Below are 72,089 nucleotides of genomic sequence, written 5' to 3' on the forward strand. Positions count from 1 at the left end.
CCTCAAAACCTGTCTGCATATTGTCATATCCAAATGGCTAATTGTGATAATGTCTGCATTTGCTACTTACAAATTGTGTTACCCAAAGCATCTAGATAACACAATTTGGCCACTTAAGCAATTCCAAATGCTCCCTGAAGACGACCACTTGTTGAAACATAGAAGTTACTTCCTATATTTCAATTTTGATAGCTCAATCATATATTCCTGTTATTCCACGAATGTCACATTCCAATCCATGTCTCTTAGGAAAATGGAACACTGTCTAAAGTAATTGCTAGAAAGTAATGAATTAAAAGCAAGGTGGACAAAGATCTTTCCAAATTGTAACAGTAAAGGCTAAGTAGAACCGCAGGCAGCTTGGGTAAGACATGTTTGAAAGGGAACATGGGATGGCAGATAAGTATATGAAAGGTCTCAAAGTTCAAGACTTTAGATTTGTCACCATTAAGTAATAGAAATGTTGGTATTTGTGTGACAATTATGGCAATTCTGTAGGACACACAGAAGAGACCAGGCATAATTAGGAAGAAGGAGTAATAATTTAGGAGGTTAAGAAGCATAAACTTAGGACACTGGATTAATGACTAAAAAGTTAAGGAAAAAACACTGTAGAAGAATCAGCATGACATGACTAACAGAAAATCCAACAGAAGAAAACTACTAAGACTGCAACCTGTGGGATCAAGAGGGGCTCCCAAAACACATAATTCTTTCACAGCTATGTCCATAAAATTTCGTTCCCTTTGCCACATGCTCCCCCTTGAATCCCCAATGCCGTGCCAGGAACACAGGTACAGATCAAACATTTGCTAAAAGGAACAAATGCTAGTGACTGTTTTTCAACCGTATCAAGTTTCATGTGATCTGGAGGCACATATGGGATTAAAGACTGACGAATGCAGTTACAGATATAAAAAACCAAACCAAATCTGCTGCCATCGAGTCGATTCCGACTCATAGTGACCCTATAGGACAGAGTAGAACTGCTCCATAGGGTTTCCAAGGATTGGCTGGTTGCTTCAAACTGCTGACCTTTTGGTTAGCAGCTGTAGCTCTTAACCACTAAGCCACCAGGGTTTCCTTAGAGACGGATATGATTTGGGAGGATATAAAATCCAGCAGCCCTAAGCGGATGAAGCTCTTAAAAGGAAGACACAGAATAGGGGTCTTACAGAGACAAGGGGATATATAGAATTATGGATCAAACAGAACCAGGAAAAGCTAGACACGAGGAGGAATTATGAAGGCTTGCTCAATTATGTCAAAAGCAACACAAAGATCATTGACAATGATTAAAAGAAAAAAGGCAATGGAATAGCTTAAAGATCACTGCTGCCATTAGCACACTGGCTTCAATTGAACAGCTTTTAAAATAATCTGGGATTATGAATCTCTTAGGCAGAACAACTTCCGGTTAGCAGCCTCACCACCCAGAGGCCCCTCGGAAGGCCCCGAGATCTACTTCTGAGGTTAGCAGCCTCACCACCCAGAGGTCCCTCAGAAGGCCCCGAGTTCTACTTCTGAAACATCTGCCATTGAACTCTGTGGAGCACAGTTCTACTCACACAGGGAGTAATCATGGGTCGGAATCAACTTGACGGCAACTGGTTTGGTTGGTTAGGTAGAACACAGCTAAACAGAATCCCATCTGATGGCATCTTTTTATTCACATATGTAATATTTATTATATTGAAGCTGGTCTTGGCAATAAGTATAATTAGAGCCAGTCTCGCTTTGATTAATACCTTCCAGGTGGTTAAGTAAGTCCTAGTTCTGATATTATTGGTTGTTTATTCAATTACTATCAGAGACTAGATTTTTCCTAAATTAACAGGCAACCAGGGTGCCATTCAACCTTGCTTATGCATACCATTATAGATTTCCTCCAGGAATCAAGGTGAGTGGGAAATTCATCAGGAAATAAGTTCTGGCTCTGTCTCATCACTTTCCTATGACCCTGGCCTAGGAAAATCATGCAAGTTATGAAGTGAAAATGGAAACAGTAACACCCCACTTCTGAAACACAAACAAACAAAAAAATTACAAGTGAGGTCAGTTAGGATTTTTTTTAAAAAAAGGATAATCAACACTACACAAAGTCATGGTTACGTATGCCCCCAGCATACTTCATGACCTTCCAGTAACCACTTCAAAAGCAAAAAAGCCAGGGAAGGTACAAAACAGAGCAACTAAGAAATGTTCACAGGGATAAAGTGGCTTTTACCTTCAAAGAATAAGAACTCCAATCTGGAAAGAAAAAGTTAAGATGATGATAAAATGTAAAATCATACTGGTTGCAGTTAAAAAAAAAAAAAAAAAACCCTGGCTCTAAATTTTATTAAAAGAATTAAAATAAATCCTGAAACACTCTTAACTAGGAGACAATCTAAGACCAGTAAAAAGAAATCTCAAACCACAAGACATTTTGTGAAGTTGTGATGGGAGTCACAAATACAAAAACTAATTTGATAAACTGTAAATGGGTTTAATGAGAAGTTCAATTAACAGAAGCTAAACTGATAGCACATTATTTACAAAAGGGAAATTTCTAAGCTAAGCACATTATCATTAATCTTAAAATGGCAACACAAAATAATTCTTATGCTCTTTTATAAAACCAGTCCTTGGCTCAACTATAGTTCTGGGCGAGGTAAGCCACTAGTTAAACCAACTAGGTAAGAGTATTCCAGTTATTCTGTATTTCAATGTCTAATGACATTTACCTGATAAGACTGCATAGTGCAACTAAAATCCAGGAAATCCTATGTAGAGTGGTTACAGAGTGAGCTCTGGTATCAGATTTACTTGGGTTCAGTATCAGGCCATTTCTAGCTGAGAGGCTCTGAACCAAAATACGTGTCTGTTTCCACATTTATACTTACTTCACAGGGTTAGTTTGAGGTTTAAGTAAGTTAAGGTACTTAAGACTGACAGGGCAGTGGAAATACACGCTATTAGCTCTTCTGTCAAGTGTGTAAGGAGCCCTGGTAGCACAGCGGTTGAAGTACTGGCTGCTAACCAGTGGTTTGAATCTACCAGCTGCTCCGCGGAAGGAAAATGTGGCAGTCTGCTAGATTTACAGCCTTTGAAACTCTATGGGGCAGTTCTACTGTGTCCTATAGGGTCACTGTGAGTCTGAATTGATTTGATGACAGTGGGTTCTGGGTAGTTTGTTCTGACTGAAATTATAACCAGTTCCATGTGTTAAGCTCAGTTCTCTCACGATGACTAAAAGCTCCAGCTGACAGTTACAGGTCGTTGAACTTTTTAAAGAGAAAAATGTTTATGGGTGAAAAATATAAATGGAGACTGTTGAGGTGAAAATGCTGGAAACTCACTAGGTTAAAGCATGTGTTCTTGTGAGATATGTAACCTTGAATTTTTCATGAAAAGGAGCTATTATTATCCATCATTTCTTTCTAAAGAAAAGACTTCAGCAGTCACTACTGTCAAATGTATTAATGTCCTTTCATACTGCTGACAAATAAAAAAAAAAAAATATACCCCAGAAACCACATTAACCAGTTTCGTAACACATTATGGAGACTGGAACAATCTGACCTCGTAAGAAATACCCAGTGAGTTACAGGAAATGGTGAAAAGTTTTTAGTAAACTCATTCCATTTTAACCAGCAACATCTGTATGTCTGTTTATCCTTAGGGAGGAAAAAAATGTTTCAGAAAACTGTTCATTAATTCAACCTAGACCAGGGATTTCTCACTTAAAAGCTGAAAATTTCAGTAATGGAAAGAGTTAAAAACATAAGAAAACCCTCTTTTACATGTATTCCTTCAGACTGCCATCAGCCATCCCATCTTTATAGTTTTTATATTTTCTCTAAATAAAGGTTGAACTGTATAGGTGAAAATTCTTAACATCAAGTTACCTCGATAATATCTAGTGGGCACACTAAGCTTATTTTTTTAATTAGCTTAAAAAAAAAAAACATTCTACAAACTTTTCTGCTCTCCTGGAATAATCTAAATCATACACACTATTCACTCATTGTAATTTTAAGCTGAATATTTTATTAGGAGCACAGAACACTTATTAAACACCTAACAGCTTTTCTGCAAGATTTGGTTTCATGATTATTATGTCTATTTACAAATGTATTATTGCCGCCTGTAATTTCTAAATTCTTTGAGGACAATGATTATGACTTACTAACTTTATATTCCTAACTCTTAAAATGTCTTGGAAGAAGTACAACCAGAATCCTTCTTAGAAGCAAGGATGGTGAGACTTTGCCTCACATACTTTGGACATGTTGTCAGGAGGGACCAGTCCCTGGAGAAGGACATCATGCTTGATAAAGTAGAGGGTCAGTGAAAAAAGAGGAAGACCCTCAATGAGATGGACTGACACAGTGGCTGCAACAATGGGCTCAAGCATAACAATTGTGAGGATGGCACAGGACAGGGCAGTGTTTCATTTTGTTGTGTACAGGGTCACTATGAGTTGGAACTGACCCTACAGCACCTAACAACAACTCTTAAAACACTCAATGATGGTGAAATGAATGTTATGACATATCAGTTATCAATGTTAGGTAAAATCTAGACTTAATCTTTTTGATAAATAGCTGACTTCTAACTGATTATCTCTGTTTGATGATACACATTCTCTATCCATTGAATGATATTCCCTCCTAAGCAAAAGGATGATCCAGGTGTAACTGTACTTTCTAAAAAGAAAAAGTTACTTTCATAATACTTCCTGAAGACTAATTTAGGGTGAGAATTTTTGGTAATCATTACCACTTTAAAAGCTCACACTGTGGGGAAATAAACTAACAATTATATATTTTTTGTGATTGTCTTAAGTGAAAACCATCATGTAACCTTAATGAAAGTTTAAGATTAAAATAGAAAATTTCAACATCACTGTAAGACATCTCCATCTGGCTCTGATACCTTACTAGTATTTAAACACTTTTCTCAAATATTTACTGGTAAGCACAAGTCTCTTATATACTGAGAATAATTCATATAAGTTTTCGGCTGTTAGAGTAGGTTTTCTAACTCCTATTTTCTTCACATCTCTTATGCCATATATCTAACCAAAGGAAATCAAGCCCACCATCAAGTTGATTCTGACACATTAAAGACCCTATAAGACAGAGAACTGCCCCATAGCATTTCCAAGGAGCAGCTGGTGGATTTGAACTGCCAATCTTTTTGTTAGCAGCCATAGCTCTTAACCACTGCACCATCATACATCTAGATAGGCTTGAAGATATTCCAACCAGACAGGATTTTGGGGTAGGTTTTCAGAAGCATTTATCACTGGCTGGATGTATCTTCCAGATCAAAATATGAAGCAACGCTAAACCTGTTATACAAATGTTATTTTTAAAAGATCAATGATAGTGACTTTTCAGCAAATAGAGGTCTTTTAGTAATGTAACATTCCACACTACTAATAATCTCCCTTTGGCAGGCATTAGTCTACGTCAAACAAAACTAGCCTCGTGAAAATTTTTTTAGGGAACGCCAGGTTAAATGATCTTCGTAATTTATAAACTCAAAGAGCTGATTTGAGAGTTTAGGCATGGTAAATACTGTCTTCAGCTCCTCTCTAATGCAGCATCACAATATTACTGTCCTTGAGACCTTAAATTCAGGGCTGGTAAAGACTGAAAATCACCAATTGCATTCTAAAATACCCAATTACTTGAGCAATGACCCCAAATAGACAGAATTTTAGAAGAACTACAGTCCTTATGTCCTTACAGTGTATTTAAGAAAAATGTGGATATCTGTTTACATAAACTGTTTTCTATAAGGCTCAGATTTTCATGATACAGAAGAAAAACACTCTGAATGAACTAAAGCCACTATTAAAAAATGTTTTAAGAGGTGGGGCCAAGATGGTGAAGTAGTCAGACACTTCCCGTGGTCCCTCTTACAAGACCTGAAAAAACAACTCAATCGCTTATATATGACAATCTAGGAGCCCTGAACATCAAAGACAAAGCTGAGGAATCAAATTGAGCGGGAGTGGGAGGGAGAGATGGTTCAGAAGCAGTGGGGAGTTGCCAGGCCTGACCTGGGCGGCACAGGCACCCTGCAGGCTGGATCAGCTGGCGCCAAGTGGGATGAGACAAGCAGTGGTGCTCAGGATGCATTTCCCACATCAGGAGGGACCAAGCAGTGGAGAGTCGGCTCAAGCCCCCAGAACCAGTGAGAAACAGCACTCAATCGCTGAAAAATAAGTACAAGTGTCTAAACTACTGTGTGGATCAAAAAAAATAAATGAAATAAAACTCGCCTTTTGGGAAGTACCTCTCTCTCATTTACCTAAACCCTCCCTGTTCTGTTCCATCCTGGTCCAGCTTCAGTGATTACTGTGCCCCCGGGCCAGAAATAGGACCCATCCGTTCCCTGAGCCACTCTCCCGGCTTTGGAGAGGGAACAAATTAACAAACAGGAAAAAATAATCTGCCAGCTCCCCTAAGCTGGGAACTCAGGGCAGGCACAGCCCCTTTACCTAGGCACAGGCATAAGGGGTCCACAGACTTTGAGTGCCTTTCACCCCCGCATAGATCTGTGTGGGCCCATTTCAGTAGGCCCTCATCAGCACAGTGTAACAGGGTATATACCTGAAGCCTATTTTCATCTGTATCAGCTATAAGGGGAAGTGACAGATTCCTGACCATGTGACACCACCCTGCCCATTAAGCAGGGTTCTCACCTACCCACATCAGGGGCCTGAGGGCTGGTGGCTCCACCCACTCCACAGAGCCACCCATGACAGGGTTCCAAGAATAAGTGGTGACTCCCAGTTCTTACAGTGAACAGCACTGGGTTGCCATAGTCCGGCTGCAAAATCCACCTACCTATGCACTCTAGGGAACAGGACACACCCTCCACCCAGGCACTCAGGGGCAGCAGTCAGCCCCCTGCCTCAATCAGCACATGATCCCCTAGCCAGTGCATGATCAGCACCCAGGTACCTGTGCCTACTGCAATCACCTCTGCCCATCTAAGACTGGAGGTGAGAACCTGCACCATACGCTCAGTGACCGATGACCTGAGCTGAATCCAAACAAGAAAAGTAAACAGACTCCTGGGCTCGCATACCTAGTAACAGCTCTAACCACCTGGTGACAGGACGGGAGAGCTTCAAAGACACCAATAATCAAACTAGCCTACATGACCAACCTATTTGGGCATATCAAAATAAAACAAAACAAGAAACTAGGCCACAGTAAGCAAACATAAAATAAAAAAACATAATAACTTATTGATGGCTCAGAGACAACAGTCAGTATCAAATCACATAAAGAGACAGACCATGATGGCTTCAGCAAGCCACCAAAACAAAGAATCAAGAAACTTTCCAGAGGAAGATAAATTGTTGGAATTACCGGAGCTACAATTCAAAAGATTTAATAATACAGAACTCTTCGAGAGATCAGGAAAGCGATCAGGCAAAACGCAGAACAAGCCAAGGAACACACAGATAAAGCAAGAGAGGAACTTAAGAAGGTTATACAAGACCATAAGAACAAATTTAACAGGCTGCAAGAATCCACATATAAAGAGCAAACAGAAATCCAAAAGATTAACAATAAAATTTCAGACATTAGACAACTCAATAGAGTATCACTGGAGCAGAATTGAGGCAATGGAAGTCAGAATTAGTGTGACTGAGGATAAAGTACTTGACACTAACTTATTCGAGGGAAACTCAGACACAAGAATTTTAAAAAATGAAGAAACCCTAAAGATTACATGGAACTCTATCAAGGGGAATAACCTACGAATGATTGGAGTACCAAAATGGGAGAATAACAGAATATTCAGAGAATTGTTGAAGATTTGTTGGCAGAAAACTTTCCTGATATCATGAAAGCTAAGAAGATATCTATCCAAGAAGCTCATTGAACCCCACACAAAGTAGATGCCAAAAGTCACGAAGACATAGTATAATCAAACTTGCCAAAACCAAAGATAAAGAGAGAATTTTAAGAGCAGCTAGGGATAAACGAAAAGTCATCTAGAAAGGAGAGTCAATAAGACTAAGCTCGGACTACTCTGCAGAAGCCATGCAGCCAAGCAGGCAATGGGATGACATATATAAGAAAGGTTTTAAAACCACCTTTCCATCTGTATCAGGGAAGATAACATTCTCTGGAAGAATACAAAAGTAGGTTCTCCATACCAACAACTTCAGGGCTCAGCATGCTGGCTTCTTTTATCATGTGTACATATACACTCAGGTTTGATAAGTGAAGCCCTTTAACTCTCCCCCATGCCCTAGAAAAATGTGGGACTAAAGTTAAAAACTGAATGTTGGAAAAATTAAAAAATTAACCTAATGAGCAACTAGAAAAAGAAGAGGCAACTAAGCCCAAAGCTACCAGAAAAAAAGAAATAATAATGATCAGAGCAGAAATAAATGAAATAGAGAACAGAGAAACCAAAGAATCAAAACAGTAAGTTGGTTTTTAAAAAAGATCAATAAAATTGACAAATCCTAAGCTAAACTAAGAAAAATGAAATGTAAATATCTAAAATTATAAATGAAAACGGGGACATTACAACTGACCCCACAGAAATAAAACGGATTGTAAGAGAACACTTTCAACAGTTGTATACCAACAAATAACTTAGAGAAAACAGACAAATTCCTTGAGACACATAAACTTCCTACATTGACTCAAGAAGAAACAGTGAGTCTCAACAGACCCATAACAAGTGAAGAGATTGAATCAGTAATCAAAAACTTCCCAACAAAGAGAAGTCCTGGACCAGATGGCTTCATGGGGAAACTATATCAAACATTTACAGAAGTAACTCCAACTCTACTTCAACTTTTTCAAAACAGAAGAGGGAGGAACACTTCCTAACTCATTCTATAAGTATCATCCTGATACCAAAGCCAAAGACACCACACACACACACACACACACAAAACAGACCAATAATATCCTGAATGAACATAGATGCAAAAATACTCAACAAAATGCTAACAAACCAAATCAAACTACATATTGAAAGGATTATACCGCATGATCAAGTGGGATTTATAACAGGAATGCAAGGGTGGTCCAACATTAACAAAATCAATGTAATATGCCACATTAAGAGAACAAAGGAAAAGAATCACATGAGCATCTTAATCATGCAGAAAAGGCACTGGATAAAATACAACACCCTTTCACGCTAAAAACACTCTACAAAGATAGGAATAGACACAAATTATCCAATATAATAAAAGACATATATGAAAACATCCATAGTTAACATCATACTCAAGGGAGAAAAGACTGGATGTCCTTTCTCACCAATCTATTCAACATCATTCTGGAAGTCCTAGCCAGAGCAATTAGGCTAGGAAAAAAAAAAAAGGTACTCAAATTGTGAAGGAGGAATAAATCTACCTTTTTGCAGATGACATCATCCTGTACACAAAAAACCTCAAGGTTCCACAAGAAAGCTATAGAAACTTATAAATGAATTCAGCAAAGCAGCATTACAGACAGGGTCAACACACAAAAATCAGTCAGGTTTCTATACATCAGCAATGAGCAAACTGAAAAACAAATTAATGAAACATTACCATTTACAATAGCATCTAAAGAATAAAGTACCTAGAAATAAAGCTAAGCAGGAAGATTGAAGACTCGTACACAGAAACCTATAAAACATTACTAAAAGAAACTAAAGAAAACCTGAATAAATGGAAGTGCACCCCATGTTCATGGAATAGAAGGCTTAATATAGTAAGATGTCAATACTACCCAAAGCGATTGTAAGTTCATCAAAACTCCAGCAGCCTTTTTGCAGAAATAGAAAGGCCAATCCTCAGATTTATACGGAGGGGCTAGGGATCACGAATAGCTAAAGCAATCTTGAATAATAACGTAGGAGGGCTCACAACTAATTTCAAAACATACTATAAAGCTACAATGAAACAGCCTGGTTAAAAAAAAACAACACTTCAGACATGGATTGGACTGGACAGTGGGTTGGAGAGGGATGCTGGTGAGGAGTGAGCTTCTTGGATCAGGTGGACACCTGAGACTATGCTGGCTTCTCCTGCCTGGAGGGGAGATAAGACGGTAGAGGGGGTTAGAAGCTGGCGAAATGGACACGAAAAGAGAGAATGGAGGGAGAGAGCAGGCTGTCTCATTGGGGGAGAGGAATTGGGAGTATGTGTCAAGGCGTATGTAAGTTTTTGTGTGAGAGACTGACTTAATTTGTAAATTTTCACTTAAAGCACAATAAAAATTACAAAAAAAAAAAAAATCTGTCCCCAACAAGTCAATTTCAACTCATAGCCCCATAGGGTTTCTGAGGTTGTAAAACTTTATAGAAGCAGACTGCTACATCTTTCTGCCACCAACTTTTCAGTTAGCACCTGAATACTTAACTACTGCACACTGGTATAACAGACATATAGACCAATGGAATACAGAGTACAGAAATAAATCTATACATTATGGTTAAATGGTTTCCGACAAGGGTGCTAAGTCCACTCAGTTGGAGAAGAAAGAGTCTCTTAAACAAATAGGGTTGGGAAAACTGGATTTTCATGTGCAGAAGAATGAACCAGGATCAATGCCTCACACCACACACAAAAAACAATTCAAAATGGATCAAGGGCCTAACTGCGAAAACTAAAACCGTAAAATTCTCATTAGAAAATGTAGAGGCGAGGCTGTAGGACCAAGTTTTTAACAATGCATTTTCAGATACAACAAAAGCACAAGCAGCAAAAGACAAGTTGATAAATGAGACCTCAAAGAAATTACCATATTTTTTCGCAAAAAACGCCCACGTAAATAATGTGTCTCCATACATTAATACCCATAGCACACCTAGGAAAATAATCCATAAGGCAGTTGCGCCTTTGACAAAAAACGTATAAAGCACATTATTTGCATAAAATATGGTAAATACTTTTGTTCATCAAAGGACTATACCAAGAAAGTGAAGAGGCAATCCACAGATTGGAAGACAATTTTTGGGAACTATATCGGATAAAGGTCTAGTAACAATATAAAACACTTCCTGCAACTTAACAACAAAAAGACAAACATCCCAATTAAAAAAGGGCAACAGATTTGAACAGACATCTCACCAAGGAGGATATTCAAATGGCCAAGAAGCATGTGAAAAGATACTCAACATCATTTAGCCATTCCAACCCGAATTAAATCTGTTGCCATCGAGTAAATTGAACTCTAGAGACCCTATAGGATAGAGTAGAACTGGCCCTATGGTTTCAAAGAAGCTGCTGGTGGATTCTAACTGCTGACCTTCTAGTCAACAGTTGACCTCTAAACCAGTGCCCTACCAGGGCTCCCATCAGCCATTATGGAGATGCAAACCAAAACCACAATGAGATACCACCTCACCTCCATTAGAATAGCAATAATTTTTTTTAAAAAAGCAGAAAATAGGTGCTAGCCAGGTTGTAGAGAAACAGGGACCCGCATCCACTGCTGATGGAAATATAATATGGTACAGCCACTGTGGAAAAGTTGGTGGTTCCTCAAAAAGTTGAACATAGAATTACCATATTACCCAACAATCTCAATCCTAGGTATATACCCAGAAGTGGAAGCAGGAATGCAAACAAAAACGTGTACACCAATGCCCACTGCAGCACTTTTCAAAATAGCCAAAAGTGGAAATGACTGACATGTTCATCAACAAACAAAATGAGGTATATACATACAATGGAATATTACTCAGCCACAAAGAGAAATGAAGTACTGATGCACGCTGCAACATGACATGGATGATCCTAGAAAACATTCTGAGCAAAGTAAGTCAGTCGCAAAAGGACAAATACTACATGATCTCATTTATATGAAATAAGCAAATACATGGAAGCTAAAAATTATTAGTGGTTACCAATGGTGGGAAGAAGGGGAAAAGTGGCAGTTTTTGTTTTGGAAGCATTGAGTTTATGTTAATGGTGGCAGAATAATTTAGAAAAGGACAGCCAGAATGGTTTCACAACTTGAAAAATGTAATGACACTAAATTATATACATATAGAAATTACTGAATTGGCCTATGTTTTGTTGTATACATTTGCACAATTTTTTTTTAAATAGGTGATGGGGAAAGCTTAATATACTACTACTTTAAAAATGCCTAAACATAAGGTATCGATAGAGCTCAGGTACAAAGATAAATTTGAGTTTTGTGAGTAAATATGTTGAAGTAAAAAATTTTAACTTTTAAGTCCTCTGGAAAGTAGCACCCTTTTTCAAATCAAGTATAAACTTGCCTGAGTAAAAAGTGGTTTTTTTAGAGCCCAAAATCTAATATATTTTGGCCTAAATTTTTATAAATGAATGACAGAAGAAAAACAAATGACAACTGAACTATCAATACATGAAAAAAAAAGTAACACTTTAGCAACCCACCTTAATCTAGGACAAAATTATTTTACTCTAAATTGAAATTAGGTTTGGCTTTATTTTAGATGTAATTTAAAGAGTTTTAAAGTAAACATAAAACTTACCATTGAATTCTAACCTCACATTACTCAGCCTATTTCAATTACAGTTGTTAAGAGTGTGCACTTGGAGTCAGACAGAATAGGGTTTGAATCCTGATTTTTTCACTTCACAGCTAGGTGAACACTAAAGAGTTACTTAACGGCATTTATTTTTTATTGTGCGTTAACTGAAGGTTTACAGAGCAAATGAGTTTCCCATCCGATAATTTGTACATGAAGTGTTCCAACACACTGGTTTCATTCCCCACAATGTGTCAGCACTCTCCCCATTTCCTTCCACTCTAGGTCTCCACTTCCTTTCGTCCTGATTTTCTACCCCTTCCTCCCTTCTCATCTTTGCTGTTGGGCAAATGTTGTCCTTTTGATCTTGTGTAATTGATTCTTCTAAGGAACATGTTCCTCTCAGGTGTTACTGTTATAAATATTATAAAATTATGGGCATGTCTATCTAGTCTGGCTGAAAGGTGATCTCCAGGACTTACCCTCAATCTTGGAACTACTCATTTGTAAGACAGGGACACCATCTACCTTGTAGGGTTGTTAATTGTATGACACATGATAGCACAGGTAGTAACTCACATCATAGTTAGTTATTAATTCACCATAAAAGAAAACCTCATCATAAATACTTGTTTTCCATATTTTATCCATAAAATTTTTACTTTTCAAAATCAAGTTTTAGAGTTGAAAAATCCATTATTTTATCACAGGTATCCTGGACCACATTCAAGTTTCTTTAAAAACCCCTCTTTTAAAGAAAGCCAGATATACTTGTCATTTCTAATCTTCAACAGTATGCCCCACCTGTTGATCTTAATCCATGTAAATTGTTTTTTTTATAATTTTTATTGTGCTTTAATAAGTGAAAGTTTACAAATCAAGTCAGTCTCTCACATAAATATTTTTAAAAAGCAGCCTTCCATGATTTTTAGTCTGTTTTAGCTTTTTACCAAAAGATTTACTTGACTAATTAATGTTAATTTTTTTCTTGTCGTTAGATTTAAAATACATATATAAATAAAACCACACAGATTTTTTTAGTAACCTATTCATCAATTACCTTCCCTTTCTAAGCTTTTAGAAGTTTCTATTTTATCTCCCATAATTTTAAGTGAACTCTTTACTAATTCCTAAACATCCCAGGACATTTCCTCAGTGGCCTGATCTTTCGTGTTTTCCTCTTTGCTTTTCAAGTTTTTGTAGTTTTTAAATTTACGCACTAGTAACCTGTGGCCCTGGTGGCACACTGGTTAAGTGCTCAGCCCATGAGTCACTCCTCAGGGGATGTATGTGGCAGTCTGCTTTCATAAAGATTATAGGCTAGGAAATCCTAAGGGGCAGTTCTATTGTCCTACAGGGTCAGAGTTGGAACCGACGCAGCAGCAACAGGTTTGGTTTTTGGTTTGAATCTGTAGCCAGGCGTTGAGGTGCCCCAAGCAGTTTGTGACCTAAAGGTTGGCAGTTCAAACCCACCCAACAGCTCTGCAGAATAAAGGCTTAGCAAACTGCTTCCATAAAGATTATAGCCAAAAAATTTCTATGGAGCAGTTTTACTGTCACAAGAGGTCACTGAGTAGGGATTGTCCTGAGTCAGAGGCCAACGTTAATATCTCATTTATATACAGTCAGCTTTCCCGTCTGTTTCAATGCTTTTTCTTTCCCATTGTTACTTTCTACCAATTCACCAAAACTGTGAACACCTGTTCTTCTAAACTCATTTCATTTTCTTGGAGACTATGCACCTTTCTTAGGATCCTAAACACTAAAATTTGTGGTGGACTTTACCATAATTTTTAATCTCAAACCAGTGAGACCCTTAAATAGTTAAAGGCAAATCATGGCAAACATCTGTTGTTGGTATCTTTCCTCCTGAGGTCTATATTCTCCAAACTCCCCCGGAAATGTGGGATAAATTATCACCTTGCCACTCAAAAAGTCCAGAACACTAGCATCATCCAGGAGTTTGTTTGAAATGTAGACTCCAGTGCTCCAACCCAGACCTACTGAGTCAGAATCCGCATTTCAAACAAGGTCATCAGGAATTCCCACCCCCATTAAAGTTTGGGAAGGACTGCTGAACAGTAAATTGTGGCCTAAACAGCTTAACTAGAAAATTAAAATAACCACCTGAAGTTCATTCAAAATTATTCTGGTAAGTGAAACAAATGGTCCCATTTGTCTTTCATATTTAACAAAGTCTCCTAGAAATGATATTATAACCAAAGAAAGGAAGATATAATGCTGTGGGGGACATTCACCTCTGTTAAAGGTGATGGAAAAATTCAGGAGCAGTTAACAGTGATGACTGAACAACACAACGAATGTTAACGTCACTGAGCTGTACGTGTGAAGACTGTAGAAATGGCAATGTCCTGTTACCTATATACCAAAAAACAAACCCATGGCTGCCAAGTCCATGCCAACTCACAGTGACCCTAAAGGACAGGGTAGAACTGCCCCATAGGGTTTCCAAGGCTGTAAATCTATACAGAAGCAGACTGTCACATCTTTTCCCCATGGAACAGCTGGTAGGCTCAAACCTTTCAGTTAGCAGCTGAGCACTTTAACTACTGCCCCACCAGGGCTCGTTAACCTCTATACTTACCACACACACAAAAAGTACCTACATTATTGCTCGTGATTTAAAAAGAAGTTTCAGTAATAATACTGGCAAATGTTATTTAGACAAACTGTTTTCCACACAAGCTGTACACCGATGATATTTAAATATGACTAAAATCTGGTCATGTTCCAGAACCATAGAAAGCTTCAATTTAACAAGCCCGTGCTAAACATCTGTCATCTAACCCAAAAATTTACTTATACCAGTTGCCAGAAAAATACCCAAGTCCTTCTGACCAAACCAATTCAGGTGCTTCAACTATCACAAAATGTATAAGCACAACTACAATTACTAGGTTCAAATGAAAAAAGAATATGCTTTGATAATATTCTAATAAATGTAAAACAGGAAATTTTCAAAATAACAATCTAGCTAATAAAAACTATAATGGCCTTTCGAAATAAATTAACCTCTACTTAAACCTAACCCATTGCCATCAAGTCAATTCCCACTCATAGCAACCATATAGAACAGGGCAGAACTACTACAGAGGGTTTCTAAGACTAATTTTTATAGAAGCAGACTGCCACATCTTTCTCCTGAGTAGCAGCTGTTGGGTTTGAACTGCTGACCTTTCAGTTAGCAGCCGAGCACTTAACACTGCACCACCAGGGTTCCTTTTTATAAACCTAGGCAACTAGGCTCCTGGCAAGTATGAAATTAATATCCTGAAAACACTTGTACAGATAGGTCTTCAAATTCTATTAAAAAGTTCTATGTATGAAATGTCCCAAGAACACCAGTATAGAAATGTCTCCAAATTCTATTAAAAAGCTCTGTGCAGAGTGTATGAGGTCTTCAATAATGCAGTATTTTCAAGGAAACATTTTCCCATTTACATATTTGAAAGCTTGAAGCTGATCTCCTTTATTTGCCATTGTTACTACATTTGACAATATTGATTCTCTCCTTCACCTCTGGGGGAAAGAATTGTAAAGTGATTAAATCCCATGTTATTTAAAAGGACTAACTAAGCTGTACAATTTTGTAACTAATTAAACCTCCTGCCCTCTTAATAAATGGACAGGCCTAGAAATCACCATTTGGAAGTTGAGTAAAACACTACTCTTGCTTATTAGTTTTTGGAAGAAATGTCTGCAGATGGTCATGATTTCAGCCACAAGTTCCAAGTCTAAGGAAACAAAAATGTCATTTTGTTTTTTTTCATGGCTATAGGATATTTCCTCTATGTGAATACAATACACTCCACAGGAAAATAAATAATTTATTTCTAAAAATAAACTAAATAAATTCAGGGCTTTAAATAGAGTCAAAAGACACTACAGAGCCTAGGCTTAAAATGTATGTCAAAAGTTGCTGTGTGCTGTTGATTCCAAATCACAGCAACCCTACAGAGTAGAACCGCCCCATAGGGTTTCTTTCCCAGGCTGTAATCTTTCTTTCCTAGACTGTAGTCTTTCCGTTTGGCAGCCAAGTACTTAACCACTGTGCCACCAGGGCTTCTTTTGTCAAAAGTAACCCCCTTTATTTTTGAAAAACTGAAAAATACACCACAAATCTGTAAGCTGCCCCCTTCCCCCAATTCCCAGCTCTGCTAACACCTAAAGGTATAGGAATTTAGGTATTTTTGCTGGTATAACAAGACATTCCTTCCTATCTCAGTGAGTTTTCGATTTGGGGACAAAAAGAGGGTGGAAAAAGGTATACCGCTTTTTGGAAAAAACTGACCTGGGGAAGGGTTTTGTCTACTCATTCTTTATCTTCAAACAATAGGGTAACCGCTTTTTCTTTCCCATAGCTCTCATTTAACAATCTTTATTCAAAAGAGACCAGGTACAATAGTTTCTTAGTTAAATTTGTTCATACATCATAAGGTACCTATCATCTTCCTCTTAAATCTTTTTTTGCCATTAATGGCACTGAGAGAATTTCAAAGAAATTCTACAAAGATAACCAGAAAAACATGGAATGAGCACATCACCTCAAGTAAAATTCCATTTTACACTGTGTGGAACATCTACGTTTGTAAGTATGGTAAAGTAGAAAACCTCAAGAAAGGTCAGGAGAAGTAGTATTATATACTAGGGTTACCTGCAAGAGAATGGGATCAGTACGAAAAGAGAAACGTTATAAAATGTACTTTAAGAAATAAAGGAGAGTTCCTTATATGGTACTTCTCATACACTGGAGGTACTGCCCGATTATGCATCTAAATCCTCCAGCACTGCCCTCCTTGGGTACACGCTAACCACTTCTCCTTTACTTCCTGGCGTGTCATGGAAAGCGGTCAAGGACACAGAGGAAAAAAAAGAGTCTGCTGAAAACACTGCGTAAGTGTTTCCCTTTGTCCACCTATGTGGCTATGCCACAATTTCCTCAGAAAAATTTTATTGCCAGCCTGCTATGCCAAAGCCAATAATAATATTCCCATTTACCACCTGCAGAGCCAATTCTAACCCCAGCAAAGCTACTTCCTGACACTTTAATAAAACCCCCAAGTTCAGTCATTTTATCTTTATTATCCCACTCCTTTACTACCTTCTTTTGAACAGGTACCTAGCATCTATTACTGAATTTGAGATAGGAACTCCATTTGACTACAAAAGTCTCAACTGCAGAACTACTGAGTCTGTTTTCCATAATTGAACCCATCACACCCCACCCAAAATCACCAACACAACATTTTGAACATGTTAAATTTTATTAAAAATATTTAACATTGTACAAATATTCCGATACAGTTATGGTACATGAACACTGTACCAAAAGCATGATTTTTATTAAACTGATGATTAAATGGAAAACGTCTTGCAAATGTCCCTATTTTAGTATTTGTCATGTACTGTAAGCATATCAGCAACATAATGTTTGGCAGGAACTTCCAGCCCAATTATAGAAATAACCTCAGAACACAGTACTGAACATCATAACAGGGCTCACTAAGCAGAACTGTACCTCTATTACTGAACAGGCTAGAAGAGGCTCTTTTGCCCAAACATGAAAGGTGAGAAATAAGCGATGCTCATGAGATCCTGACAAAGTTACTACATGAAATGAAAGCCCTTATTCATAGTTGAGCAATTTATGTTTTTCCCCAGAATGTCTCTTTCTTTTCTGATCTCATGAAATGTATTTTGTTATCAGTGTATAAAGTCAACAAATTTGCACTGTATTTTCCTTAAGTTAGGTGAATTTCTCAGAATTACTTGAGTGTCCCTATTGCATGTCATTTATGGCAACCTTTAAAGTTCTATACTCCCATCTTTTCTGTGAGTGACAGATGCACCAAATGGGACAGGAGACAGGCAAGTACCTTGACACAACTCTGCCATCACTGTAATTCTTCCAGCGTAATTTCACCGTGGTGACGTACAGCTATTCTATAGCAAACTCAGATAACGGTTTACATTCACGACATCGGTTAATGGGTCTTTAGCCTCTAAGAGATTTTTTTCTAGACTGACAAGACACCCTCAACCAACAAAAGGAAGAAGGTACAGTTTTGTAAGAATACCAAGAAGGTTCTTCAGGCACAAAAACCCTCTCATTACTTTCAATCAGTGTTTACTGCAATTTTTTTTTACATTGCATGGTCAGCAAATGCCTAATTATTAAATTTAACTTCCTCAATTTATACTTTACCACTATGGAATCCCCTAATAAGAGATTTTAATATTTACCAGTTATCTAAATATTAACTCTCAATTCTATTAACAATATCTACTACTAACCCTATCAGCTGTCTGGGTTTTAGACAAAAGTTGCTGAGAGGTTTGTGATTCTGCCATATTCAAGGTCCTAATACTAATAATTAAGACATATAATTGCCTCCTGACCCAAAGTCATCACACCAAATGTACCTCTAAATTGAGCCCACTACTAGTGTTCTGTCAAACTTAAAACTGTAAGCTTCGTTTCACAATGTTAAGTTTTGGCGTGTTTTTTAAATAAATAATTTCTTCTAGTGTTTAAACCCTCCATTCTATCAACATCTTCTTGCTTCATTAAAATCAGTGTCCAATAAATGTCTCTTCCAAACCCAAACCCATTGCCGTCAAGTCAATTCCAACTCATAGTGGCCCCACAGGACAGGCTGGAACTGCCCCCATAGGGTTTCCAAGGCCGTAATCTTTATGGAAGCAGACCACCACATCTTTCTCCCGAAGAGTGGTTGGTGGGTTTGAACCACCACCTTTGGGTTAGCAGCCAAGCGCTTAGCCACATCACCACCGGGGCTCCCTGAATGTCCCTTAAGATGCATTATACGCTAATCCACCCGGAGGAATTGACATTACAGTAAAATAAAGCAAATTTATTGCCTCTCCAAACTAGTATTTCTTAAATTGTACAGTTTATCACTGAAAATATACCCTGAGTATTTTAACATTTCATACTTGGAGGCCCTTCCTGATAATCTGCTACCAATTTGAAAATAATGAGTAGGAAGTACTTGTTATATGTTCCTACTAAGAACATTATTTTATTATTATTTAATATTAAAGTCTTATTTTTCTAAAAGTATGACATTAATTGCCCACTTACAGGATATGGGCATTCTCCCACACTTAATGCCCCACTATCGATTAAAAAAAAAAAAGAAAATAGGAAAAAAAAAGTTCTTACCAACAATTCCACTGGTTATCGTCCCCAGCGAACCCCACCTAGCAAGTCGACATCGTGACATGTCAGGTCAGGGCAGCCTCAACCACGCTTCCCTGATAGTCAGGTGATAAAAGGAAGGAGTTAAAACAGGAAAAGTACACTTGCAGACTTCTGGGTAACATCTGAAAATGATTAAAAACCAAACCGAAACAAAAAAACCAAAAGAACCTCCCCCCCACCAGCCAAAAAAAAAAAATCACAAAAATAAACCTGAGCTTCTGGTAACTTCTAAATAAGATATACACATATATATGTATTTAAAAAGAAAAAAAAAAAACTTTACTAGAAAAATTGGTAACTACTTCAAATTATCCTTATTTATATTAAATTACTGACCAATACATTAAACATGCAATTTATTTAAACAATGTTTGTATTTCAAATATAAAACCTAATTAACAAACTTCTAATGCAAAAGTAAACATGTCTGGTTAATGGATATGTCATTCTGGTTTCTCCAATAGTCATCCAATTCACTGGCTTATTTATAAGAACTCCACTTCTAAGTTAACAGAAGCTCCCATCCTTAGAGAAACATAAACACACTTATAAATCCAGTGCACTCTTTCTATAAGGCTTTTTCTTAGCTGCTCACTTAAGAGATTCCACATGATAAAGAACAACACTAACATTTCTTCCAAATACTTCAGGTTGGCTTTAAGAATACAGGATAGCTCAGTATAAAATCCTTTGGAAAATGAAAAGGGCAAGTTTTAACATAGAAGTCTTTATAATTGACAATAATAGCCTTATAGCAAGTATTTACTGGGTTTGATTTTACAAATGATATGCTATAAAACATAGGTATGATTATCCAAATGGGCAGGAGGCAAATGATGTACTGAATTTCAAGAATACTATTATATGGCTTTATGCGAGGCGTGGAATTTCATGTTCTTTCTCTTTTGGAATTTAAAATATGTGATTTATTTTGATGCATGCTGACCTTTTTAAAAAGAAAAAGGGTTCAACTTCTAAGTCAGATTTCAAAGTCAAATGAGAGAAGTCATCTACTAACAGAAAGCATTGGGCTTTCTTATGCAGAATAACCCCAGTAACTAAGAGACTAAAAACAATATGCTCAACTCCTTTGTAAAAAAAACTAACTACAAAACCATAGTAACTCATCTTCCATATCTTTTGATCAACAAACTTGGATTTATTAGAAATCTGGAAACTTATTAGAACATTTTTGCTTTTAAAAAATTAAAACACCTTCATATAATTACATACATTTAAGCAACTGCTATAAATGAGTGATCAAATAAAATTAGCATTCCATTATGGGAAGGGGTATATTTACGTCAATCTCAGGAGAGTACCTACAAAGAAGAGGTCTATCTCAATATAGAGCAAATATATTTTTCCAACACACATTTTACAGTGGCAGGCTCATAAATAAAACCAAATCAACTAGGTTGGGGAACAAAAAGGATGTTAAGGCAGGACAGCAGAAAACCAAATTTCTCAGAACTCATAATTGGCATCTATTATTATTAAAAAAAAAACTAATGTAAATCTAAAATTGAGAACTCTCTCAATTGACATTTTTTCAGGCTTACATATTAAATTGTTAGATTTATTTCTGTGAAAAGGTCAGCTCTGAATCTGTTTTCTCTGAATGCTTCTACAATAATTTATAAGACATCAAAGAAAAGAGTTCTACAGTCAGATATGTTTGTAAAGCTATCTTTTTTGGTAAAGTTATCTTTTTTGTTAACTAGAACACCCACAAAAACTATAAAGCAGTATTAGAGGGACACCTCTCCAGATACATTTTTAATTGTTAAGAGGGACAAAGGAGGTGGCCATTCTACAATTCAAGTGACTAAAATATAATTTTTAATTAAATGAAATGATTTTGACATGGAACCTAAATTTTGTTCTTATGTTTTTGATAAAGTTTACATTTTAGGATGGAAAACACAGTAAGAAAATACCTTTTCCAAATCCTTTCTATTCTCATTCCTATTTTTTTTCATAACTCTGTATCTTGTAACATCTAATTTTTAAGAAATACAAACAATTCAAATTTCATTTATAGACCCTTTGTTCTTTCCAAGAAAAATTAGGGTTTAAACCTAGATTTACAGTGATAGCTTCAAATTGTATTTTCAAAGTTTAAAAGTAGCATTTAATGAACATTTGGGGTCTTGCATAAATGAACATTAAAAACTAGATTTAAACCTTACTAAATACCCCTATTAATTAATGTGAAACTGCTGTATAACAGACCACATAATTCCTTTATTAGTTTCCAAAAACATTTAAGAGGAATACTAATAAGGTCTGTTAAATTACTGTACTATGAAATGAGTGTATTTTGAAAGAGAATTGAGAAACATTGACTTTCATCAGCAATTATTAATTTACTTACTGAAAATCAAAAGAAAAGCCATGAAACCCAAAATAGGATCTAACCAAGTTTATAAGGAAATTAAGTGGCTTATGATTTTGATATTTAACATTGCTGTCACAAAAGACACCAAATAGGAACCAAATACAAAATAAAGGTGTGTCCATTTTAGTTATTCCCCAAAGGCTTATTTTTACCATTATAAATACATTTTAGAACTACCTAAGAGTAAAATGGAAGGGAAATTTTAAGTAATTCGAAAGTGATCCAGGCTTCTCTGTAAAGTTTAGATTGTTTTGTCCCTCTCATTCATATCAAAAAAAGTCATTAGACTAAATCAGATTTCTAAAGGCTAACCAGGGACTATGTTATGACTTGGCTAGGAAAAAATTTAGCCACTAGAGATAGTTAAAAAAACAAAAGTTAGAAGTATGACTACTAGTTTTAAGCCTCTCTTATAAGGTATGAGTGTTTCTCAAAGCAAATTTGCATAGCAACAGGAAATTATATTCCTAAACCAGTAACTGAAAAGGTAGTCACGATCACATACACTAAAACTGAACTTTAGCCCACCATGCAAGTGACAGTTTTCCTTGTTATATACATTCACTTATCCAGCAAATAAGGACTTCAACCACAAGTATCCTTTACAGAAAGAACGTGGGTCAAAATAAATTGCAGTCTGCTTCCCCAACCCGATTGTTTTAACAACTGCAAATTATCCAATGCCTGCAAGAATGTTCAAAAGCGTTTGAATCGGTTTTCTAAAGGATAAATTTTCGAAATTAGAAGGCACTACAATAGAACACCAATTAATGAAGTGACATGTGGAATAAATACTTGAATTCAGGCTAATTCTCATCTGATGTCCACAATACATGTTAGAATAGACAAGAAATTTTGCAATGAATTTGATCACTCACATAGGCAGTTATACTTTGAAAACAATATTCCTTGCAAGGATTACGAATAAAATAATGTTTTAGGACACAATTGAATTTGAAATAGGTAATGTTTTGAATAGATTTTTGAGTTTTATTGAAATCTTACATGAACAAGAAATTGGAAATACAATCACATCAGAGAACAAATTGTCACGGCTTTGACGTTTAAGCCAAACAAATTTTGAAGGGCAGATTTCAAAAAGGTGTGAAGTTATAACAATTTAAAAACACAGTTAACCTACTTCTAGAAATGCAAAACATACAATCATAGGTTATTTTCAATACAAGAAAACTTAATTTGTTTGCTTTAATTTCTTAAAACTACTAAGACAAAGCACTAGCTTGTATTTTTATTTACAGCATACTCCATACTCCTATGTAATCTAACCCAAATCCAAAAAAATGAAACTGTCCAAAACCAAAGGTTCTGCAAAATCATGATTTAACAGTGCGCCCAGCTTGTTTTGAAGCTAAAATGAAGCCTGAAACGATAAAAGCATTGTAGCCCCCAGAATAAGGGAACTCTGCAAGCCCAATAATGTCCAAGAGCATTTATGAAAAGAAGAAAAATAAAAAGACTTGAATATATACACAATAGTGATTCTTCAGCCCAATACAAATGGCAGCAGATTGCTACTTAAAGATGAAACAGTTAAGCCAATTTTTTTTTTGAAGAATGTAGATCTAGAGCCAATCATATCTTGCCAATATCATTTTCAAGCCCTCGCTTGTCTATTTCCACTGTTGCCCATAAGTATCCTGATAAAATTCCTGGTTGTCATTATTGTAACCATAGTTACCAGAATAGTCACCACCTTGCTGAAGCGGCTGCTGAGCGATGGGTTGGGAACCCCAGTTCTGTTGGTTGTTGGTCTGACGGCGCTTGGAATCAGGTTGGTTGTACCCATCTGCCTTTCTCTTGCCTCCTACATTGCCCCCACGATTGCCCCGAGCTCCACGGGAACCACGGCCTCTCTGCTGTTGTGCAGGACCCCCTCTGCCACCCCTAGAGCCTCTTGGTGGTCCCAAAGGTGCCCCCCTCTGTGAATAGCCAGCTCTACCTCTTGGAGGTGGTGCTCCCCGCCCCCTTGGTGGTGGTGGAGCACCTCGCCCTCCCCTTCCTCCTCCTCTTCCTCTTACTGCATATCCATCATCATAGCCGTAGTAGGGATCTTCATAGCCTCCACGATAGTCGTGATAATCATAACCATAGTAATCATCATAGTAATCTTCATAGCCATAGTAATCTGGAGGGTAGCCATATCCACCTCTCCCCCCACCACGACCTCGACCTCTAATTGGAGGTGGCATGCGAGGAGGAGGGTGATAATAATAGTCTTCATACCTAGCAACAGAGGGAAGAAAAGAAAGAAAGAAAAAAAAAGATTAGTTTACTTCAAGGGTCTTCCTGATTTTGTTTTCTTAGCCTGATTTCCAGTATCAAGTAATTTCCTGTTCAAAGATGTATCTACTGAAATGTAGACTCACGCTGTGCTTCTGGAGGCCTGTCTAGCAGCTTGGCGCTCTTTCCTTTTCTTATCTGGTGGCTTGGCTAAGACTATTTCAATTTCTTCCCCTTCTATTTCTTTACCATTCATTTCATCCATAGCCTACAGAAAATTAGAAAAACAAATTTTACAAGAGATGGTACTTTAAAACGAAACTTCATAAACGTGTCATGTACATACATTTAATAAACACTTTAATTCACAATTATTTTGATTTGCAAAAAGATGAACCCAGCCAGAAAGCACAACAAAAAGGAAATACCTGTTTTCTCTAGAACTTCCATTAACAAACTGATGTTCAGCTATTACACTTCACAAGGTCAAAGAGCTGCCGATTGTGCTCCTACATCTAAATAACTAACTCCTTAAAGTTTAGCTATACCAAGAGGCAAGTCCATACCAGAGATTTAATTTCAACATCATGAGCAAAATTCCAAAATTTCTACCTTAACAGCTGCTCCTCTGTCTTCAAAATGAACAAATGCATAATCTTTCAACTTCTTCACTCTTTCAAGTTTTCCAAATTCAGAAAATGACTTCTCCAATATTTCTTCTGTAACAGTAGTAGCCAAGTTTCTCACAAATAAGACTTTTACCTAATAGTAATAAATATACAAAATTGGTATTGGCTACTTAATTTTAGCTGAAGTCTTAAAGTATTTTTTTCTTATCTTCACGGCATAGGCTTTTCTGCCCTAAAACATTAAGTGCTAAAAGTGCTGCCATAGACATGAGAAGCTGCCAAGAAAATTATCCTGATGTTAGTTACTCATTTACATAAATTGTTGGTTCCTGCCTTCTCCTGCCCTGTCAGTCAAATACCTAACACTGTGAATAAGACCTTTAAGGAGTTAGCACATAATTTTCACTCAGTAAATTTATGAATTTAACATAACCTTCCAGCTCCCCCAAAAAATAAGTTTTTGTTTTTTCCCCTGGAACTGGATAAGCCAATTCTAAAGTTCATATGAAAAACTAAATAAGCAAGAATAGCCAGGAAAAAAAGTAGAAGTAAAAATTAGAGACTAGCCCTACAAAATATAAACAAACTACAGCGTTTAAATAAGTGAATCAGTGTAGTGTTAATAAAAGAATAACTAGACAAACCAATGAAACAGAATAAAAAGTTCCAGAAATACATCCCAAAACATAACAAAGGCATTTTGTTTGTGTTAAAAGTGATTCTCAAATTAGTGCCGTAAGATGAGTATTTTAATAACTACACTGGGAAAACTAGGTAACCATCTGGAAAAAGATAAAAGCTGGATTTCTATCTCCCATTATACATTAAAACCCATATAGATTTTTTAAAATTTTAATGAAAAAAAGAGGGAAAAAACTATGGAAGTATTAGAGGAAAGTAAGGGTGGTTACTTTATATAACCTTAGGGTACGAAAGGCTTTGTGACTTAAAATCCATAAACCATGAAAAAAAAATTCAACTACTAAAAGTAAACGACTTCTACACAGCAAAAAGTGCCATAAGCAAAATAAAAAGACAAATGACAAACACAGAAAAAGCATTTGTGACTTAGATCACAAAGAACTAATGTCTTTTATATTTAGAGTTCCAGAAAAGAAAAAGCTCAATAACGGAATTAAAAAAATAGACAATATTCATGAATATATGGTTCATACAAAAAGAAACATAGTCCTTAAACATATTAAAAGCTCAAACTCATACATGAAAGCAGCCAATTATACAGGCACTGAGATATCATTTGTTATCGGGTTGATAAAACGCAAAAATGTGACCATACACTATTTTGTCAAGAATGGGGAAAACAGGCCTGTTTTATTTTGGTAGTGGGATTACAAAATGGAATATCTCCTATAGAAGGGAATATGACAATATCTTTAAATAATTACACATGTATTTACCCTTTGGCCCACAATTCTACCTATGAGAATATCTGCACTAATACTGACAGCATTGTAATAACAAGATTAGAAACAACTCAATGTCCAGATGGTTGAGTATACTATGGTACATCCACAGAATGGAATATTACACAGAGGAAAAAAAAAATGAGGAAGGTCTCTATGAGCTGACAGAGAGACTGCCAGGATATACGGTTGGTAAGACATATCCACCCGCCCCCCCCACCCTGCCACCATTTGCACAACTCCAAAATAGGGATACAACTTACAGTCAATTGATAAGCAAGCACTGTGTCATAGTTTAACAGTCAGCATTTCTTTATTTCTTAGTGATACATATAATAACGATGCATTTCCTTACAGCTGATAAGATAGGATGGTGAATAAAGCAAATACAGATCAGTGAATACATCATGCTACCGGAATCATTTGTGTAAGATGTAAGAAAAGTAAGAATATAAACTTATGTTTGTACTTGCCTAAGGAAACACTAAAAAGATAAATGGATGCCTACAGAGGACAAAGAAGGAGCCGTGGTGGCACAGTGTTTAAAGTGCTCAGCTGCTAGCCAAAAGGTTAGCAGTTTGAACCCACCAGCCGCTCCACAGGAGAAAGATCTGGCAGCCTGCTTCCGTAAAGATGACAGCCTTGGGAATCCTATGGAGCAGTTCTACTTTCTACAGGATCACTATGGGTCAGAATCAACTCAACAGCAGCCGATTTTTTGGGGGATGGGGACAGGGATAACAGTAGATGGGGATGGAGTGAAAGTGGGACTTTGTCTATACCTTTCTACATCATTCTGATTTTATGACCTAAGGAAACGTATTACTTATCCAATAAAAATTTTAACACATCCATTGAACACACTGTTATCTCAGATAAGGGTCAGATGATTAAGAAGGATCTGGGAAAGAAATTAATTCAAGGGAAAGCAATCTAACATTTTCACCTCTACCTATCTCCTACTCCCTTTTTTTCCCTCAATGTTGTCATACTAAGGTCTAGTTTCTACATTAGAAAAACTCTCATTAGTTTATTCACTTCATTTTTTTTGGTAACGCCACATGGATCTTTTATTCTTTTCTGTGATGAAACCACAACATTCTGTATAAAACTGACATGTTGAAATGGCATTTAAAATGTTCAAAAGGAAAAAAGTTCCTTTCAGAAAGATATACTTAGACTCTGAGGTTCTGGTTGATTATAAAATTGACCCAACTTGGCAAAGAATCTTCAATGAACTGAAATATTGATAGAGTGAGTGATAATGCTTTACTCTAACGGGTAAACTATTTTTTCTATCAGAAAACAACAAAGGAGTAAATAGTATTCGATCCCAAGTTTGTAGAGGCCTCCTTTTCATTCTGAAACTTGTTTTTGGTCCAGAAGAAGAATGGTTACTGGAAGAAAATCTGGAGGTTTTCTAACCCTAAAAAAAAAAGATTTAGGATGAACTTTACAACTTCAATCTGAAAGGTTAACAGAGGTATATGAAAAGTGATTGATAAGCAAATTACTAAACTTTAGATTTTCTAGAAATTTGATATTTAGTTTCTCTCTTACAATGCTACTTTAAGATATTTTTATAGGAAAAGCAACACAGGTTATGCTTAGTTTCCACACACTGAATCAACCTGTAGGGAATCTCAAGAGGCTTCGCCAACCTCAATAAAATAGATGACATCCAAGTTCAGTACTTTGTCCAAAATCACAATTATATTAGGAGAAGAAAGAACTAGAATTAAACTGGGCTAGCAAAATTTTAAAAATCAGCATACTGAGGTTCCCAGTACCTTGCCTACACACCCATCTACTCAAGGAATATGAGAAAAAGATACTGAGCATCACTTCTCAGAGCCTCTCTGATTTACTGGATCTTCTCTGCTTAACCCAAAGATGTCTTTGCCTATCAAAACTTTACCATACTTGTATAAATTGAGGCTCTCTTCCAAACTAGTTAGGTTGGAGACCTGTACCTCAGAACCTGGAAGAAAAAGCCTGAGAAAAAGACTTCTCAGTCAGGAAGTATCTAAGCATTAATTCATGGCCATCCACAGAGCTGCTGCTTCCGGGGGAATGACAGAGACATACAATGATATACTCAAACTCACTAAACGCAGCAGAGATACAATTCTGGGCTGTCCTTCAACTGCAGGAGTCACTAAAACAAAACAAAAAACCACAACAGCTACTGTCCAGTCCATTTCGACTCATGGAGAAGGTACTCAAAGGAAAGGCTAAGAACTAGGACTCAAGGCACCCCATTTATCAGGCAAATATCCTAGCAACCCAAATACTGGGCACAGGAGGAAATTAAGGGGCCCTCTACATGACCTGCCTTGCATATTCTGTCACTAACGAATCATATATATAGCAAACTTTTGCCTTTCTTCATGGGAAATACTCCGAATACTCTAATATCATTCCAAAAAAAAAAAAGCCAATAGAAAAATGTTAGCTACACAGCTAAAATAAAATGTAATTATTTATGGTCATGAAGTAAAAGTTATAGTCTGATATTCTATATATTTTACCAAATAAAATTTTTTAAAAAGAGGAAATGCCTAATAGGAATTCAGGGGGAGAAAGGATGGAAAAGAAAGTTATAGTATGGCCAAAGAGGATTATAATTCAAAATCTCAAAAATATTACTTCATTCTTGACTAGCAAGATTTTGTCTTTTTTACCTCGGTATCTCTCATAGTGTCTAAATAAATACTCGGTGTGTATTGAAACAGATACTTAATTGAAGGGATTTCAGTTCAGTTCCTTTTGCACATTTAATCTGCAGGAAAAGGAATGGTTAAAAGAAATTCCTGGATACCGAAGCAGACTGTAAACTTTAGTGTTAAAGCAGCTCCTTGCTTAAACAGTTAAGGTCAAGAACTATGAATTGTATTCATCTTAACTTGAAACTTTTGAGCTTTATTCTGAGTACGAAATTGAAACGATAATCCTACCCACACCCCCAAGCAATTGCATTTACCTTAGCCATGACTTCTGGATCTGGTTCTTCCACAGGGTCAGCCCATTCAACTGTAACTACATTTCCCCACACTTTTACTTTTCCACTCATTAGCCGGCGTCTGGCTTGTGCTGCTGACTTGTGATCCTCATATTCAAGGAAGCAGAACCCCCGATTCTTCTTTTTGTCATCGGGTTGATGATAGAGAATAACGTCCACCAAACCCTCTGTTAAACCAACAGCCAGATATATAAGCCAAAAGCATCCACCACACACATCTAGAGATTAGGCAGACATAAATCCACTTGCGGAAGAATAAAAAATAATTGAAGAAGCCTGAAAGTGATTCACTAATTAGCTAGTAGACAATTAGATTAGCATTATTAGATATGGGTTTGGGACAGTGTTTTATGTCTCCTTATAATTTCAGGGGTCCTGAAGGTACAGCCATATACAAGAGAAGGTCTAACCACTGTATTCTGAGATGTAACATTCAACAAGGTTTTAGAATTATAATATGACCTTATAATTTATGAAAACACTATCAGGGACCTTGAAGACCAAATTATTAATATGAATCCAAGAAAACAAACATTCAACAAAATCTTGGATTTTGGATCTAACTTAAAAGTTATTGTTTTTAGGTATGTTAACAGTAACGGGATAGTCTGGAAAAAGGGAAAATGGGTGCAAAACTTGAAGAATGTAATCAATGTCACTGAAGTGTACAAGTAGAAACTGATGTTGTTTGTGCTGTTGTGTGTAGATAACAATTAAAAAAAAAAGTTATTGTTTTTACCAAGAGTGAAACTGATCATTAAATACTAGTGTCTCTCTGATCTTACTCCTACACCCTCTTCTTCCATGTATGTTCTTCCTAGGTAAGATAACCAAGTCCCTACTTTTAAATACTACCTATAATCTTACATTATTAATATTTAGACTTTATTTCCAGCCCAGATATTTCTGAGTTCCAGATGTGTCTAATAATTGCTTGCCTGACATGCCTCTTAGACATTTCAACTTTAACATGTTGAGAGCTGCACCGCCACTCCCCAAATCTACCTTCCCCTTAACTTTCCTATCTAATAAATACTGTTCACCCAGAAATTGAGGTGTTATATTCTTGATTTCTTCCTTTACTTCATTCCCCTATCAAATTCCAAATCCATCTATTTCTTTCCATGCCACCGTTACCACTAAGGTCCAATCTTCCATCTGATCTACGACAGCCTCAGCTAATACATGAGGCTTCTGTTCTTGACGCCCTCTCCAAGCCATTATCCACAGAGTAGTAGGAGTAATACTCTGTGAACATTAATCAGATGTTATTGCCTGCTTAAGACCTTCAAATATCTCCTCACTGAACCTAGAACAAAATCCAAATTCCTTACAAGGTCTACAAATGCTTACTTGCTTTCAGAATCTCATCTCATACAATTCTACCCCTAATTCCACCTTTTAACAACACTGGCTTTCTTTCAGTTACTTTAATACACTGAGTTCTTTCTTGTCTCAGAGACTTGTCATGTGTTGCTCTCTTGGAACGTACTTCTCTTTGCTCTCTGTATGGCTACATCATCCTCATTCTTCAGGTTTTGGATTAAATGCCACCCTCAGAAAAACCCTCCATGACCATCAGGCATGGATAGTAGCTATTCTCTAGCTAAATATCCTGTATTTCCCCTCATAATGCTTACCATAATTTTTATTTATTTATTTATTTATTTTTGGCTCTCTTCCCAAAATGTAGGCTCTACAAGGGCAGAGAACACATCTTCTTATTCACCATTGTATTCCCACACAGAGAACAATGTCTAGTTTAATAGGCACTTGAATAAACATTTCCTGAAAAAAATGAATGGATATGATGCCAAAGGGAACTGGTAATAAAAAAGTGATAAGGTCAAAGAATTGTGCCGGTTGGGATATGTGACCAGCACAATTATGATGGGTAGTAACAAATCTGGATGTGGAGAAGCTGAAGTAAAGAGCTGGAGATGAGGCAGACACAGAGGTAGAAGATAAAGGTATTACATGGTTCAATTTGAAGCAGAAAAGACGACTGTGAGCCAGAAGAAATCTTCGATTAATGAGAAAGTGAAACCAAAAAAGCAACAAATGCGTTATAAATGAATGTATATACAGCTGTGATATAAAATGCACTTCTCAATTAATTCCACGGGTTTAGAATGAAATACATTGAATGGGGGTGGGGGCTTTGCCTGACGGCTACAGAGCAATGACTCTGCCAAAAGCCAGGGTTCAATAAAGGCAAAGAAGTGAAAGGGACAGTCCAAGACACTGAGGACACGAGGGCACCTGCTTAGTCCAAACCACTAAAAAGCAGAAGGGAGACAATTTAGACAATGAAGATCTGAGTAAGATTAACGTTAACATCCTCCCTTTTTTGCACTTAGAAATAGTACAACAGATTCCTCAGAACTAATTTATAAATACAATTTTGTTTTACCTGTGACTTTACTGAATTCTTCCAGAATGTTTTCTTTAGTCTTATTCTTCGGAATTGATCCAACAAAAAGTCTGTTGTTGGCCACAGAAATGCACACTCCAAGGTGTTTCCCAGGGCGAATTTCATAGCTGTCACACTGCAAGGAAGAAAAAAACAAAGACACCCCCACAACCACCCCAAACTCAGGACAACTGATCGTATTTTTAAAATTCAACAATTAAAGGCCCAGGACTTCCTGCTTCAAGAACTTAACAAGTTCTCTCACACTTGCCATAATATAAATGTTTTACTTTTTAACTTCATTGTTACGGTCTCTCATTTTAGTGTGGTTTTGTTAATCTTCACTATTTCTCCATATATAAGTGACTCAAAGTTATTTGCTTTATTTTTTCAATATCTTATTTCATTTTTCAATTTTACCTATCTTAAACAAAATTCTAAATATATACATATACTTTTCAACTGCATATCAAACATAATACTTGTAAAGTTACATGAAATGGTAAGAACAAAAAATGTTTTATTTAAATAATTGTGGTGGCTTCCTTGATAAATTTTAGCTTCTTATGATTTAACATTACCTACCATTAAAAGATACTCACTAAAAGACACGTGATTATTAAAAAAAAAAAAAAAATCCATAATTGCCAAACAAGAGGAAATGCAGCTCTGAAAATATCTCAGTGTTAAATAAACAAGCTGGAAGAAAAAGTCCATAATAAAAAAAGTAAAGTCTAGGTCAAGCCAGGAATGGAACTAATTCAGGGACCACTAGTGAAACAAGCCTTGGTGGAAAAGGTTGCCCATTGTAGTAAGACTAGTACTAAACTAATAAGCCCTCGAGATGTCTGCCAAAAGAGTAAGTCTAAAAACAATGACTGTTATTTTAAGTTACTGAGCTAGCTGTATCTTAGTACAGCAGAAGTGAAGATACACCTTAATTTCCAGAACTTTACTACCACTACTACACTCTGAAGTGAGCATACGGGCAAAAGGCTCATACGGGCAAAAGAAAGGATGTTACTAGAAGATTAGCTATAAAATAATAGAAAAGGACAGAAAGGTTAAAGACATAGAGGACCCAACGGCCTGGAAAAAAAAAGATATAAAAGAACAAGACTACACTTAGAAAATAAGTAAGTCGTATTATTAGACTGAGGCAAAAATAAAACAAAAGCTCTCAAGCAAAAAAATAAAGGAGGGGAGATGAGAGGGTGGAGGGGGTTAGAAGCTGGCGAAATGGACACAAAAAGAGAAGAGTGGAGGGAGACAGCGGACTGTCTCATTAGGGGGAGAGTAATTGGGAGTATGTAGCAAGGTGTATATGGGATTTTGTGTGAGGGACTGACTTGATTTGTAAACTTTCACTTAAAGCACAATAAAAATTATTTAAAAAAATAATAAAATAAATTAATAAATTCACAACCATTTCCTGAATTGTGTCTAAAAGTCATTGTCACCCACTGTTATGTTCCCCAGAACCCACTCCAGCTTTCATTAAACTTTAAGAACTGATACCTTTTTGTGTAAAACCAAAACACAGAACTGCGGAATTAATCTAATGGATAACTTCCTAGAATTATGACTTTCCATGTATATCCTTGGGTATTTTCACTTCTTTTTTACTTTTATTATAATTGGAAAAAAAGCAAAGGAAAGATTACGTATCAACTCAGCCAATATAAAAACATGAAAAGCAAAAACTAAAGAAAACGGAACATCATTAGCTTAAAACATTTCTGTATTGAAGTTTATTTTCCTCAAATAATGACCTGCTAAACAGTGGATATTTGTTTATCACATACCAGTTTAACAGCTTCCTGTGCAGCTTCCTTTCCACAGAAGGTGATAAAGGCATACCCTCTGTTCTGACCAGACAGTGGATCCATCATAAGACGTAGATCCCAAATGGGACCAGCCTTCTCAAAAAGGGGCACCAACTCATCCTCATATAAATCTCTTGGTATCTTACCTACAAAAACCTGAAATAAAACCTCTTTATTAGAAACCAACATAAGCATTTGATTTTAGAGCCATAAATCCTAACTCTTTTTTTTGCTGGGGGGTGGAGAGGAACAGGGACAGGAAAAAAGCAGTAGAGAGATGGTTAAGTATGGGAACAATTTGATTAGCTGGCTGAATCTCACAGCTGACTTAGGGAGCTAACCCTAATTTTTATTCTAACAACCTTAGGGCCATCAATATAGAACATTATCCTATACTGAAACTAAGTAAGAGTGTGCAAATATACTAAAACCAAAAAAACCCACTGCGGTCGAGTCAATTCCGACTCATAGCAACCCTACAGGACAGAGTAGAACTGCCCCATTGAGTTTCCAAGGAGCACCTGGCAGATCCGAACTGCTGACCTCTTGGTTAGCAGCCGTAGCACTTAACTACTACGCCACCAGGGTTTCCACAAATATACTAATAGCTCTAAACTTTGAATCGTTATAATGTGTCTTTTTCTCATAAAAACAGAATAAAGAGCATGTGTCTTCATGAAAACAGGATGTCTGCATTTTTACAAAAATAACTGAATGAAAGATTGACATAGTCTTCCCCAAGTTTTCTCAACTCTAAAATCTTTACTACTTAATCAGAAACATCAGTATTTTTCAGAATATTACATTAATCTATTCTTCTCTTTCAGGATATTAAATTTTATGGTATTTAAAAAGTTCTTCACCATTTGAAGAATCTGTGCTGTCTTTGATTATAAGATTATATAATAAGTAAAACTAAATTATAATATATAATAGCAATAAATTATAATCAGTCAGAAAACCTCAATAAATCTAGTATCAGACTACAATTTTTTCAAATTTCCACAATGTCAGCAACATTAAAAACAATCTTTTATGTTAAAACATTTGAAATCCACACATAATTCATGTCAGATGCATTTTCTACTAAAACTCACTCATATAAACTTTTCACATTCTGAAAAATAACCTTAATCTTAGGTAAGTCATGAACAACAAGCCAAAACTATCGCTGAGTATTAACTTTCTGAAGCTAAGCTCTACAAACAGCTGTGCTATCTTGAGACTGTTTTCCAAAATAATCAGATTTACCATCACTGCTGCCTAGGAAAATTATAAGTCTTCTTTGGAATCCCTAACATGATTTTCACACAACAGTTATTCCCATTCTTTTCTATCTCTTTAAAGTCCCCAATCCTCATTCACTGGTTTCCTTGTATACTTTCCTCTCTCCTTAAAACTTCTCAATATGTGTATTATTTATTTAATGAGAAATTAATTCGCTCTGTAAAAAAACAAAAAAAAACCCAAACCTGCTGCTGCTGAGTTGATTCCAACTCAGAGCAACCCTACAAGACAGGGTAGAACTGCCCCACAGAGTTTCTAAGAAGCACCTGGTGGATTCGAACTGCCAACCTTTTGGTTAACAGCCGTAGCTCCTAACCACTATGACACCAGGGTATGCTCTGTAAACCTTCACCTAAAGCACAATAAAAAAAAAAACTTTCAGTATCTACCCTCACTTCTCTCATACCTCAGAGGAAGGGTCAATCCATAACGCTGTAAGTCCATTTCTTCTCACTGCCTCCAGGAAATGATTACAAACCTTTATTCCTTCAACTCTCCTATTTTTGTTTGGTACATTCTTTCCCTCCCATTCGTTTCTTCATCTGTCTTCCAACATGCCCAAACCTCCCATAACAAAACAAAATACAAACCAAAAAGCCCCCTTCACTTTAGTCTACTTTATACATCTTTGTTTTCACTGTTAAGTTTTGTGAACTCATGGTCCATAGCTGTTCTATTTACTCTACAGCTATTCTTTTCAACATATCTACTGTATGTTTCCTGTTGTTGTTGTCAGGTGCTGTCAAGTCAGTTCCAACCCATAGCGACCCTATGTATCACAGAAGGAAACACTGCCTGGTCCTGCACCATGCCAGCAATCACTGATTGTTATGCTTGAGCCTACTGTGGCAGCCACTGTGTCAATCCATCTCGTTGAGGGTCTTCCTCTCTTTCACTGATCTTCTACTTTACCAAGCGTGATATCTTTCTCCAGGGACTGATCCCTCCTGACAACATGTCCAAAGTATGTAAGACATAGTCTCGCCATCCTTGCTTCTAAGGAGCATTCTGGTTTTACTTCTTTCAAGATAGATTTGTTCATCCTTTTGGCAGTGCGTGGTATATTCAACATTCTTCACCAAGACCACAATTCAAAGGCATCAATTCTTCTTCAGTCTTCCTTATTCACTGTCCAGCTTACACATGCAGATGATGCAACTGAAAACACCATGGCTTGGGTCAGGCGCACCTTAGTCTTCAAGGTGGCATCTTTACTTTTCAACACTTTAAAGAGATCTTTTGCAGCAGATTTACCCAATGCAATGCGTCTTCTGATTTCCTGACTGCTGCTCCATGGGTGTTGATTATGGATCCAAGTAAAATGAAATCCTTGACAACTTCAATCTTTTCTCCATTTATCATGATGTTGATTACTGGTCCAGTTGTGAGGATTTCTGTTTTATGTTGAGGTGTAACCCATACTGAAGGCTATGGTCTTTGATCTTCATTAGTAAGTGCTTCAAGTCCTCTTCACTTTCAGCAAGCAAGGTTGTGTCATCTGCATAACACAGGTTGTTAATGAGTCTTCCTCCAATCCTGATGTCCCATTCTTCTTCATATAGTCCAGCTTCTCCCACTATTTGCTCAGCATACAGACTGAATAGGTATGGTGAAAGGATACAATCCTAACACACACCTTTCCTGATTTTAAACTATGCAGTATCTCCTTGCTCTGAACAACTGCCTCTGGGTTTATGTACAGGTTCCTCAGGAGCACAATTGAGTGTTCTGGAATTCCCATTCTTTGCAATGTTATCCATAATTTGTCATGATCCACATCGTCGAATGCCTTTGCGTAGTCAATACAACGCAGGTAAACAACATTCTGGTATTCTCTGCTTTCAGCCAGGATCCATCTGACATCAGCAATGATATTCTTGGATCCATGTCCTCTTCTGAATCTGGCCTGAATTTCTGGCAGCTCCCTGTCAATATACTGCTGCAGCTGCTTTTTGAATGATCTTCAGCAACATTTTACTTGGGTGTGATATTAATGATGATATTCAATAATTTCCACATTCGGTTAGATCACCTTTCTTGGGAATAAGCATAAATATGGATCTCTTTCAGTCAGCTGGCCAGGTAGCTGTCTTTCAAATTTCTTGACATAGTTGAGTGAGCACTTCCAGTGCTCCATCCGTTTGTTGAAACATCTCAATTGGTATTCCATAGACTGCCAGGGGTCTTTCTTCCTAGTCTTAGTCTGGAAGCTCTGCTGAAACCTGTTCCCCACGGGTGATCTTGCTGGTATTTGAATACCAGTGGCATAGCTTCCAGCATCACAGCAACACACAAGCCGTCACAGTATGATAAACTGACAGACTTGTGGGGGACTATAAGCTTAGTACCTTACTTTGGACATGTCATCAGGAAAAACCAATTGATACAGAAGAACACCACACTTGGTAAAGTACAGGGTCAGCAAAAATGAGGGAAACCCTCCATGACTGACACGCGGACTGCACCAATGGGCTCAAACATACCAAAGGTTGTGAGGACTGTGTAAGACTGGGCAATGTTTCATTCTGTCATGGTAAGTTCACCTGGAGTCGGAGCCTACTCAATGGCAACTAACACCAACATGGAAGCCACAGAGAAGTATAAACAAGACGTCCAAGGCATCATCCCAACTAGGGATACAAGACTCTGTGTATGTGATCTGAGTGATATTCCTGCAGAGTCATCTATCTCATGTAAACTCACTCTGAAAGGCACTTAGCATCTATGCTCAGTTTAACTCCATTAAATTGTACGTACAGATGTCACTGAAGGATTTCTAATAAACAAATTCAAACATCTTTCTCAGTTCTCATCCTTCCTTGCCATCTGTACAAGCATTAACACTGATGCTGCTACCTTCTGGAAAATTCTCTTCCTTCAGTTTAACTCTGAACACTTCACTAATCTGGTCTTACCTTTAATTACTTCTTTTATATGCTCTGTGTGGTGCTTCTTTCACCCACCTAATAATCTGGGAGTTTCTCAGAGTTATGGCTCTATCTCCTATTCTGCACTCTGTTCTTAAAGCCTACAACTATACAGCCATCTCTCAGATCTACATCCTAGGACCTAATTCCGTATTTCAATTGCTTATTAAACATTTCCTCTTGGTTGTCCTGATTTTACCTAAAATGAGTCTTGTGATGGCCATTTTTTGTTCCTTGAATATGTATGTATGTCTGTATAGAAAAGGATAACTACGTCACCAGGAAAATGCTAGGAGTGAGTACTAATGCATGGACAAATCACAGGTGAGTCTAAGTTTTTTTTTTCTTTAGTTATATTTGCTAAATATTCTATAATGAAAATATAATACTTTTCTATCGATACTTGCTTTTTTTAAAAATCAAAATGATAAAAACCCATTCTTGTCAACTGGTTTCTTGATTTTCCCCATTTCCCTTTGGAAGAACACAATTTCTGCTCTACCCCCTTTCCAAGATGACTGAATAATACTCCTATAAACAGAAACAATCTCAGATAAATGAACCTTTTAAAGTATCAACTTGAAGTTGCTCCACCCCATAATACCTAGCCTATACAGACAAATGGCGCCCTGCCTACTCATAGAACCTGTCCAAACCTTTCAGGAGACTATCACATACACCTTAGGTTCACATGTCAGGTACTTTTCTAGGTTCTAGAGACACAGTGAATACCACAGACAAGGTCTAGGCCTTCATGAGGTTTATATTCTACGAATAGAGATCCTTCCCCCAACCAAAAAAAAAAAAATCAAGAAAATAAACAGAATATGATTTCAGGTGCTGTTAAACACTAGAAAGAAAAATGAAAGGGGAGTAATAATGGGGAAGGGGTTGTATTTTTTACTAGGAGGGCCTCCTTGAGGAGGTTAAATTTGAGCTGAGACCTAAGAGAAAATGAAGCAGAAATTAGAGAGAACAAGCATTCTGAGCCGAGGGAATAAGTACAAAAGGCCATGAGATGGGAATACACTTGACATACATGAGGAACAACAAATAGGCCAGTGACTGGAATGGAAGGTCCACAGAAGACAGTGGTAGAAAAGAGAGATAGGAACCAGACTGGTAGGTCATGGATGTAAGTTTGATTTTTACTTCAGATGTTGTGGGAAGCCACTGGAGGGATTTCAAAAGACCAGTGGCTAGGTGTGACTTATGTTCTAAAAGGAACATTCTGGCAGCTGAGTGAAGAATGGATTGTATGAGAGAAATGGACTGGCCAGTCAGGTTAATAAAGCAATCAGGGCAAGATATGATGGTGGCCTGGTGTAGGGTGATAGCAATAAAGGTAGGGAAAGGTAAGAAATAATGAGTTTTATGTTGTGTTGGATTCAAACCTACTTTTTAGTTACCTCAAACAAGTTTCTTAATCAGTTGAGATTCAATTTCCTTATCTGGGAATAGCAACAACGAGAGGGTTCAATTTCCACAAGAGTTCATGTCTTATTCCTCATTTTATTCCCGGCATTGAACGCAGTGTCTGGGACATAATAGCTACGTATCTTTGAATAAATGTATGAATAAATGGATGAGTTGTCTATTTCACACTGTTAATTTGTGCACTAGATCCCACCCCTTCTCTCCTACTCAGGGATACCTGCTCCAGCAACAACTCTACTATATCATAAATTTCCCCCTTTATACTAGGTCATTCCCATTAGCTGTATATACACGTTATAATTCCTTCCCTCAAATTTAAATTAAAATATACCTTTCCCCTACAACCTCTTCCAGTTACCGTTGCATTTCTCTACCCTTTGCAGCAAAATTACTCAGAAGAGACATATATACTCGCTGTTTCAAATTTCTCTCTTCCTACTTCTTGAATCTTACAAATCTGGTCTTCATCACGATTCTTGTCACTCACTAACAGCCTTCACGTTGTCACGTTCAAGAGTCAATTTTCAGTCCTCCTCTTACTTGGAAAGTTTGACATAATTAACCAACTCCTCTTTCTGTGAATATTTTCTTCACTTGACTTCCAGGGCACCACACTCCTGATTTTTCTCCTACCTCACTGGCTCCTTCTTTTCAGTCTTCTTTGCTAGTTCCTCTTCATCTCCCCAACCTCTAAATGATGACGGTGGCAGGGCTCAGATCTCAGAACTTTACCCTATCTAGATAAAACTACACACGTTCCCTTGGTGACGTATCCAATTTGTGACTTTTAAATATCATCTAGATACTGATGCCTCCCACATCTATAATCTCCAGCCAGAACGTTTCCCTTGAACCCCAGGCTCATATAAGCAACTGCTTACTCAACAGCTCCACTTGGATGTCTATGAGGTATCTAACTCATAACATGTACAGAACTGAATGACTGTTTTTCAACCATGCTAACTTGCTCCTCCCCAGTCTCCTTCATTTCAGTAAACGGCAACTCCTTCCTTCCAGTTGTTCAGGTCAAAAACCTTGAAGTCATCCTTGATCCCCTCTCTCTTACCCTGTATTCAGTCAACAAACCCTGTTAGATCTGCCTTCAAAATACCCAGAATCTGACTACCTCTCACGAGCTTCAACTATCCTATCAACCCTAGAAGTAAGTGTTCATTAACAGGAGATAGCACTAAAAGAAAGCTACTGATAAGATGTACCAAGACAGGAAATACACAAGAATAACTGGCATTAATTTTGACATGTATTTTTAGGTGCAGCTAAGTCTCTGGCCTAGTCTGATGACAGTATTTTTTTAACTTGAATATGTTCAACTTGAATACTTGAATATTCAAATATTTTAAAACTGTTCTGGGAAGCAAGTTGTTTTATATTTTTTCTATTAACGTAGTACAATGGTGCTTAATAATTACCCCTCTCACCATCTGTATTTTCTCCCAACCCATTAGAGACACATGTAAAGCAAAGAAAGAGCACACAGAATGGCACAAATATATATTGATGTATTACTTTATAGAACGCTCGTGCATGTATTTTTAGAATCGGACAGGAATGCCTCATTAAGCAAACCTAAAGTGAAAAATTTGTATTCTCAGGAAAGGTAATTTAAAATTTACTAATCATTTTCTAGAAAGAATTCACAAGCGCCAGCTCCTCATACTTTAAAGTATTATTTGAATGCTAAAAATCCTCCTTATGGATTTTCCATAAGAATACTGTTTTACTCTAGAAGAAGTATCAACAAATCTGTGGTCAGTAAAGTTCCCAGATTATAATCACTGGGGTCCATAACATAACCCTGGTGGGTTGCATAGAGGTTAAGAGCTACGGCTGCTAACCAAAAGGTTCGCAGTTCGAATCCACCAGGCGCTCCTTGGAAACCCTGTGTGGTAGTTCTACTCTGTCCCTTAAGGTCACTATGAATTGGAATCAACTTGAAGGCAGTGGGTTTGGTTTTTTGGTTTGGGGTCCGTAAAGAAACAGGCCATGTATCAAAAATACTTCTTTATCTGAGTAACAGAAGGTAGCTTCATTTCAAGATCAATTTAATTTAGGACTTAATAATTAAAGAAGGCTAAAAAGAAACAGTACTCAAAGACAAATCAATGAGTATCACTCCTTTTAAGGTTTTAAGCTTACTTTTTAAATAACTAAAATGAAATAGGAATATTTTCCTTTTATTATTAATCTGTTGGACCCTGAGTCATTCTGGCTCCATATGAGCTGTTAAGAGTAAGCACTCAGTCATGTGCAGGTAACCCTTCCCAACCCCCCGCCCCAGAATCAAGAGAATGTCATAAACACCGTAACAACAATTCTTGTTTTGCTTGCTAACCATCAAGGCTTGGAAAAAGGCCTGGCTGCCAATTATCCCTGCATTGAATACTTTAATGGTAACACAGGAAGCCCTATTAAAAAGGAAAAGGAATAGGATCACTAAGAGGAACCAGGCTGCTCAACTAGCTCTTGGGTATCTACTAGGGTTCTTCAATTATCCAACTGCTACTTAAACTTGCTATTTTGCAAACATTACCAGCTTCTTCTTATATATAATTCAATTCAAATTCTACAGTCATATACCTTTAAATCTCTGAAATATAGTGGTTCTGTAAAACCCCCATTAGTTATAACCCAAATTAGATCTCAAACTACCATGTCCTTTTAATTCTTCCAAAGACTATCAAACAAATAAGAATTTGTTATACAGCCACGACTACCAAAAATACCACATTTATGTTAATAAAAACAAAATAAAAAAGAACTTGTACCTTAAACAAAAAATATCCCTTGAAGTCTTCTTAAAACTAAACAATAGTTTAGCTGAACTAGTAAAGAGCGTCTGCCTCAAGCACTGTGCTCTTTTAAGAACTATCTACACAGGGTCAAACTGACCACAGCAACTCAACAGGTTAGATAGGAAACTTAGGGGCCAGTAAATCTATATCAACGGGGAGGAACAATTCATAAGAGTAGAGGATGGTTACATAACTTGAAAAATGTAATCAATGTCACCGAATTGTACATGTAGAAATTGCTGAATTGGAGTATGTTATGCTGTATATATCCTCAACAACAAAAAACTAAAGATAAAAACAGAACTTGCTTCCCAAAGCAGATTTACAACGCTAGCTGGAGAATATAAAAATACTACAACCAAACTAGGTCTGAAAGCCTAAGCACACTAAATAACACATTTCAAAATTAATACCTACTAACTATTTCTGTATAGACGCCCTGGTGGCACAAGAGTTAAGAGCTTGGCTATTAACCAAAAGGTCGGCAGTGTGAATCCACCAGCTGCTCCCTGGAAACCCTATGGAGCAGTTCTACTCTGTCCTATAGGGTTGCTATGAGTCCGAAATGACTAGATGGCAATGGGCTTTTTTTTTTTTTTGCGTGTTCTTGTATAGGGAGCCCTGATGGCTCAGTGGTTAAGAGCTCAACTGCTAGCCAAAAAGGTCGACAGTTTGAATTCACCAGATGCTCCACGAAGCAAAGATGTGGCAATCTGCTTCTGCAAAGAGTACAGCCTCGGAAACCCTATGGGGCAGCTCTACTCTGTCCTATAAGGTCACAATGAGTCAGAACTGACTCGGTGGCAATGAGCTTTTTTATTCTTATACTTTTCTCAATTCAGGACAACGTTTATCAATAATGCCTGTTAATAAGTGCTCGTTTACCGGGTTAATTTATGGTAGATTTTAGCTAAAGATGAAACTTCATAGTCTTCAAAACTTAATTTTAATGCTGCCAGTCAGACACTGACCCTTATTTCAACTTCCTCAATCAAGAGTTCAAACAGGCTTTAATGACTGTAGTAAAATACAAGAAAAAAATCAAAACCTCACATCAAAAATGACACCAATTAAAACTTACTTATTCTTTCAGTAATCCAGTACATTAAAAACTTATTTTTCTGACTTTTTAATACTTTAAATTTTAACAAGTATAGGCCAAATCTCACGAAATCTAGCTTTGTATTTATAGGAGGAATCCAAAAATTTATACTGAGATTTCGTTTTAACAAACTGCTTGTTAAGAGTGGCTTAGGCTGGTGATCTCATTATACGGATTTTGCTGCAACCGTATCTGCTGTACATAGAGATCTAATACATAATTTAGGAAAATGCATCTTTCTCCTAAAGAGGCAACGCAATATAAGAGAATGTACACGTGCTTTACAATTAACATATCAACTATTGGTTTTTAATTGGATACTTAAAACAATTTATCTTATTGTTCAAATGTCTCCAGTGAAATCTTATTTATAGTACTAGGAAACTCCTTATTGATATAAAGATAAAACAAGACTTCACTAATAAGTTCATTAATGAAACCACTTTAACGGGCTAAAAAAAAGTTCTTTCAATTATTATGAAATACATGTTGTCAGTTGTAGAGTCAATTCCAACTCATGGCAACCTCACGTGTACAGAGTAGAACTGCTCCACAGGGTTCAGGCTGTGACCTTTCAGAAGCAGATTGCCAGGCCTGTCTTCTGAGTCACCACTGGTGGGTTCGAACCGCCAACCTTTTGGCTAGTTGTTGAGCACTTAACTGTTGGCATCACTCAGGGACACCTATGAAATAGAGACAACCAACTAATTTTGCACCAGACTCTGTACAGAGCTTTGTGAAGAGCACAGAATTATTATAAAGACTTAACTCTTATTCCTAGGGTTTTGGAACTAAGATAAATGGAACACGAACAAGGATATCCCATCTTGAGTGGTATGCTATTAACCACTGGTTTTCAAACTGTTCTGATTTTGGAGGTGTTTCAGGAACTGCCTCAAGAACAAGAAAAAGTCAAAGGTGCAGTTCTATTTTTATCTATTCATTTTATATGTGGGAGTTACAATAAAAAAAAATCCTAATACTAAAACCAAAATTTAAAACCATTAGAAAAAATATACACGCTATAAAAGTTCAAAGAAAGTTGAATCATATTTTTGTATTGTTCAAGAACTAAAAGAAATACAAATGTAGATTCAAAAGGGTTCACAATAGATGTAGGACATCAAAGATGATGGATGTGGGGCGAGATTACAGAAGACACAAAGGTCAATCAAGATCGAAATATTTTTCGCTTGTTCACTAAGTTTCATTAATGACATTTGTTCATGCAAATGTCAAAGACGGCTCAACATCTCAATTCCAACTCTATCAATAACTACATAAATTAAATAATTTAGGTTAATTTTTAAGAAGCTCAAAGTAATTACACCTAGCTGATTCAGGTATCATGAAAAATAAAATGCTTAGGGTCCTTTTTAATAGTGCTAAATATTAAGAAATAGGATATTAACTATAATAATGTTAAAAAGTTCTGGGAACAAAGACCAATGAATATAAATTCCACCTACATAAAGAGAACGTAAAACTACAATTGGTTCTGACATAGATCTAAAGTTATATTAAATGATGACAACTTTGTATCCATTCACAAACTAAAAATACTAACTTAGCTTTTGGTTACCTGAAAGTTTTAGTTTTTAGGACGGTGTCATTTACAATAGTCTCAATAGCATTATTACTGTTTGCTTTAAAGAGGTGTTTGAGTAAACTTTTACAATTCCTTAGAACTCTAATAAAAATAAAAGCTACATAATATATCACCTAAATATTTAACTGGCATCATCATCTAAGGAAGCTACCCCGTATCACTGTTTCAAATAAAGTTCTATGAAATTACCGTTCGACATAGTTGAGATATTAAGTTACAATGCTATGACTTCAGTATTTAAAAAAAAAAAGGCCAGAATCAACTGTTCATCAAATATTGTGTCTATATTCCTGACATTTGCAAGGCACTGAATACATACAGTGGAGACACCAGAACAGAAAAGGTTCCTGTTGTATTCTGGAGCATGTTGTTATTAAAAAAAAAAATTTTTTTTTTTTTTTTGTTATTAGGTGCCGCTAAGTCAATTTTTGACTCCTAGCAACCCCATGTGACAGAGCAGAACTGCCCCATAGGGTTTTCTAGGCTGTATCTTTATGGCAACAGACTGCGAGGTCTTTTCTCCCACAGAGTGGCTGGGTGGGTTCAAACTACCAACCTTTCAGTTAGCAGCCAAGTTCTATTCTGGCACACAGTTTTCTCTATTTAAAAGATGAGAACAGGCTAGCATAAAGGCATACGGAGAAACCTTTATGAAGGCAGAAACAGAGGAGGAGTGGTTTCTTTGTTCAAGCATAAACCAATGTGCTCAACCTTTTATCTGATTCCACACGCGTCTCTTGTGCAACCCACTCCCATCAATAATTCTCTCAGTAAGTAATGAGGACCTTCAACGTAACCTTCTGCGAAGAATGGGACAGGGAATGGAGTGAAGACAACCACTGTTCAATTTACAGACATAAAAAAGGGCAGAATAAATTCAGCACTTCTCCCTAACTTTACCAAGCATTTAAAATGGCATGTTACTAGTAGCAGAGTTTTGGCAACCAGTTCCAAGAACCCTGCATTCCTTTGTAAGATGTTCAGGTATCTAGCACACATGTCATTTCCTTGCTCATGATAGCAGCAAAATACAGGCAGGTACCCCAAATAGTAATAACAGCAGCTACACTTTGATAGGAATCAAATATTCTCCCTATCATACACAAGAAGAGTTCATAAACTGGACGATTTTGGCAAAGAGCTGAAGAACACTTACCTCTGTTCCGATTCCAGGTTGCACACCAGAGTACACGCTGTCTGGTGGAGGACCACCATACTTCCTTTGTCCTGTGGTTACATCCAGAGTATAACCAGTCCTCTCAAGCAAGGCCTAAAGATAATCACATCTGATTATACTGGAATATTAAATCACACACAATCAATAGATCACTCTTTTCCAAAAGGTACCCCACCATAAAACTAAGTATTTTATAGTTAAGTGAAAAACGCCCCTCCCACTTTATTTTTACTGTTCCTTTCCATACATTAAAGTTATAGACAAACGAAGTCTCTCAGAACAGATCACTTTTTTGTTATGAGGAAGAAGTGAAAAACAGGCAAGGATTACTAAAAGTTCTACACAAACTGGCCCCATGCTACCTATTCGTACTTATGTACCATAGTAGTCTTCATTTTGCACCCCCTCTACTTCAATTCTGTGTGGCAGTTCTACTCTGTCCTACAGTGTCTTCGTAAGTTGGAATCAACTCAGAAGTGACAGGTTTGGTTTAGGTTCTACTTCAATTAGGAGCCCTGATGGCACAATGGTTAAGCACTCAGCTGCTAACCAAAAGGTCAGCGGTTTGAACCCACCAGTGGCTGCTCAGGCAAAAAGACCTGGCATTCTGCTCCTATAAAATTTGCAGCCTAGGAAATCCGAGGTTGAAATAAGGTTATACAGGGGTCGCTATAAGTCTAGATCGGCTCAATGGCACACGACTATTTCAATTAGACCTCTCTCCTTACTTGTCCCCTTTACATACCATACTTATATCCACCAGTGATTCTTCTCAGATAATATGTTCTCTATCCTTCAAAAACCAGTACGAAAACCAAACTCCTTCATGCAGCTTTCACCATTTACTATTACTCACACTCTTTCTACTGTACTTGAAGTTTCATAATTTAACCTTTGTTTGATCCCCATTTCATACTCCTGCTATACTGTAAGTTCCTTAAGAAATGAAACATTTCTCACACAGAACAAATTTAAAATATTTGGCAATTACCAAATGAGTATACACAGATTTTAAAAAATAAATAAAACCTGTGTTTTCCAATTACCAACTTTCCTCACAACATTACATTAGGTATTATGAAGAATCATACAAAAGATAATGTCTTTGCACTCAGAGAGTTTGTATTATAACTGAAGCAATATTTATATGAAAAGCCTACAGAACAAAAGATAAAATCAAGTAATAGAAAACAAAAAAGTACAGGCTACCTTGAAAGGGAGGTATTTTATACTCCAGATGTTTTAAAATTGTACAACGTCAGTGAGAACAAAAAATTTCAGATATCAAGTTCAGCAGTTTTCAAAAATGCATCTGGAGGAACTTTCAGATTCCACAGTGATACCTTAGACCCCTCAACCTACTACCTTTGATGCAAACAGAGCTGTTCCTACTTTTAAACATAGAAGTACATGCAATATACATAAAACATACATTATATATTTACATGTTATTTATAAACCACTAGAAAAGTTGTTTTCTTTTTTTTAACTTTAGCAGTGGAAACTTTGAAGTGAATCCTCCATGCAGTCCCACTATATACATATTCAAAAACTTTTCTATATATTATACCTATATACATATACAGGTATTTTATACTTAGTAATGGTTATAATTAAACTGCAATGATAAGACTTTTTAATTTGAAATATTTTATTTAATGTCTCCAGTGAATTACAGGTAGCTTTTATGTTTCAGACAGGAATTATAACTTGTAGTTTCTGGCATACAGCTAGGTTTTATAGAGCTTCTTTGTACCTCTCTCTCCAGTCTGAAAAATGGCAAAACTCCATTCTTAGAAAACTTTAAAATAATTAAATACGTGAAAATTCTAGTCTAAACACAAAGACTATAGTTAACCATCAGTATCCATTTCACAAAGCAATTAGGTTCACTTGTGTTTCACTGAAGCCCTACATTCAGCATTTAAAAAGTGTATCTAAATAGAAATAGTAATAATAGTAACGGGCCAGATTATATACTTCTTAATACATTCCTGACACCACTCTAACTGCACTGTTGTTGTTAAGTGCTGCTCAGTCGCTTCCAACTGAGAGCAACCCCATGTACAAAAGAAAACACTGTCCAGTCCTGCACCATCCTCACAATGGTTGTTATGCTTGAGCCCACTGTTGCAAGACTATGTCAATCCATCTCTTTCGATGACCCTCTACTTTACCAAGCGTCATGTCCTTCTCCAGGGACTGGTCCCTCCTGATAACATGTCCAAAGTATTTGAGACAGAGTCTCAACATCCTTGCTTCCAAGAAGCACTCTGGCTGTATTTCTTCCGAGACAGACTTGTTCATTCTTCTCGTGGTCCATGGTATATTCAATATTCTTCACCAACACCATAATTCAAAGGCATCAATTCTTCTTCAGTCTTCCTAATTCATTATACAGCTTTCACATGCATATGAGGCAATTGAAAATATCATGGCTTGTGAGTCAGTCGCACCTTAGTCCTCAAAGTGACATCTTTGCTTTTTAACACTTTTGAGAGGTCTCTAACTGCTCTACATATGTTAATTCATTTAGTCCTCAAAATAACTCATCAGTTGGCACTACTACTATCGCCATTTTACAAATAAATAAACTGAGGATAACAAAGGTGAATGAAAACTCAAAGGAGAACAGTTTTAACTAATGACACTTCTTTACCAAGAGAAAACAAAGTGGAAAGAAACTGAACCAAAAGCTTTTTAAAAAAAAGGGACATTACTGGATCAATCCAAGAAACTTATTATTGGAAGCATCAATAAAACACTTATCACTGATGAAACACAAATGAGGGAGAGTCTGAATTATGATTTTTCATCAAACGTAAATTTGGATGTTTATGCCAAGATTCTAATTCTTATATACTAACCAGAAGATATTTCCTCCTAAGCTATTACATTTCTGAATAGTACTTAAAAAACAAACAAACACCTCACGAAGCTGTAAAAACTCTAAAAAATATGAAAAGAAGCATTTTATCACTAAATTTAATTTCATTAAAACTATCCAACTCAAGTTTTACCTTGATCTTTGCTTCATCAGGGCCCTTTGTGGACTCTTGCACCTTGCTCCCCTGTTTCTCCCTTTGCCTGTAGGTCTTCATAACTCCACATAAAAACGCACTTTTGTTCTAGAACAAGCAAGTAATTCAAAAAAGTCACCAGTTATCTTTGAAGAGTCAAACACATAATTAAGCTTAAATTTCAGAAAAAAAATTTTAACAAAATACTTACTCATTCATTCAACAAAATAATTGCTATATGCCAGAGACTAGAGCAGACAGCAGTAAAAGACAGTCAAGGCCTCAGGGAGCTTACCTTCAACACTGGGAAAACAGTCTTCCATCTGCTGATATTTAACTGGATCTGGGCTATCTTTGCCAGATATTCTGAAACTATTCCTCCTACCTACATTATTTCCCTCCAAGATAAAACAGGATCAGATAAACAACCCAAAAATGTTAAGGCTCTGAGCAAGATGAACATGTAAAAACCTAACAGTAACAATCGTTTTAAGTTTCTGAAGTAACTTACCACACAGAGAGGGGGCAAGACTTCTACTATACACCTGAGCTTCTGCAAAAACCTTTGCTAGTAGTGTTTTTTTTAACTAATTTTTTAAGAAGCAGAGGTAGTCACAATCAAACAAAAAACCACTTCTCTACAGAAAAAAAAAGTAACAGTAAAACAATGTCAGGCCATTAATTGCTCAGACATTTCTGAATAACGACCTTACCTGAACATGTGATAAGTCACTCTCCTTGAACTGCTGTAGTACAGACAGAGCTCCTTCTTCATTAAATTCCCTGAGAGCATCAATTGCTCTTTCATCAAGATCGACATAAGCTACCAATCCTAAAAATTAAATTGAAAAGTAACATTATTGCAACAAAATGGCTAATCTAAATTGTCCTAACAATGTGTAATCAAGAATTATTATATTCAATACTATCACTAACAAATTACATTTTTACTTAACTATATGCATAAATGCAGCTATACCAGTATTATATAGAAAGATTGAGTATAAATATGAAAATAAAAGATAAAATGTCAACACCTATAAACAAGAACTTCAATTCCCATATTCTATATAAAAAAAAAAAATCCTAACCCCATTTCCCACTCCACGAAAGTTATATCTTAGAAGTTAAATTTGAAGTACACATTGTACTACAAATTTAGGACTAATAAATTATGGTTTATGTTACAGTAGTAAGAATACACTGTATTTCCCAAGGATCTGTCTTCAAATTATGATCTGCTGTTAGTTGTTCCTAACTTCCAAGTTTAACAACTAGTTACCCAGACAGAGGTGGGGGGGAAAAAAGAGAACCACTTTTACTAAATAATTCCTTCCACTCTCCAGTTAAGTGTCAAAAGCTTTCACTTTTAGCACCAAAGATAAATTGAAATGTATTTATCTGAGCATCTATTTTGCTGCAGTCAGAATGTGGAAAGGCAAAAATTTAAACTCTTCTACAAATGCAAGTGCAGCTTGATTAATCAATTTTGAAAGTTATATTTTAAGACATTCTTTGTTCTTCTGAGGTGACAAGCTGAGATTAAAATGTTGTGGTATTCACAACACTGTCAAAATGGCAATCTCTTCCAAAAGGTATTAAGGACTTGACTAAAGACTTACAGGTAAACTATATGGACAATATATGCACTGCATTCTATACATGTAGTATATTTAACTGCACACAGAACTTTTCCTTAAGTTTAAAACAATTCCATAACAATCTAAGTTTGTGTTATATCTATATATATGTATAAAAATGTATTTCAGAATTGATCCAATGTAAAATGGAAATATTTGGCATATTTAATCCCCCAAGTCCATATGAACTAACATCCAAAGTGACTCCATTTTGAAAAAGCCAAAAAAAACTTTATTCCATACAGTAAACAGATTTTAAATAAATGCAATGCCACTTGCAAAGTTACTTATATACTAAGAAAAATGTTGCCATGCTTTAAGAGCTCAAAATGAGCATGCCCAAATAACTGAGTTTCCTTACTTGAATATTCCATACCACCACCCAAGGCCACAACTCAGGACACCCATCAATCCACTGTCAATCCACACCTACACCCAAACCATGAGCCTCTCGTCAATAACAAAACTCTACAAGAGAGCGTCTCTAAGCAGAGCACTGCCAATTCTCAATGGCAGAATGTCACAACAAGTTCCTGAGGACTGATTTTCAAATGGGACCATCACCCAGGAATCATTTTTAAAAGTCATTTTAGTGTCTAAAATTATCCTAAGCTTCTCAGATTAAAAAAAAAAAAATTTTAAGAACAAAAATAATAATAATACTTTGTTACTACTGTACTTAAGACACATATGTGAGACAATTCGATTCTCTCTCCCAGAATCTGGATAAGCACAGCAAACAAAGAGGAAGAAAGTTTCCATCTATGGCCCCAAACGGGGAGGACACATTTATTTATGAACAACACTCCCTAAGGGTAAATATTTCTCTCCCTCTTTAAAACTGCAAATCACTTACAACCAACCATATTAAGATGTTCAAATTTGCTTAAGCACTTAACCATGGGACTTCTGGATTTAAAAAAAAAAAAAAAAAAAGGCAGCTGTTAACACAACGAACACTTCCAATTACTGAGAGATGTGGATTACTGTCTATTAGAAACTAGACAGGTCACAAACTCTTAAGGAGTCTGACATTTATTATCATTACAGGCGATACATCTAACTATTCCTCTTTTACTATGCCACCTAATCAGACCTAAGCTGATTTAACAATCACTTTAAGAAGCTGAAAGTAGAAAAGTAAAAGCAAAATGATGACTGATTTAGATTAAGAAAAAATGCAAAATTTGGTATGCTGAAACATACATTTTAATTGGTGATAAATCTAAGACAAATTGATGTACTATTCTGAAAACAACTAAGACTGCATATTCAACACTAAGGAGGCTTCAAAATAATGAAATAAGAACATCAAAGTCAAACCCAGTATGCCCTAAATGAAGGGAAAGTAACAAACATTCAGCTCTACATATCAGAAACAGTATTATTTAACCTTAAAAATCTATAAAATTCAAAGTGGTTTGCCCTCGCTTTCATAACCAGTCAGAAACAAGAAATGCATATTATACCTGTCTGAAATATTTCATCAAGTCTCTCTGCCACCTTCTGTGGGAGGCCTGCCTCTATCAGTGTCTTGTAGTGTTCTGTGTGAGTTACACTGGAAGTATCCATTGGTTCTTCCTCTTCTTTTAACTGTACCGCATTACCATTCACCTGATTAGCCATTTTATTATGCTGCTGGAAAAAATTCAGGAGCTATATTACATTAAGCCAGAAATAACTAGGTTGTAGGACAATGCATGATTTATCTAAACTAATTTGAATACATGCTGCTAATAACCTCTATCAAAGTAATACTTTATGCCTTTTGTGATGTATCTAACCTAAATTTGCAATAATAACCCTGTGAAACCATAGAAAATGTACATGGAAGCATTATATCTTTAAGTAACTTCATGTACACTTGGTTAAACAAAGGCTGGAATTTATCGATGATTATTATTGATGATAGGATCGCTGATTAACAAAAGCAGCTGTTGTGTCCTGGTGAGCATATCAACAAGTCACCACAAAATTCTAAAAGTCCCTCAAGCTCTCAATTCTTAAAACAGTTTTTAGAAGTTTGGTTTACAAACAAAATGAACATCCACAGACCACTTAATCAAGGTTTTTAAGGATTTCGAATTTTCCTAGCTCTGCTTTGAATCCAATAAATGCCCTGTTGTCTCTAGTTCAACATGGTGGTCGTTTGGGTTTTCTCCACCTCACTTAAAAGAAAACACAACTTGTTGTTAATTTTTGTTCTAAAATTAATTTGCTATTCCCGTTCACAGATTTAAAAGAAAAAATGACCAAGATTAAAAGCTAAACAATTGTTTTAAGTCCACATAAAATAAAAAGTGAGCTACAGTTGAGGTTACTTCTTTAAAAAAAAAAAAAGTATACGTTGAATTTTTTCATTTCAGTAAAATAAAGCTGCAAAATATTTTTGAAGAATGGACAGCTAACTTCTTTCAAATAGTTTCAATAAGCATTACCTAATTAGGATAAACTTAGGTCATATTTCTAAGGTTAACCCTACCAAAAATGTTGTATGTTCAGCCATTAAAGTAATGCTAAAATCTACTTCCTGAAGAGAGAGAGAGAGAAAATAAAACCATACAAGGCCAGTCTCCACACTGCCTCAGAAGACAGAATTGAGGTTAAAGGGCATCTCTGTCTGTGGTGAAATTAGAATTTGATGAAGATAACAGGCAGCAGAGTAAAGACACTGCAACACAAAATGGACATGAAAGTGGATCTCAGGAAAAAGCCTACTTTTCTTGATGAAACTCAAGATAGCTAGTCAGCTATAAAGAAATATGCAACACTAAGACACGTAAGATAACCACACTTCCAGTGCAGTTTTCTGACTTAAAACAACTTCTTTCCATTTCAAAGTCCACCGATATTTAGTTGAAGTTAATGAAAGGGGAAGACCAAGAGTGCAAGGAAGTAACAGAGAAGGAAAAAAGGAAAATGCAGAAAAAGTTACTCTAAAAATGAGATAAACAGTATCATGACTTCGTATGATTACAAAACGTAAGATTTGTTAGCCCTCTAATGTCCATATACAGACACAGACTTTGTGGTTAAACTCTGAATGGATAAATGTTCCTCAAGGCAAGCCTCAAATTTTGATAAACTAGTAAAAATGAAAACATTCAAAACTGCACACTTTTTATCAAGAAACTGCTTACTGCTTATTGTGTAAGATGAAAAGGTTTACGGATTAATACGAAGATGCACCCTAAAGTCCAAAATCTCCTTGTGAAAATATCGTTGTTTTCCCACGCTCCCCCACTCCCAAAATACAACCATAAGATCATCAGAACTCAAATGTTCTCAGTATCACAAGACTCTTATAGCACTGCACCTTGGAATACTATTAATCACAGAAAGGAAGCAAATTTTTAACAGAAAAAATTCAATGAAAATCTGTTAAGGTGGTACTGTTTTAAAAGTATGTGTAAAAGCAAAAAAGACAAGTTGTGTATTAAGCACAAGATAGAAATATTCATGACTACTATTTAATTGCAAAGGCTCTACAAGTTGATACTGAAATTGAAATAATTTTCAAAAAGTTTTTGTAAACTTTTAACAAAAAAAAAATACTTTAATTAGATTCCGGAAAAATCAAACCTTTCAGATCAAGGAAAAACCTTTCTTGAGGCCAAATACAAAGTGCTCATTTACAAAAGACTTTCATATCATATGAGACCATTTAAAACTCTTGTGTCAATTGAACACAATGCCACACAGCCAAACCATAGTTCTGGATGCAGCAAATATACTAATATGACCGGAGTCATTGGATCTAAATATTGTTGCAAAAAGTAGAAATTAAAATAAGATTTAAAAGGACTGCTGGGAGATTTGGAAAATCAGCACTAGACCCTCCCTTTTTCTGAACATCTCTGTGCAAAACTCTTCATGTTAAGAGACAAGCTTTAAAAGAACCAGCGAAATGGAAACTAACGGTTATCTCATGGCTTAGGAGGGTCAGTCCCTTGTCTGACTCATGAGAACGTAAATTCAGCCTCTTGAGATAGCAAAAGTCGCAAACAGGTAGTGTGAGAGGGCTGAACCTTTCAAGAACCCCTTGGCTTCAATTTTTAAGTTTTGGCAACACGGTTACTACCGTATTAGAAAAAGAATCGCCTTTCCAATTTAGTGCGCCTATGACATTCTCAGAATTACACATCTTAGGCGCCGCTCGTAGCCTAAGTTTTACGGCCTCTAGTAGTCATTTTTTCCTTCAAATCTCGGTTCCCAGCATGCAGGATGGGGGAGGGGAGACGCTTCCCACACAAATCGGCCCTCCAGTTTCCGCTCACACTAAAGTTTTCTCCGGGCTCAGGTAACCCCGGGATTTGCATCCCGCCCGCTGGCCACCCCACCCCCTCACGGCCGTCCCGAGCATCAACACAGCCCACTCGCGGCCAGGCCGGCCGAGACGTGAGCGAAGCCGCTCCAGTGGGGAGAGACGCTGTGGCCGCGAACGCCGCAGGTCCTTCGCCGGACGCGGCCGCATGGAGCGGCAGACCGAGGCGGGAAAAACGCGGCCGACTCGGCAGGACGTACAGACGGCGCCCGGCGGGCCGGACCGTGGGACGGTGGTCGGAGTAGGATGAGCGAAGTCAGAGAAGAGCCTCAGCGGGGCTAGGCCCACAGCAGCTCGGCCGGACCAGGCCGAAGCCGCCCCCAGCCCGTCCCCACCCCCACCCCGGGGCCTCGGAGCGGAAAGCAAACAGGGGACATGGCGCCGAGCCCCGGCAGGACCGAGTCGGGTCAGATCGGGGCTCCCGGCCCCTCCCCCCACGGGCCGGCGCGAGACTCACCAGGGCAGAGCAGGGGCCGGCGGCCGGGCCCGTGAGAATCAGCGCGAGGCGCTTTGAAAACGACTAGAAATGGCGCGCGCGCCACCCCCTCCCCCCCTCATGGACAGAGACGCGATCCCGGCAGCACGCGGGGTTTCCCGGAACTGCTTCCAGGGACTCCGAGCTGCTAGGCAATCACATCGCGCGGCTGCCTGAGAGGCAACTCAGGCGACCAATAGCAGCGAGGAGAAGAGGACCTCAGCCGGACGACTCGAAAGCCAATCAGTGGAGTCGTCGGCTAAGCCAATGGCGGTACTCAGCGCCGGTGGCTGGGGCGCCTCCGGGGCGGGGGCAGGCACACAAAGGGGTCTATAGTGGAAGCCCCTGGTGGCGGCGAGGCTGCGAAGCACCGGGCCCTGGATGGCGGAGGCTCCTCCTCCTTCGTCTGCCGCCGAGGAGACGCCGAAAATCTAGGCCCCGCGCCGCGTGGCCGCCTCCGGAACCCCGCCCCCTACCGTCCGCGCCGGCCTCGCTCGGCTGTGGCTCTCCCGCCCTTTCGCCGGCGTCGCATCGCTCCCTAATCCTCGCGCTGTTGCCGGCGTTCGCCCCAGACACGCCCATCGCCACGCGTTCGGGCATCTGTCTAGGTCATCTTTTTGGCTCTAGTTAGAACACAATTTAAGGGTGATTAGGCTCGTCATTTTGAAAGAGAATTTTTTATAGAAAATCATCCCCTGTAATGATCAGAAAACTGGCTCTTTGCCTCCTTGGCTCCCTTCTTATCATTGGTGGCAGCTCAGAATTTGAGAGAAATAGCTAAAACACGGGGAGTGTTTCCTTCTGTTGTGCGTAGGGTCGCTATGAGTCAGAATCGACTCATCGGCACCTAACAACAACAACAACAGTTAAAGGCATGACAGTATCAAGCACAAAAGATAGACCAGAAACATTTTTCCCACGGGGTCTGGAGCTAATTAATATCCATAAAGTAGATAAGGCAGATATATGCATCTACGAAGCCGGAGGAGCGGTGCCAATGGAGTCTTATTACCGTTATTCCTAAAACTATTTCTCACCCTCCACCCCTACCGCTTGGTTCTTGCCCTCACCTTCAGTCTAATCTTGTCTTGTTCCACAGAAACCCTCCAAGCTTACTTCTGTGGGATTAGACCTTCCTTCCTTGCCTATCCCAACTTCTAAGGCCCCATTTCTCTTAAGGAGTGGAGGAGATAAAGCAGTGGTCAGCAGAATTGCCTCATAAACTCGAGGATCGTTTAAATTTCCCAGAACCTATCAATCAAAAATTAATGATTGAAAACCTAATATGTGCTCAGTACCGAGCTAAATGCTGCGGTTTTTGTGTTATGGGGCATAAGACGTATACAAATGTTAGGGTCTTAAAGAAAAATAATATAAAATGGCAAGTTTAGGAGGAGTCTTGGAAGTGCATGTTTGTAAAAGTGAGGGTCTATGAAGCTTGAACTTTGCCCTCAAGTCAATTCAGACTCCTAGTGACCCTATAGGACAGAGCAGAACTGCCCCATAGGGTTTCCGAGTTTATAATCTTTATGGAAGCAGACTGCCACATCTTTCTCCTGCAGAGCAGCTGGTGGGTTCAAACCACCAACCTTTCACTTAGCAACCCAGCAACTAATTACTGTGCCACTAAGGCTCTTTTAAACACTATGAGCTTCACATATTTTAGTCTCTGGCTCAAGGGCTAACTTTTGCACCATATCATTGTGTTAAGAGTTTTTAGTTGTCCACAAGTTGATTGCAACTCATGGAGATCCCATGTGTTACAGAGTAGAACCACTTCATAGGGTTTTCTCGGCAGTAAGTGCAGTAAGTTAGAATCACCTGGAAGGTTGATTGCCAAGCCTTTCCTTCCACAGTACTGCTGAATGGGTTCAGACTGACAACTTTTAAGTTAGCAGTCTAGCACAAACCATTTGAGCCACTTGGGGACCTTTGTATTAAAGGTTGTGGTTAGGTGCCATGGAGTCAGTTACAACAGAACAAAACACCACCCGGTCGTTGTCCATCCTCACAGTGGTTGTTGCTATGCTTGAGCCCATTGTTGCAGCCACTGTGTCAATCCATCTCATTGAGGGTATTCCTCTCTTTTGCTGACTCTACTTTACCAAGCATGATGTCCTTCCCCAGGGACTGGTCCCTCCTGATAACAGAATTTGAGGGAAATGTCCAAAGTACGTGAGATGAAGTCTTGCCATCGTTGCTTCTAAGGAGCATTCTGGCTGTACTTCTCCCAATCATTTACGTACGTTTAAGTATGGCTTAGGGAGCCCTGGTGGCACAGTGGTTAAGAGCTCAACTGCTAACCAAAAGGTTGACAGTGCAAATCCACCAGCCACGCCTTGGTAACCCTGTGGTGCAGTTCTACTCTGTCCTGTAGGGTCACTATGAGTCAGCATCAACTCAATGGCAATAGGTTTGTTTTTTCTTATGTAAAGGAGCCCTGGTGGCACAGTGGTTAAGCATTAGGATCTAATTGAAAGGTCAGCTGTTCAAACCCACCAGCCACTCTGAGAGAGAAAGATGTGGCAGTCTGCTTCTGTAAAGATTACAGCCTTGGAAACTCTATGGGGCAGTTGTACTCTGACCTATAGGGTCAATGTGAGTCAGGACAGCAATGCTTTTTTTTGTTTGTAAAGTATGGCCTAGCTATAAAGACAAAAGGTACCTTAATTGCTCGGACTATTTTCATGAACCAGATACAAAAAGCCAGACTTAGTTCTTTGTCCCACTGTGGTGCAATGGACTGTTTTTATATAGCCTTTCTTGCCACGGTTTTGTAACTTCCATCAAATGATTGGGTGGGACTATGCAAATAAGGTGCTTGTGGCCCACCAAGGGGATTGGACAGCTTGCTAATAATGCAAATAATGTGCATGGACCCTTAGGGGGACCATGCAAATAAGGTATATGGAACCCTAACAAGGGGATTGGTCAGTTTTGCCTTCCCGCTAGGGAGACACAAGAAGAGAGAGAGAGAGAGAGAGGAGCTCTAACACAGAAGACAGAGAGGCAGCAGTGGCAGGAGAGCCAGGACAGAGACGGAGGGCTGTAACACTGGAGATGGTGAAAGGCAGCAGAACCAGGAGAACTGCAGGAGACAGCACTGTGGGCTTCCAGGCTTACGGAGTGAGAGCTGAGCACCTTTGGGCAGAGGTTTGCTGGCTGAGTGGGGTGCCTCAGGGCACTTAATGGCAGAACTAAAACAGCTTTGTAACACTTGCCTGAGCAGGGCAGAGGCCAGATCTAGGGGCTGAGGGACAGTGAGAGACCTGCCTGCAACATGGCTGAGAAGAGGCTGTCCTGATGGAAGAACTGTATCCTGAGTGTTCCTGAACCCTAATTGTAACCTGTTACTTCCCAAATAAACCTCGTAACTGTGAGTATGGTCTGTGAGGTCTGTGTGGCCATTGCAAGGAATTATCAAACGCAGCAGAGACGTAGAGTGTTGTGGGAGGAATGTTGGCATCAGAATTTGTAAAGAAGGCGGAGAGAGGAGGAATGTCTGACCTCTGCCTCATGGGAATCAGCCTTGGGCTGTTGATCTTGATTCTCCTTCCCCCTTGTGAAGTTAGAGGAAATCAGACGCTATCCCTACACCATTTTTACACCCACAGATATTTAGGTGCCAAATCCCCTACCCAGCTTTACTTTAAAACTTCAGTTCTACCTCAACATTTCTCTCCTCTTGTCAAATGGAGCTACTTACTTTCTTCATCAAACTTTAGTAATTTTTATTATTTTAAAGTACTTTCCGAAATGGTGGCGCTCCAGTCAAGCCCTGTGCTAACAACTGACTAGAGCTGAAGGTTTTGTCTTTCATTTCTACCTCCTAGGATTATGTTTCTTTTAAAAAATAAAGTGCCAAACTCACATCTAACTACAAATTCCATTCTCTTAACCCCTATGACACACAGTCAGAAGAGTTGAATCAAAAAAAAAAAAACAAAACACCAAACCTGTTGCCATCAATTCTGACTCACAGCAACCCTAAAGGACAGGATAGAACTACCCCATAGGGTTTCCAAGGCTGCAATCTTTACGAGAACAGACTGCCACATCTTTCTCCCACAGATCCGCTGGTGGGTTTGAACTGCCGACCTTTCAGTTGGCAGCCAAGCGTTAACCACTGTGCTACCAGGGTTCCTTCAAATCAAAATCAGTAAGGTTAAATGTCTGTCTTTATAAGCCTTCACATTCCCACACCTGGTGCTGGTAGTCTCTGATTTTGAAACTTTTTGCCCTTAATTTACTTTTTCACGAGCCTCCTGTTCTCCTTTGGTTCTGTTGAGAGAATAAGGAAAAAGTGAAAAAATAGAGCAAATAATAAATACAGCAAAGTGAGCTCTCCTTTCCAACCGTTCATTCCCCTAATCAACTCAAGAAAACAAGAATCAACTTTTTAAGGCCAGTTTGTTGTTGTCATTGCGTGCCATCAAGTCGGTTCCGACTCATAGCGACACTACGTACCACAGAATGAAACACTGCCCAGTCCTGTGCCATCCTTATATTCGTTATGCTTGAGCCCATTGTTGCAGCCACTCTGTCAATCCATCTCATTGAAGGTCTTCTTTTCTGCTGACCCTCTACCAAGCATGATGTCCTCCAGGGACTGATTTCTCCTGACAACATGTCTAAAGTATGTAAGACATAGTCTCAACATCCTTGCTTCTAAGGAGCACTCTGGTTGTATTTCTTCCAAGACAGATTTGTTTGTTCTTTTGGCAGTCCATGGTATATTCAGTATACTTCACCAACACCACAATTCAAAGGCATCAGTTCTTCTTCGGTCTTCCTTATTCACTGTCCAGCTTTTACATGCATATGATTCAATTGAAAGTACCATGGCTTCGGTCAGGCGCACTTTAGTGTTCAAGGTGAAATCTTTGCTTTTCAACACTTTAAAACCAGTTTAAGGCCAGTTAGAATTGCTAAATCCAAATTAAGAGTGAATGAATATTCGGTATTGTGGAAGAATTTAACACACAGCTCTTCTACTTGGCAACAGCAGAATTCCCTGTTAATACCAGTATTTTGATGCATCCACTCCAACACTGAACTCTGCAGCTGTTTTTTTTTTCTTAATTTTTATTGTGCTTTAAGTGAAAGTTTACAAATCAAGTCAGTCTCTCATACAAAAATTTATATACACCTTGCTGCAATACTCCTAGCTGCTCTACCCCTAATAAGACAGCACACTCCTTCTCTCCACTATTTTTCTGTCCATTCAGCCAGGTTCTGACCCCCTCTGCCCTCTCATCTCCACTCCAGACAGGAACTGCCCACATAGTCTCTTGTGTCTACTTGATCCAAGAAGCTCACTCCTCACCAGTATCATTTTCTATCCCATAGTCCAGTCCAATCCCTGTCTGAAGAGTTGGCTTTGGGAATGGTTCCTGTCTTGGGCTAGCAGAAGGTCTGGGGACCATGACCTCTGGGGTCTTTCTGGTCTCAGTCAGACCATTAAGTCTGGTCTTTTTACAAGAATTTGAGGTCTGCATCCCACTGCTCTCCTGCTCCCTGAGGGGTTCTCTGTTGTGTTCCCTGTCAGGGCAGTAATCGGTTGTAGCTGGGCACCATCTAGTCTTTCTGGTCTCAAGGTGATGTGGTCTCTGGTTTATGTGGTCCTTTCTGTCTCTTGGGGTCATAATTACCTTGTGTCTTTGGTGTTCTTCATTCTCCTTTGCTCCAGGTAGGTTGAGACCAATTGATGCATCTTAGATGGCCGCTTGATAGCGTTTAAGACCCCAGACGCCACCCTCCAAAGTGGGATGCAGAATGTTTTCTTAATAGATTTTATTATGTCAATTGATCTAGATGTCCTCTGAAACCATGGTCCCCAAACCCCCACCCCTGCTACACTGGCCTTCAAAGTGTTCAGTTTATTCAGGCAGCTTCTTTGCTTTTGGTTTAGTCCAGTTGTCTGCAGCTGTTTTAAAGAGATAGGCACAGGGTATCAGCAGTGGTTGCCACCTAAACCCCAGAAGTCAGCTTCTAGGAGACTTCTGTAGGTAACACTTGGTCCATTGATTTTTCTCATTATTTTAAGGCTTTCCTATATCCAGGCAGAAAATCTACCCAGAAATCTTTTATGGAAATGTTACTGTAAGCTTTTAACTAAAATACAGTAGAATCTAAGTATTATTACCCATATTCAAATATACAAGTTAAATACACATTCCACAAATAAACATCTCAACAGAGATTATACATCCTCCTCCCAACATCAGTGTGGTGCCATATGGCAATGATAGCATTTTCAGTATAACTTATGTGGGTTTTGTTTTGAAAATTGATGAATTGGCTATAAATGGGCCATATGTATATAACTGGAGCCCTGGTAGCACAATGGTTGAGAACTATGGCTGCTAACCAAGAGGTCAGCAGTTTGAATACAACAGACATTCTTTGGAAACCCTATGGGGCAGTCGCTCTGAGTCAGAATCGACTTGACGGCAACAGGTTTGGTTTTTTTGTTTTGTTTTATATGTATATAGCTAAGTTCTCATTACTCTTTAAGTAAAAATATCCATATTAGGCTCTCTAGTTATTATTAGCAACAATAATGATCAAAACTTCTACTTACATAGAGCTTTTCCATTTACAGAAGTTTCAAATACAGTACCTTAGTAGACATCTTTATTGGATTTGGACATCTTGCAATATGCCACATCCTTGGCCTTATGACTCTCCTCCCCTGGTTCACCTCTGGGCTCTGTAATACTTCCTTCTAGGTCCTCTCCTCTGCCCATCTGTTAACTGTTGGTGTTCCAGGATTCCATTCTTGGTACTGTTCCCAACATTCCATCAGGATCATCTCATTCACTTGCATGGTTTTCACAACTACCATCTCTGTACTAGTGATTACACCTTATCTACAACCCACCTTTGGTCCTGAGCTTTAGCCTCATATTTCCAACAGCCTGCTGAGTAGATGAAAGTATGTTTGCATGTAACAGGTTCCTCAAAATCAACAACTAGTCTCTGGAGATGATTTTTATCTCCCACCACTTGCCCTCTTCCTCACTGTGTTCCAGCTCCTGGTGGTCGTTCCTCTAGCATGCCAATTGCTGCCCCAGCACCTTTACATTTGCTGTTCAGGCTGCCTAGAATGATTTCCCACAGATACCCTTATGACTTAGCCCCTCACTTCATTCAGGCCTCTGCTGGAATGTCAGCTCTTTAGAGGGGCTGCCCCTGACCATCCACACTAAAATAGCAGTCCCCCTTACTCCTCTTACATTGCTTTATTTTCCTTTATTGCACTTGTAGCCACCTGGCATTATATGTGTCTTTATGTTCACCTCTCTCACCAGAATATAAATTCGAGAGCGGAGTCCTTGTTTTGTTCACCCTTGTGCCAGGCACATAAGCTGGTGCTCAACAAGTTTTTGTCCAATGACTTAATTAACTTGTAATCTTTATCTCCACCCCAGTGTCCTCCTTTTTGGGTGCTCTGTTTCCATTCATATCATACTCATCCATTCACCAAATCACTCGCCCTAGAAATCTGGATTTCATGTATTCTGACTCCTTATCATAAACCATTCACGGAAATGTTTGATAGCATACCTGGCATCAGGACTGGAGCAACTGTATAAAATGGAGGTCCCTGTCCTGAGGCCCGCTGCCTTCATTTCCCATTCTGGCTCTGTGTCATTCCAGGAGGATCCGCACACCCGTATGGTTGCCCAATCTGCAGGTCTAACTTTTGTCCACACGCCCCTCCCCAATCTAATGCCTAGGGATACCACAGGCAGCTTGATCTTCCCTCAAGAGAATGAACCTGGGAAAGAGGCCTGGAAGTGGGCTGTTTGAGCAAATAATGTTAGGATCCTGGATACCTGGAGTGTATGATATAGGCGTGCGGGCTCTGGGTGGACACATTCCCTGGGCCCTACAGGGAAAGGCATGGCTTGAGGAGGGCCAGATCAAGGCCCTCTAAAGATTAGAGCCCATAGAGACGGTCTTGCCCTAGTTAATGGCAGTACTACCTCGGGTAAAACGCAAACTCCAATAAAGAGTAGATATAACCAAACAAGAGTGAAGTCCAGGGCATGCTTCTTCCTTGTCTAAAAACCGAAGATTTAAGTTTTATACTTCAAGAGCTATCAATGCAGGGATTAAGAAAAAGAAACCTTAAAGATATAATGAATACTACTATTTTTTATGACACTATTATGTCTAGTGAGAGAGGAGTCTGGTGATGGTGCAATGGTTAAGCACTTGACTGCTAACCAAAAGGTCGGCAGTTCAAACCTACCAGCCACTCCATGGGACAAAGATGTGGCAGTCTGCTTCTGTAAAGATTACAGCCTTGGAAATCCTATAGGGCAATTCTAGTCTGTCCTATAGGGTCGCTATTAGTTGAATCAACTCAACGGCAATGGGTTTGGTTCTGGTTTTTGGTTTATGTTTAGTGCCAATATAGACACTGAGTTTCAGAAGACAAATAAGCTGAATAAAATACTCTTCTCATTTGAACAATAGAAACGGTAATTGCCCTATTCCTTGAAGACTGTTATGAGGAGTAAATAAGTTATTATCTGTGAAGTTTTTAAAATGCCAAGAGCAGTCCATAAGTGCTAAGCGTTGTTATTGTTGTTTTAAAATTCTATAATCTGATGAAGTAACGCATATAGTTAGCTATAATGAAGTATGATGATGTGCAAAGTGCTAAAAAAAATTCTAAGGGAATGGTTAATTCTGCCTCTGGAAACAGGACATCACAGAGAAATTAACGGGTAAGTGGCTTCTTAAGATTATCTGTTTAGACAAAGCAAAATAATGGCGGGAAAGGCATTACATGAAGAAGAGAAAGCATGGTTAAAGGTGTTGAAAAGTTACACCACATGATGAGGTGAAGGGAATTTGAGTAATCTAGTGTCAGCAAACTCTGAAAGGAGGGCCACAGAGTGGGTAAGATAAGCCTGAAAGAAGTAGATAGAGCAACACTGTGAACAAGTTCAGTCTTTATCCTTTAAACAATATAGAAACTGTGAAGGGTTTTAAATGGCTTGTTATATCCTCAAATACATATTTTAGAAAATACAATTTGTATGGCATCACGTTAAAGGGATAGGGCAAGGTTAGGTTATTATTGTTAGGTGCTGTCAAGTTGGTTCCCTCTCATCGCGACCCCTATGTACACCAGACACACTGCCCGGTCCTGTGCCATTCTCACAATTGTTGCTAAGCTTGAGCTCATAGGGTACAGGAAACTAGTACAGTATTATATTCCCAAAAGGAGATGACAAAGGCCTGAATTGGAGAGAGGTAAAGTGAATAGAAAGAAGATAGATTTTCATGACATTTTCCAGACAGAATCAAGTAGCATTAACAAGGCTTGATAATTGATTAAATATAGGGGAAATGGAGCAATCCTTTCAAGCCTAGGTGACCTGAATGACTGTGTTATTCAGAGAGACAGCAGACGTGATGAAGAGCAGTTTTTAGCAGCGAAGAAATCAAATTCAGTGTCGGAATGTCAGATTTGAGGTAACCCTGGCATGTTCAGGATGATATTTTCATTAAGCAATTGAAAGTACTGTCAGGTTGTGATAAAACTGCTCAGGAAATCTACTAAACAGAACTAATGTTAAGGTGGGTATATTTCAAAGCCTATCTTTGAAAGCCCGGTCGTTGCAAAATAAAACTTTGTAATAAGCTGTTTTCGCTAAAACGTGGACTTCGGTACCAACCTTAGAGTAGCATTATTTCACAGGTATTGCAATTCTAAATTTGTGAGTTGCAAACCAAAACAAGTTGACATGAAATGGAAAAACAGCTAATTCAAGAAATACTAGAAAATTATGCAAAGTGCCATTTAAATGAGAAACTGCTAGTAAAATAAATGTAAAATATACTAAGCAGTAAAATTTAGAGTAATTATCAAGACTGCCTTAAATATACACCTAACTGAATAATGTAATAATTCTAAACAGAGAATATATTTTACCAAAAAATATTATTAAAATACTGACACCTGCAAGGCGGAAAAGGGAGAAGTCAGAATGTTTGCGGCTGCTCCTCCCTCTGAGAGGTAGGTGGGTGTGGGCAGAGAAGGGAGGCCACCACAAGGATCATATGGTTATGTTGCCTAAGGCTTGGACAATCAGCCATCAAGGCAAAAGAGCAATCACAAGTGTTCTTGACATTTTTATCCTGAAATACTTGCTCCTGCAAAGTCAAGGAGTGAACCATCGCTCCCATGGTTTTTCCATTCCTAGCGTCATAAATCCTTTCCTCGGAAGTGAACGTTGACAAAGTTGTAAAATTCTCATAGTTCCCAATGATGGTCAGGTGAAAAAAGAAAGATCCCTTTAGGAAGAAGGCTGGCATATTTGAAATCTTTGTTTCCTTGGGCAATCCATGACTAGCCCAAAAACTGGATCTCCAGAACTGGAAAAAAAAAAAGTCTTCATTTTCAAAAAGACTCAAAGAAATAGACTAATACAGATTTCCAAATATTTTGTTTGTTAATATTTAAATACTTCAGACTTATAATTAATCAATTATTTTAATATGCCCTGAAATTTGCTATAGTGCTAATAGCAATAAATCAAAATAATCAAATGAATGAAATGTTTCCAACCTAAGTGAGGAACATCTGAAAAATAAGCTAAAGACACAGTTGTTTCTTTACCAACTTTAACTTTGTGCCACGCTGTATCTGGAACATAAATATTATACGGTTCATGAGTATTAGTGGTCTCATTTAGACATTTGGTGTGTTTACTATGAGAGAGCTCTTGCTGCATAAATCAATTTACATGTTGTTAGGTGCCGTCGAGTCGGTTCCAACTTATAGCGACCCTATGCACAACAGAACGAAACACTGCCCGGTCCTGAGCCGTCGTTACAATCGTTGTTATGCTTGAGCTCATTGTTGGAGCCACTGTGTCAATCCACCTCAATTTATATATATATAAAACCAAAAACCCATTGCCGTCAAGTCAATTCTATATAAAAACTTGGGTAAAAATTCTATCAGAAATCTGGACTCCATTAAAATTTAAAATTTTGATTCTTTGAGAGACACTCTTAAAGGAATAAAGACAACCCAGACTGGGAAAAATACTTGTAAATCCTGTATCTCATAAAGGTCTTGTATCCAAAACATAAAAAGAACTCTCAAAACTCAATAACAGAACGCAAAAGATCTAAAAATTTCATTAGATTCTCAAAGGAACCCAGGCCCTCCCCAAAACATTAAGGACTATGTTCTAGGCTTGGAGAATTCAGATGAACCAAATGCCAAACCTACAGCCAAGCTGCCTGTACTGTAGCCTGTCTTGCAACATGTCTCCAAAGTTGCCATGGAAAGAGCCTGTTCCTAGATAACCCTCCAAAGATGACAAGGACTCACTATTAAGTCCAGGAGCAGCCAGGGGCAGGTCTTTATCCCGGCTTTACCTGGGAAGGGTCTTAGATGTGTTAAGATTGCCATGTGGGAACCTTTTTCCTTGTGCATATGGCTTACCCAGATGTGCTAATAAGACGGTTCCTACAATTCTTTTATGAGAGGCTTGTGTGGTGATGAATTAGAAATAAAATCAACAGCCCTGCAAAAGGGAAGGAAAATCATAGATATCTTCCTCTCGTTTACTCAAGAAATATTTGCTGCCTACCTACTTTAGTTAAGACATTCATCAGGGGCTGCAGATGAAAACGGTGAGCAAGACACAGCGACTTCTTCAAGGATGTTAAAGTCTTACGGAGGAGACTGAAAAGTCAATAGGCAAACAAAACAGGGGTAAGTACTTCATTTGGGATAAATTCAGGGAACACAGAAAATGAACACCTGATCTAGTCTTGTGGTCAGGTAAGGTTTCCAAAAAAAAAGTTAGACTTGAGACCTGAGGATGAGTAGGAGTTGGCCAGAAAAAGAGTGGAAAGAATACTTCAGGCAGAGGAAAAGAGCATGAACCCAGAGAGATGACAGAACATTCTGGAAACTGCAAGAGGTGTACCATGGATAGTATTGCAAGTGCAGGGAAAGTGGACAGAACTGAAGCTGGAGAGGGGAGCAGAAGCCAGATTACAGATGACCTCCTCATACGTACACTGAAGGAGTTTCGCTGTATGCTGCCGGCAATGGGAAGCTCGAGACTGTTTTACACAGAAGAGTGGCATAAAGGGATGTGCCCTTCAGAAAGATCGCTCAAGCTGTAGTGAGGGAGAACAAACTGAAGGAGACTCATTACAAGGTTACTGCAGTAAGCAAGATGTGGCCTGGTGATGGTCTGAATAATTGCAGCAAGTATTTTGAGCCTAATTGTTCATTCAATCTTTGCAACTCTGTGAGATTGATATAATTGCGCTCCATTTTACAGATGAGGAATCCAGAAACAGAAAAGCTAAGTCAAGGTCACATGGAAAGTGGCGGCAGTGGAGAAAGAGGTAGGCATATTTGAGAAACATTTGGGAAGTGGTATGGACATGAATGGATGACTAATTATCCAACTAATACTCATTATTCATTTGGGGAAGGTTGCTGAAGGAACAGGAGTTGTCAAGGATGACAAGCAATTTTCTAGCTTGAATAACTGGGCAGTGACTGATTTAGGAAACACAGGAGAAAGAGGTGGGGTGGTGGAAGTGGTTAAGTTCAGTTTGGACTTTGAATTATTTGGGTAATTTCCAAGTGGAGATGTCCAGAAGGCAGCTACAGAATCTGGTCTGAAACTCAAAGTGAGATTTGGTGTCATCAGCCCGAATCTCTCCCAGAAGGAAAAGAAAATATGCCTTTGGAGAAGCTGAAAATGATACAAATATGGAAAATGAAGCATTTGGGAAAACAGATAATACGATGTGATTTACCATGAAACCATTTTAGGTCATTACGGGGTGATTTTTTTCTATTAATTTTTCTCAATTCTTTTTCACTGGTACCTTAACCGTTGCTGTTGTTTGAAACCTTTGAAGTCTTCTATAGAATAAGCATGGCCAAGTCGGCCACTTCATTGCAGAGGTGGGTATCTAATGAATGCTACCAAAGAGGAAGTCAAGTCCATTTCTCCCAGGGCATAAGAACTTCTCTGCCAGCAACACGAACTTTTGGAACACCAGGGGGCCATTTAGCAAATCATCAATTCAGTGGTGTCCTAACGGCCTGGAAGCACAGCTCTAACCTACCTCTAAGCTCCTAGGGAACAGTTTACACAGGAGGAAATTGGCTTCAATAATAATGGTAAAATACTCACATATCAAATAGCTTCAGAGGGAGGCTTTGAAGCTACATTTCTTCGGATGGACTGAGATTTCCTTTAACTTTCATTTCCAGAAATCAACTACAATATTTTAATTAAAATTTTTCTTCCATATTTGTATTCTGCCTACCCCCTCCCAATTTAATGCATTTCCATTCCTCACGTCTGCCTAAGATGGCCCCCCATTAGAAAAAGAAAGTTTTGAAAGAAAAAATTAACTTGTAAGTACTTTGAAAATCGTGGCCACACCCGTTAATATATAATTACCGCCTTAGGCAGACTGTGCAGCTATGTCATGAGTAGAAAGCCTTTGACTGTTTCTAAGTATCTCTGTTCTGAGGAATCCCAATTCTAGTTCAGTAAAAACTGTTTTAATATTTTTAAGGCATACCCCAAAGTATCTCCTTAAAACAACAAGGACTCCTCTTATTTTTCCATTTGGATGTTGTTTTTTTTCTTTTCCAGAGCTGATGAGTCACCAATACCAAATATTTCCAGGTAGATCTTGCCACCAGCATAGCCTTTATAGTAAACTGTCCAGGTTTTTGCACCTTCCCAAGGTATGACAATATCCAGAGGCTCACCAATATGTGAAGACACTATCCTCCCAAATCCCCACAGGAACATCTGTACAAATGCATCAACATTAAGAGTTGTATCCAATTTTAACAAATCTGATGAAGAGCTGTTACAGCAATCAGTGTTGGATTACTAAAATGAGTATCAAAGTTTTTTCATTTTAAAAATTATACTTTTAATTCTAGGATATTGTTAGAATAATACAGATGTTGATAAACACTAGGATAACTAACCAATGCCATAAGGAAAGCTGTTCTACATACTTGTTCACTCACTCTCCACAACCACAGAAAACAGGCACAAAGCGTTCAGGGTATGTGCAGAAGCAGCCAGGGACTTGGGAGCAGAGGGCAGGCAAAAAGCATTAGCAAAGCGAGTCCAATGCATAACTTCTACACAAAGTTCATTCAACACAGCAAAGGGGCAGCAATTGGCAGAAAGAGAGGAGACAGAGTTGGTCTGGCCCTCGCCCTTTGAACGTCCCAGCTGGAGTGTGCACGTGTAAAGAGATGGCTGGGGCACTTAGTAGCCTTTTCTTGAGCCCTTCATCTCTAAGAAGCCAAAAGCAGCAGGAGGAACAAGTTAGGGATGGCGCAAGGACAGCAGGGAAGGAAAAGGAAGTGAAATCTGGCTAGGTCATGGAGATGCTGTCTTCTAAGGCCACTCCCAAGCTGATGCCAGTCGTGGCTCACAGAAGCAACAGGGAACTTTAATAGTCATGAAAATCATCAGCAACACTGATACAGAAAAAGACATATTCAAGTTCAATCACCAAGAACATGTAAGTCACTTAACAATAAAACATGAATACCCACAGTCTGTGACATTTTGTATAGAACAAAAGACATGATCCCTGCCCGGGTTTGTATTCAAAAAGAAGTGGCAACATAAAAGAAACCCCCTTGGTGGAGTGGTTCTTCATTTTTGTTACTTTCACGTTTCTCTCATTTGCAAATCACGCGTGCAGTCCACAGAGCCGTGGATCACAATAACTCACTATAGTACACTACCCAAGAGAGACCACCGGCTCCTTTAACACCAAGTCCCAAAGAGCTATGGAAGAAGTATTCTTTTAAAATGTTACAACATTCACAATAAAGCATGGTAGAAATAACTTGGGGCACTCTCAAAAGAAAATATATTCCTTACTCCAGTCTCATCTCCTGCATACTAATTCCCTCCCACTCCAGCCCCCAAATGCTTGACTAAGCAACATTTGGGATATTTCTTAATTCCAACTCAGGCTGAGATAAGGAGAACTGACAATACTGGGCTTACATTACGTCAACTCTTATTTTAACCACTTACATTTGTAGGCTTGGAGGATGGAAATACAGCCCTACCTATGTTCATTAATTCCATCTGACTAGGCCAAGGAGTTCTTCATTGCCAATGAAGGTAATTCAATCTGAGAATAGAACAATCAACCTATTCGTATGATCATTAGCTTTCAGAATTACTGATACATATAAACAAGTGCTTAGTTCTGTACAAGGACAGATCTTATAGGAGAATACACACTAGAACACTAGTGTTGACTTTTTTTTTATACAGAGCGGGGGAAAAAGGACATTTGTCACATTGGAGTTATATCTGTAGTTCTGTCATATGATCAGTATCATCCAAGAACATGCTAAATCTGTGTGATTGGCAGTTTCAGCTACTGGAAAAAACCACAGGAATACACATTTCACTGTATATACACATGCCCTTATGTAAGCTAAGATAAACACTGAGATATGGCCCTTATCAAATTCTAGTGTTAGCAGTAGGAAGAACTGATCTTAACAGGTAGAGGGGAAAGAACACAGAAATGACCTGCATTCCTTGGGAAAGGACTCTGTGCTTCCTTCCTTGGTCAATTCCACTTGCTCCTTACACTCCACCATCACTCCATGGTCTTATCTTTCCTTGAAGATATTTTCCCTACAATGTTCTCTACATCGATCCCCAAAGAAAAGTTATAATGCTGATTAATGCCAATAACAAGTGGGCATCTCTTGCTAAAGTCACCACCATTGACAGGTCCTTGGTCCCCAAACCTGTGTCTCATTTTTCCTTTCCATCTGTATCTTCAGTTAGCTCTCATAAAGATTCACGCTTTCAAAAGTTTAAATAGAAACAATGAAAAGGAGAAAAGTTATGATCATTGCCTTCATCGTGCAGAATCCTGTTCCCGGGAAGAGAGAAAGATACAAATGCATAAGCAACTCAAGGAAAAAGCTGGAGGGGAAGATACATGTGCCTAACTACTATGGTGTGTAAATAGGTGTGGCGATTCAGGCAGAATCCCTGTTGCCTTTTTCCAAAGCAGACATGGCCACCCTATTACAGTCCCACATTTCCCCTAACATAGTTCTTTGGGCCAAAGGATGGGAGCTGTAACTTTTAAAGATTTACTCCATTTCCAGGCCTGAGCATTCACCAGCATTTATCCCCTGGTCTCCAGATTTCCAGCCATTTGTATGGCTGATGTTGATGAAGTAATTCATTGAGTGAATAAAAATCACTACTTAGGGGGAGACAGTTACATTCCCAAAGCTGTGGGTCAAAATTTCAAATGGCTTGTCTTCTTTGATGTTTTAAATTGTGGCCCACAACTAGAAAATTCAGTATGGTTAAAAAAGCTCAGTCTTGTAGGAGCTTACTGACATCAAATAAAATTTTACCTTCAACTGAATTTCTCAGTCATCATAAATACAGGTCTCAGTCAGTGTGAACTCTCTTATGTTTAATAAGAGCTGAGCTACGGCTGAAACTTTTCTCACATTCGGTACATTCATAAGGCTTCTCTCCC

The 72,089-nt window shown here is 38.1% G+C and overlaps 2 protein-coding genes across 8 annotated transcripts in view; both read right to left on the reverse strand.

Moving 5' to 3' along the window:
* Positions 1-22,166: 22,166 nt before the first annotated feature.
* On the reverse strand, positions 22,167-55,581 carry HNRNPR (heterogeneous nuclear ribonucleoprotein R). 5 transcript variants are annotated; one of them, XM_049878230.1, is made up of 11 exons: positions 55,488-55,581; positions 52,176-52,341; positions 49,780-49,898; positions 49,067-49,174; positions 46,026-46,139; positions 33,674-33,850; positions 31,867-32,004; positions 29,417-29,629; positions 24,993-25,142; positions 24,527-24,648; positions 22,169-24,383 (listed from the first exon to the last, which is right to left on the reverse strand). In XM_049878230.1, exons 2-11 carry the CDS (start codon positions 52,330-52,332, stop codon positions 23,771-23,773), a joined length of 1,911 nt encoding a protein of 636 aa, XP_049734187.1. In that variant the 5' UTR covers positions 52,333-52,341; positions 55,488-55,581; the 3' UTR covers positions 22,169-23,770. The 5 variants fall into 5 exon arrangements, with proteins under 5 accessions (XP_049734190.1, XP_049734191.1, XP_049734187.1 ...); XM_049878231.1 differs by having other exon boundaries at positions 52,176-52,344; positions 55,488-55,576; XM_049878232.1 differs by having other exon boundaries at positions 22,170-24,383; positions 29,417-29,622; positions 31,869-32,004.
* Positions 55,582-66,040: 10,459 nt separating this feature from the next.
* ZNF436 (zinc finger protein 436) overlaps positions 66,041-72,089 on the reverse strand; it is a 12,494-nt gene continuing 6,445 nt past the window's right edge. For all 3 annotated transcript variants that reach the window (XM_049878240.1, XM_049878237.1, XM_049878238.1), the window contains one exon: positions 66,041-72,089. This exon is cut by the window's right edge and continues 1,162 nt beyond it. In XM_049878240.1, coding sequence (XP_049734197.1) covers positions 71,999-72,089 — 91 coding nt within the window. In that variant the 3' untranslated portion in view covers positions 66,041-71,998.

Source organism: Elephas maximus, chromosome 3 (assembly GCF_024166365.1).
Source record: "Elephas maximus indicus isolate mEleMax1 chromosome 3, mEleMax1 primary haplotype, whole genome shotgun sequence".
In the NCBI taxonomy this organism is placed as follows: Eukaryota; Metazoa; Chordata; class Mammalia; order Proboscidea; family Elephantidae; genus Elephas; species Elephas maximus.

Coding starts and splice junctions, on each gene's coding strand:
- HNRNPR (XM_049878230.1), bottom strand. CDS start 52,332: ATGGCTAATCAGGTGAATGGTAATGCGGTACAGTTAAAAGAAGAGGAA. Junction 32,005..33,673: donor CACAGGAAGCTGTTAAACTG/GTATGTGATAAA, acceptor TCTTCCTTGCAG/TGTGACAGCTATGAAATTCG. Junction 29,630..31,866: donor AATTCAGTAAAGTCACAGGT/AAAACAAAATTG, acceptor CTGGCTGTTGGT/TTAACAGAGGGTTTGGTGGA.